At 45.3% G+C, this 72,089-nt stretch overlaps 1 protein-coding gene across 5 annotated transcripts; it reads left to right on the plus strand.

Moving 5' to 3' along the window:
* The first annotated feature begins 3,967 nt into the window (after positions 1-3,967).
* Positions 3,968-26,347, plus strand: LOC120665941. Of its 5 annotated transcripts, none has more exons than XM_039945660.1 (5): positions 3,968-4,118; positions 5,260-5,422; positions 6,101-6,194; positions 24,029-24,228; positions 25,911-26,347. In XM_039945660.1, the coding sequence occupies exons 1-5, from the start codon at positions 4,056-4,058 to the stop codon at positions 26,006-26,008; spliced, it is 618 nt and encodes a 205-aa protein (XP_039801594.1). In that variant the 5' UTR covers positions 3,968-4,055; the 3' UTR covers positions 26,009-26,347. The 5 variants fall into 5 exon arrangements, with proteins under 5 accessions (XP_039801594.1, XP_039801596.1, XP_039801597.1 ...); XM_039945662.1 differs by having other exon boundaries at positions 6,113-6,194; XM_039945663.1 differs by having other exon boundaries at positions 6,131-6,194.
* The last annotated feature ends 45,742 nt before the right edge of the window (positions 26,348-72,089 follow it).

Below are 72,089 nucleotides of genomic sequence, written 5' to 3' on the forward strand. Positions count from 1 at the left end.
ACTACCAACCGACTCCAGGAAAAGATCAGAGCCATTGTCTGAAAGGCGGTGGCCACGTGGCAGCACCCCCAGGCTGGCCGGCCTAGGGGAGGCCGACCGGCCCCACTTTGAAGCCTCTCAGGCTGGGACTGGGCGTGGAAGCAAAGCACAACCATCTTACCTGCTTACAACTGATGCCAACTGCAGTAACCGCCAGAACCAACCTTGGGAGGGCTATAAATAGAGGGCACCATCCATTACTTCAACACACACCATTGGAGCTCTTCTCTCTTCGCTTGTACTTTCTAGAGTAGGTTAGTAGCTTGGGAGTTAGAGTCGAGTCGAGCTTGCTCGGGATTCCGGAGTCGTCGAAAGTCTAGTATAGCTCTTGTATTTTTCTTTTGACATTATTAATATAAGTTATCTTCTTTACTTTTCTGAGTCAGCTTTACTTTCCGTAGTCTTTCATTTACTCAAGTTTGAGGTTCAGCTTGAGCACGGAAGTTTTCCTTTAGCTTAGGCTAAGTTATCTTTCTTAGTGATCGGGAACTTATCTTACGGGTTTTCTCGCCCGGACTAGAGTATCTCAAGTTAGTGCTCTAGGTTGAGGGGGATTTCTCTCAAAGGCCTCGAGAGAAATCCTAACACCGAGTGCAAACATGGTGTCTGACCTTAGTGTTAGCTAGAAAGTGTGTTCCACCCCACGGAACCATTGTGGTAGTCGGTAGGTGGTGACAGCCCTATCCGTACTTTGTAGTCCACCACGTTCGGGTGTTTTCATAGCAGTAGTGCAGGTTGCCATTGGACTCCCCTCTCATCCCTTTCCGATGTCCTTCCTCTTCCAGTCGCCGAAGTAAGCTCTGCTTTCCCGAGAACTAGTTACGTGTTTAGTCTGATCTAGAGAGGCTAGCTCGATAGTTCAGAAGTGTATCAGATATCTTATCTCGCTCGTTGTACTCCCAGCTGCTACCACTCTAAGGATTAGAATCTCCGTGTGTTACTCGGTCATCGCCTGGCCATTTATCTCACCTACCTATCTGGCTTACCCCCGTCTAGTTCGCCGGTTGATCAAGCTAGTACAATTATCATTCGATTTACGATACTCTTTACCATAGTGCTTCCCTGAGGAAAAATATGATACCCTGGAATACTCCAAGGTGAAGTGCTACAGCGGTGATTCTGTGCGCTTGCAGAATATCTATTCTAATCGGGCATAAGAAACACCAACAATGGTGCAGATTGCAGTGTTTTAGCATTGTCATCCGCCCCATTTCTGCGCACCCTTGTAAGGCAGGTCTCATAGTGATGTACCATTTCTAACTGGGTCATTTTACCATCCAGTTTCATCTGTAGCCTAGAGTTCATGCTCTCACTCCGTTGGTTGCTCCTCAATCATAAAAAGCAATTACCTACATGATACGCAGCACAGCAAGTTTACCTCACCTCATACATCTGATAAAGCCACGAGTCCTCTTTGACCTTATTGTCATCCAGGAACACCTGCCATTTCCTCCCAATCTCTTCTATGGAGCAAAGATCATACAAGAAAAACCTGAACGCACCCTTCATGTATCATTGTGAACATTGCGCACTAGGTTCAACTCAATATGCCATCCGCATAGCCTATGCGGTGAATTCGGCCACACCACAATGATTGCTCTCTACATAGCAAGGTCTCCATCAGTGATCACGGAAACGGAATGCTTCTGAGCATTAGTTTCGGGTAATGTTTTTAGCAGCCACACATAAGACTCAGTATTCTATGAGAAATAATTCCACATCCAAAAATAACTGTGCGGTAATGGTGAATCACCCCAACGAAAGGCATAAGGGGCAGGTTGTACCGATTTGTTTTGTAGGTACTATCAAATACAACGACATCACCAAATGCTACATAATCAAGCATACATTGAGTATCACACCAGAACATTCCCTGCACGTGTCCTTTCCCATCAGTTATGTACTTGAAAAAAGACTCAGAATCTGTGTTTTGACGTTCCTTCAGGTGACTGATGACTGTTTGAGCATTACCATCAGCAATTATCTCCTGCTTATAGAGATGGCAGAAATTATACAAGTCTCTTGATGTATAGCCAACCTTGTCATACCCACCATGCTGCATTTCCATAATTTCAAAAATCTGGTGTTTGCGGATCCCAGCAAGCCCCAGCTCCACAATTTCAGCTTTCTATGCATTGCTGATTTTTCGATGTGAATGCAGCAGGCAATCAAGGTCGGTTGGAGCCAGCGGATGGTTGTGCTCATCGATGAAATTCTTCACGTACCACTGTCCGGTGTTCCGGTCCAGTGCAATTACCAATTTTGCAGGGCATCCAACACGAATTATATCCTGTGGCCTCCGCTTCTTAATCTCTTTCTTTACGCACTTCTCTTCATGGTAACCTTGACGACTGCAAGCATACCTCCAAAGGGTCAGCTCAGTGTGCTCACTGTTTCACTCAACATAGCTTTTCCTCACACTCAATCACCGTTTTATAACACATACCAAGTGCGTATGTGTTATAAAACTGAAATCCTTCATATTCGTTTGCGAACATCTTCCTAACAATTTCATTGTACTCCAGCAAAGACTCAAGACCCGTCATACAACATTAAACAAATTAATGATTGCAGTATACTGATTAATTCCAGTTATGCTGCAGAAAAATTGAAATCAAAGATTGTAGTTTAAAACACAAAGATTAATGAGATCTATATAATTGATATATAGTTAGCCTAATACAAATTTTAGTGTGATCTTGATGAACGAAAATAGGGAAAACTCAAAGAAGGCATAAGCAACTGGATACAACAGAGACAAGGGAACTAGATGCAGCAGAACTAGTAAAAAGTAAAACCAGTAAACTTTGAGATGTATGTACAATGCAGACCAATTACATAAAGTGAACAATATTATTACAGCCATGTTAGCACTGTGAAGTTATACAAGTTAGACTGCTGAGAGGATGATGACAGACAAAATATTTATATTGTAGACCACTGTATATAAAATGTGCTAATAACATTTTGTTGTTGTGATGCACAAATATGTAGGACACTAATCTGAAGAAGGGTTTCAAGAAGCGAATCAGATTGAGGCATATACATTAATGGAAAAAACATATGAAGGGTTACAATTCTTACATATGCAGGAGGTATAATTACTGTCACTTGAGAATGCAGATTACAAACAAAAAATTTCGCTACAATCATCGAATACCATCTTGAGCAAGATATCATCTGATCATGAAACAAGGCACACAACAAGAGGAGGCGACGTCCAAGTACCTTTGGCTAGATGATCAAACACGGGGCAGCTGTCGGCTGACGAAGCAGGCGCAGGAGGCAATGTAGTAGGGAACACAACCGGCGGCGTCCAAACCCTACCCGCACGGAGTAGGGCGACGACCTTTAGCGGCGAGAGTGAGGGAAGGGCGGTCGACGCAAAGAGCGAGGGCGGGGCCAAGGGAAGGGTGCGGCGGCGGCGGCGACGATTCGCCATGGGAGACCGGGTGAGGCAGGACAGTTGCCTGGCGCATGTGTTTGGTGCCAGGAGGAGGGGGGCGTGGGGTTTGGGGGGGGTGGCGAATTACCACAGTGCCCTTCCGCCCCTCAAATTAATTAAATTAATCATTTTTGAGGAGGCACAAAGAGATACCAAGAGGCACCACCAACCATTGTAAAAGAGTTCATAGAAAAAATAGGTAAACATCTACATAAAAAATTGTATTAAAACATACCATATTATATGTTGATCATGTAGTTTTGATCATGCGGACCTCAACAAAATTAGATTTTTTTATTTTATGATTTTTCTATGATTTTTGGATGATTGATTAGAAATAGATGAAAAAGTAAAATATAAAGCCACCGTTCAAAATCACTCGGGGATTATTTGTCCGATTTTGAAAAGATTGGGACGTAGAATATCCGATTTTATATGTCGCGAGTTAAGTAGTCTGTCTGATAGGTGGGAGGGTATGTAGATTTTTTTCGGAAAACATAAATCATCTCTCAAGACGCCGAGAGCTCAGTTCGGCTCTCCTGGGGCGCCGCTGCAGCGGCGGGTTTCCAAAATGGCGGAGGACTCCGGCGCCATCCTCCGCCACATCTCCTCCCTCAAGGACATGCTCGACAAGGTCCAGAATCCACGAACCTCCTCTGACCCGTACAGTAGTTTGCTTCTGTTGTTGCTACTCGGTCTAGAACTAAGTGATTGGGGGCAGTGTCGTCGCCGCGCCGCCTCAATCGGCATCAGCTGGTCTCCACATGGATGAATGGCCTATCCTGGGGTCCTCCAGGCATCCCCCACGGCGAGTTACAACCATATTAGGGTTTCGATTTCGGACCGACGCGAGTTGCATAGAAACTGGTTGGTAGAAGCTTGCGGTAGCTACTCAATGTCTCAATTGGTATTTATTTGAGAATTGAGAGTACATACTTTTGCGTGAGTTCAGCTAAGCTGATTTGCTGATATGTTTTCAATTGTTGTCAGTAAATTTTTTACGGCCCTTGGTACTTTGGGTGGATGCTACCTGTTACTTTGTCACTTAAGTTGTACTAATTTCCAGTATTCTGATGCTGCTACAACATCCAGTTTTCTGCTCAAAATCTGATTGGTGTCATGTCATAGACTTCGATTCTGCATTCGAGGGACATGACCTTGAGGGTCACATTAATATGCTTGTTATTTACAAGAATGTGTTTTTAAATGAAAAATACGTGGCTCCACCATCTAGTTTCTATTTATTTTATTGACGAACTAACATAAATCTCTGGGGAGTTGATGAATAAATTACGAACTGCAACAGGTAAAAAATTATATATGTGGAATGGATGGTCAAAGTGTTGACTATCATGTGTATGGTGCATTTGATTGGTTGGGCACCAAATCTTGCCTCATTCTTGTACTGTGTATTATGTCTTCCTGGGTGATTATATTTCACATGTGTAGAATTATGTTATGCTTTAGATGGAATGTCTTGCCACTGAAGTTTTGTGAACACAATGTAAAACTGCTGTCATGGATGACGGGGCCTTCACCTTTATGATAAATCATCAGAAGGTTTGCACATGCTACAAAAATATGAAATTGGCATGATATAAAGGTGGTCTATGTGGTACATGCTGATCTGGTGGTGAACTGATTAACTGATGTCATGATTCGGTTGCGGAGAGCTGAACTTTCTATTTACCAAGTCGTGTAAATTGGCATGCATTTCATATTCAACTTCTTGTGATGTTTAACATGCTTATGTTTTGATTTACTCTTTGAATTAGGTCAATGAGGAGATTGAACAAAATATAGAAAGGACCAGGGAAATAGAATCAGAAATAGTGAAACATTCTGAAACAGAAAAAGACTATATTGACAAGGAGTCTGTGTTACTGAAAGAAGTATCTGTTGCTGAGTTTGAACTCAATGGCCTTATCCAAGTGGCTGGTAATTATTGCCTTTGGTTTCCATTTTCAGTATTGAAATATTTTGTTAATTCAGTTCTGTACCTTATATCTTTTCTCATTGCTGGTCAACTTTCCTTTGGCCATGTAAGTCACACTGCTATTGTTTGCAGCACAATGAGTATGAACTAATCTACTTTGTCATTGTAATTCACTTATCTTATTTATACTCTGCTCATCTTACTGCCAGTCATTCTCAGTGCTGTTTACCCTTTGATGATCAAAATATCATCGCATTCATGTCATCATATACAAGTTCCCATGTAAATAAGAAATCCAAAGCTAATGGCATCAACATTTAGATGAATCATGTTTATTCTTAGAGAACTAGGGCTGACTGTAAGAATTTCTGGACTTGAATCAGCCTCTTCTCTTTTCTATCTAACAATGTTGGGGATCCATGTCTTTCTATTATAGAAGGGATGATAAAATGGTTCAATTATGCCCACAACAAATGAAAAAAGAATGAGCCACTTCTGTTCTCCATTGCATTGAATCTTTTTAGTTCTTATTTGTTGATAATGAAGTATTCTGAATTGTTGTATTTGAAATGCCATTTGTCTCTCTGTTGCATATATCTCATTCTAAATGATCTTAATATTGAGCTTTTAAATTCTCTTCGGCTTTGCATTCAGTAATCTGTTTTTAACTTCTCAAACAGCTGCTGAAACAGATTTACTGAATGTGATAGAGGGAAATCTGAAGTTCCAGAAAGTTGCTCTCAATGGGATTCGGAAGACATTGTCTGATAAGATGTATGGTACCCATTTACACTAATACTGATCTTTAAGGCGTTACTTTGCATCAAACCATCTCGAAAAACTGTCCCTAATGGGAGTATGGTACATTTTCTTGTTAAGTCGAAAACCATTTTTTAATTCTTCAATGTGTTTCTCCTATTAGTACAATGTAATACAGCTCTCCTGGGTGTTCAAGAAAAAAATCTTCAGTGCGTAAGATAGACAAGGATTAATTCATCACTTGAATTAACTACTCTAGGTAGCATCGTTGATTAATCCTTGCTGCCCTGACAGATTCTAAAATTATCTTTGATTGCAGCTCACTAAACTCTGTAAACTTACTTTAATAGGGGAGTGTAAATATGTTGGTTTCTGGTTTACCTTGGCGCTACTTGCATCAAAGACTACAGACCCATAAGTTTGGTGCAGACTTTATCTTGTACCGAACTCTCTCCAGACTTGAGCTTTGGCTGCGGAACAAACTTAAGCTTCACTGCCTGGCCCTCTCATCTCTTCAGCATACCATAGCCCGAGGTCGCTCTCGCATCACTTGGCTCAGCAAAGGAGATGCTAATACAACCCTCTTCCATTCTCATGCTCGGACTGGTATTAGAGATGCATTGTTGTATTTTCTTGTATTGAGTTTACTTGTACTCCAAGCCTATACGACAATATATAATAGAGCCCCCCCTCCTTAGGGTGTGTGGTGTTTTTCGAATTCTCTACATATCACGAGTCCGAGCCAATCTCTAGGGCCGGCCGTGCGCCTCCCTCCCCTCCGCTGCCCTAGCTCGCGCATGCATCCCCTGCATGCGCGCCTACCCACCTCTTGCCGCCGCCTTCTCCAGGCCGCGGCAACCTTCCTCCCTACGCCGCCCATCTAGGGCGCACTCCCTGCGCCTCCATCCTTTGGCCAGACCGCCCCCCCCCCTCTAGCAGATCGCATTTGTTGATGTCCTGTGTCACCAGTGCCTCCACCAACGCCGGTGACACCACTGACAATGGTGATTCCTTCGTCGACGGCATCGCCTCTCTCTTCGTCGACGACAACCAGACTCCGCCGATCTCCATGGTCACCTACGCCGCCGTCTCTGTCCAGTCGCACGATCCCATCAAGCTGGAACTCCGCTCCCCCAACTACACCAAGTGGAGCAACTTCTTCGAGGCGATGTGCGGCAAGTTCGGCCTCCTCCGTCACATCAACGGCATGCCTCCCCCTGATCTGCGCACCGATGCTTGGAATGAGGCCGACTGTGCTGTCCGCAGTTGGCTTTATGCTTTTGTCTCCGACGACGTTCTCGACTTCATATGGCCGCCAATCAGGCGGAGCGGGAGCTTTGGGTCACCATCGTCAACCACTTCCAGGCGGACAAAGCCCCCCGTGCCATCTTCCTGAGCCATGCGTTCCACACGCTGACTCAAAGGGATATGTCCGTCGACAAGTACGCCAAAGCCATGAAGAAGGCGGCCGAGTCGAAAAACCTGTCGCTGATTTCGAGATGGTGCTCAACCTTCTTAGCGGCACCAATCCGCTCTACTCCATTGGCGAGATCAGCGAGGCCGGCATGACCTTCTCCAAGGCTGTCGATCGCCTCGCCCTTTAGGAGTTGCGCCTGGCTAACCAGGTGAAGGTCGCTGCATCTACAGCCCTAGTCGTCTCCTCATCCGGATGCGGTGCCTCCTGCCAGTTGTCGTCATCTTCGTCTTCCCCTAAGTAGCAGCCACGGCAGCAACCGCAGCCGCGTCCACCACAGCAGCAGCCGCAGCTGCGTCCACCACAGCAGCAGGGCGGTCAGTAGCAGTAGTGCCGTCGAAGGGGCAGGCGCTCTAACGGCTGCCAGCGGCAGCAGCCACTTTGCGGGCCTAACCCTAACGGCCCATGGATTTGCATCAATCGATGGGGCACACAGGGTGGCGGTAGCAGTGGTACCACAGTAGGACAGCCCTAGCGCGGCGGTCAGGGCCTCCTTGGTCCGCCTTAGACTCACGTGGCGCTTAGCTCAGTTCAGGCACCAGCTCAGTCCTTATGGCATCAAGCTGGTCTGATCGCCGCTCTTCTGCAGATGGCGCTTGAGGGCAATGCATGGGTGATGGACATTGGTGCTTCCACACACATGCACTCCTCCGAAGGTATTATTCTCTCTCGCCTCCTAGTTGCTCATTCTTCGATTACCGTAGACAATGGTGCACATATCCCTGTCACATCCTGAGGTTCCTCAGTCCTTTCCACAGATACGTCTAAATTTGTTTTGAACAACATTCTTATCGTCCCTTCAATAGTTCGCAACTTACTTTTAGTTCGTCAATTCACTTGCGGTAATCATTGTTCTATCGAGTTTGACGCTTCTGGTTTTTCTCTTAAGGACATCAAGACGCGACGAGTGATCCTTTGCTGTGATAGTGTCGGCTACCTCTACACCATCTCATCAGCCGCCCCGCTGCCGCACAAGCCCTCATTGCAGTCTCTTCATCCTTGTGGCACCATCGCCTTGGTCATCCCGGTCCAGCAGTCTTAGCTACTTTAAAACAGAACAATTTAGTTTCATATAATAAAGTAGATTGCTTGCTTTGTCATGCCTGTCAGCTTCACAAGCATGCGCCCTTCCTTTTACTGCTTCTACGTCACAAACTTCTCCGTTTGAAATAGTTCATTGTGATGTCTGGACCTCACCGGTTGCTAGTTTTACTAGTTGCTTTTATTATCTGGTTTTGCTAGATGATTTTACGCACTAGTGTTGGACATTCCCGCTTAAGCATAAATCCGTTGTACATCAGCGTATCGTCGACTTTATTGCTTATGCCCGCACACAGTTCTGCCTTCCCGTTAAGTGCTTCCAAGCCGGTAATGGGAGTAAGTTTGTCAATCGCGCCATGCACTCCTCCCTCCCCGCCAATGGCATTGTTTTCCACCTTTCATGCCCATACACCTCACCACAGAATGGCAAGGCCGAACGCATTCTTCGAACGCTTAATAATTCAGTGCGCACTTTCCTCATCCATGCAGCCATGCCGCCTAGTTACTGGGCCGAGGCTATAGCTGCAGCCACATACTTGCTCAACCGGTGCCCTTCCTCCATCCGAAATGCGATTCCCTATTTCCGCCTTCACATTCCTACCTCACTTATGATCACTTACGGGTCTTCGGCTGTTTGTGTTATCCCAATTTACAGGCTACTTCTCCACACAAACTAGAACCGCGATCGACTGCCTGTGCCTTGGGGTATCATTCGGATCATAAGGGATATCGCTGCCTCGACCTTTCCACGCGTCGGATCATTATATCTCAACATGTTGTGTTTAATGAGTCTGTGTTTCCCTTTGCTCGCGAGACATAACACCCCTTCCCCCCAGCTCCTTCGATTTTCTACTCGGTGACAACTTGGATATTGTACTTTGTTCTACTAATCATGCAGCTGGTGGCCCTCCTACAGATGCTCCGTCTTCCTTAGACGTTGAGCAACCGCCCTCGACGGCTGGTGGGAGCGGTTTTGTACCCCCACCTGGACCCTCGACTTTTTCAAGACTGGGTGGGCGTGGTCTCGTGCCCCGTCCGGTCCTTCGGCTTCCTCTGCTACGGGCGGGACACCGCCTGTTCCTGCGCCAGCTTCTAAGCCAGCAGCAGTAGTGCCGAGCGGGCTGCATCCTGACGCCGCAGATGTTGCTGCTCCTCGCCCTGCACCAGTTCTCGAGCCGCCAGCAGCAGCAGCAGCTCTGGTTGTTCCTCCTGGCCGCTTCGGTCAGGTCTACAACTGTCGACCGGTTGCTGCACCTGCTCCAGATTCTACGCCCACACCACCTAGTTGACCACTTTGTGAGCTTCCATTACCGCAGCATTGGGGCCATTACCTTGGTCCTCTTCCGGCACAGTCTCCAGGTGCTTTTACTCGAGAGCTTCCACCTCTTGATCCTACTCGCCATCCGATGAGTGGTTCTCCTCCACCGCTGATTCTTCGCCGCATCACTTGACTCCGGTCTGGTACAATTCAGCCAGTTAATTACAAGAATTTGTCCGCTGATCGTTTTGTTGCTTCTCCTGTTCCAGCCAATTATCGCAGCGCCTTTGCGAATCCCAATTGGCGAGAAGCCATGGCAGATGAGGTCCATGCTCTGGTTTATAATGGTACTTGGCGTTCCTCAGCCTCCTGGGGGCTAATGTGGTTACCGTCAAGTGGATTTTCAAGCACAAATACCACTTAGATGGTCCTCTTGCGTGTAATAAAGCTCGATGGGTTGTACATGATTTTTCTCAGCAGCACGACATTGATTATGATGAGACATTCAGTCTAGTGGTCAAACTTGCAACCATTCGTACTGTTCTAAGTATTGTTGCATCTCACCATTGGCCGATCCGTCAGTTTGATGTAAAGAATGCTTTTCTGCATGGGTAGCTTGATGTGGCAATTTACTGCTAGCAGCCTCCTGATTTTGTTGATCCTTTGCATCCCGATCATGTCTATCTTCTGCAAAAGTCGCTTTATGGGTTGAAGCTGGCTCCTCGTGCTTGGTACCAGCGGTTTGCTACCTATATTTGTCGGTTGGGGTTTGTTCCTTCGGTCTCCGACACTTTCTTGTTTGTCTACAAGATGGCGCTAGCACTGCTTACCTGCTCTTGTACGTCGATGATATTGTTCTCTCTGCTTTGTCGACAGATTGGCTTCATTCCATCATTGGCCGTCTTCATGCAGAGTTTGCTATGATTGATCTGGGTGATCTACATCACTTTCTGTGGATTTTTCTCACCTATTCTTCGGATGGATTATTTTTATCTCAGCGACAGTATGCTTTGGATTTGCTACAGCACGACGGTATGAGCGAGTGTCACTCTACCTTGACGCCAGTTGATAGCAAGTCTAAGTTGTCTATTACAGATGGTCCTTTGGTTGTAGATTCTTCAGATTACAGGAGTATTGTTGGTGCACTGCAGTATCTCACTCTGACTCGTCTTGATTTGGCCTATGCTGTTCAGCAAGTCTGCTTGTTTATGCATGATCCCCGGGAGGCGCATCTTGCACTCGTCAAGCAGGTTTTGCGTTATGTCAAGGGCACTCTAAACGTTGGTCTTCACTTAGGCGTCGGTCCTGTCGACACCTCTCACATCATACTCTGATGCTGATTGGGCTGGATGTACTGATTCCCGACATTCGACCTCAGGTTACTGTGTTTATTTTGGTGATAATCTGGTGTCATGGTCATCCAAACCCCAGATTACAGATTCTCGTTCCAGTGCTGAGGCTTAATACAGGGCAGTTGCACATGTGGTCGCTGAGTGTTGTTGTCTCAGTTACTTCAAGAGATTCACCTTACCCTCGCCAAGGCTACCGTTGTTTACTGTGTCAACGTTAGTGTTGTGTATATGTCTGCTAATGAAGTCCACCATCGTCCTACGAAGCACATCGAGATCAATATTCATTTTGTTCACGAGAAGGTGGCCTTAGGAGAGATTCGGGTCATGCATGTCCCGTCTTCTCATCAGTATGCTGATATCATGACTAAAGGACTTTCTGTCCAATTGTACACTGACTTTAGGACTAGTCTTGGTCTTCGTCTAGCTCTGCCTGCGACTACGAGCGGGTATTAGAGATATATTATTGTATTTCCTTGTATTGAGTTTACTTGTACTCCAAGCCTATACGACAATATATAATAGAGGTCACTTCCCCTCCTTAGGGTGTGATGTTTTCCCAATTCTCTACAATCGGAAACGGAAGAATTTTATCAGTAAACTTATGAATGATGATGGGATAATACTCACGTAGCATGAAGAGAAGGTACAAAACATTTTTGATTTTTTTTTGAAAAGGGAAATTTTATTGATTTCAAGCACAATACATCAAGGTGATACATCGTCTTGAAATTTTCCCAACATTTGCCTAACTGACATACAGCCTTAAAGAGTTTGACAAAGAGCCTTCGACACTAATGACTGTCAATCCTAAAACTAGACCGCCACCCATGTGCCCGGGCAAAAAAAATCCTTCGCCACCTGTTCCAAGAAACGAGATACCGCTACAAGCTTGTCCTGTAAAGTATGTTTCTGAAGCTACACTAATTTTTGATTTTTATAGAAACCTACTAGGTGAAAGCCTTGAACGAGAAGTGACTGTGAACTTGGCTGAGCTGAAGAGGCCGAATCTGGATTTAACTGAGCTAGATGCATCTTTTGCTGAAGAGGAAGTTTGGAAAACTATCAATTCCTTACCTTCTTGTAAAGCTCTAGGCCCCGATAGTTTTAATGGCAAATTCTATAGGGTCTATTGGCAGATAATCAAAGTTAATGTTATGGCAGCCATCTCGGCGGTTTGGGGGCAAGAAGTTTGCTAACTTTGAGGCACCGGTAATGCTATTCTACACCCTAGGTGTAGAGTGTTATTTTACACCTTCTATTACTAGTAAAAATAATTGTCAAAATACTGAACTAAATTTGCCAAATTACTGAACAATGTTCAATAATAGCTCGTCGATTACTGAATTACTGAAAAGTTGTTCAGTAATTCTACTCAATTTAGCTATTGGTGTAGAATAAACTGCTACACCTAGGTTGTAGAATAGCTGCTATATATAAGAGTACAAGTAAACTCAATACAAGCCATATACAACAATAGCTATCTAATACCTGCCCGTAGTCGCATGGGGAGCTTGGCGGACACCAAGACTAGTCCTAAAGTTTGTAAACAACTGTACAGGGAGATCATTGGTCATATGTCTGCATACTGATGGGAGGACGGTACATGCAACACTCGAACTTGCCCCAAAGCCACCTTCTCACGAACAAAGTGGATATCAATCTCAATGTGCTTTTTGCGATGGTGATGGACAGCATTGGCCATCATGTAAACATCGCTAACATTGTCACAATAGACAACAATAGCTGTGGAGAGGGGAATGTGAGGCTCCTGAAGCAACTGGCACAGCCAACAACACTGCCACAACATGTGCAACTACCCTGTGCTCCGCCTCGGCACTGGAGCGAGAGACAGTTGTCTGGTGTTTAGAGGACCAAGACACTAGGTTGGCACCGAGATACATGTAGCAGCCAGAGGTAGGACACCTGGAGTCAGACAACTAGCCCAGTTTGCACGTGAATATGCGGTGAGAGTGTCCACACAACCAGCACCAATGTGAAGACCTGGCGACAGTGTACCCTTCACATAGCGAAGAATGCGTTGATGAGCACAAGGTGTGGCTCTCGAGGATCGTGCCTGAACAAGCAGACTTGCTGAATGACATAAGCTGGATCTGGACGAGTCAGGGTGAGATACTGCAGGGCACCCGCAATGCTTTTGTACTCAGAAGGATCGTCAATCGGAGGACCATCTGTAGCTGACAGCTTGGACTTACTATCAACAAGCATCGAGGTGGAGTGGCACTTGCTCATATCGGCGCGCTGAAGTAGGTCCAAAGCATACTGTCGCTGAGACAGAAATAATCCATCAGAGCTGCCTGTGATAGAAATCCTAAGAAAATGATGAAGATCAGCCAATTTATGTAGGGAAACGGGTAGGCTACGCTAGCATCACTACCGCATAAACCCAAGATACTTGCGAGTAGAAGATCATAGATCGTTACCACTAGACGCGCAGCGCAGTGGAAGAAGTCGCGCGTCGATGTAGAGGAAGTAGTCGATCACGTCCCACGAACCGAGCTCCTCGTACTTGATCCCAGCAGCCGATCAGCACAGCAGTCGCAGCAGCGCCTCCACGGAGTCCACACGTATGGGGATGAAACGCCGGGCGTCGGTGTGCTAGCACCGCACGCACGGCAAGGGCGGCGGCCGAGAGAGAGGGAGGGGCGGCGGCTAGGGAGGTGGCGCGGCTCAGGTCATCGCCCCCCTAGCCCCTCCCTCATATATATAGGGCGTACTAATGGGCTTCTATCTCATAGGCCCATTAGTAACCCTAATCCCTCTTGGATCAATATCCATTTGGGCCTTTAAACCGTATTGTGATGATGGACTCTTGGGCATATCACCAACAATCTCCCACTTGCACTAGAGACAATCATACATGCAAGCTTTCCAACATTCCAAACCCCTTAAGTGTGTGACCCGTTAGGTTCATGTGTAGGTGGTCGTGATCGGAAATCATTTCCGAATCACAAGTCAATAGCGGCACCTAGCAGGGCATAGTGACTCACAAATACACATAAAGATCATATCGGCCGAACCATAGATATACTCATACACCGATCCCTTTGCCACACGATACCAGTCAAGCTCAAAGCGAGATGCGTGCCACCTTTGTGATAGCTCGACCATTCTCTCGATCTAATAGTGGATTCTATTCATAACTAACCTTTAGTCATCATGATTAACTCTTTAATCACTTTGGCATGGCCATGCACTTTCAAATCCAACTATCTCGAGGGGCCCAGAGATATCTCTCCCGTTATCTAGGAGGGGCAAATTCCATCTTGATCCGCTCACATCCCATTCCATGTTTCATGACATACCTGTAAGCTGCTTTTGTAACTACCCAGTCACAGAGTAGCGTTTAGCAGCCCCAAGATGCACCACTACACACAGTGAGAAACAATGGCGATCTCAGGTCTAAGGATTCAGTAGGTATAACACTCAAGAACAACTGATGGCACATACAAAATAACAATCCCAACATTGTCTTGGAGTGGGTCAATCCAACACCATGTTCACCAACATGTGTCCACATCATTAATCCGATATCTCCATATCCATGATCCGTGAAACATGATAATCAATTAATGCATGTGCTAGTCTCAACGTCGTTGTTGTCCCACACAACGACATAAACTAGGGATAATTTAGAATCATATCATTTTCAACAAAGAGTTTCACGAACAAGTCACATACTTGATAATCAATGTAAAATAATCATCCATGAAACAAATAACAATTATTTATCATTACATAAACATACTCATGACACAAAATCTCCCACGCACACTAGAATCACTGATGTAAGTATCTAATACCCATAGATCTCATGTGCGCCTCATGCTTTGATTGTGGGAGAGGCTTCGTCAACGGATCAGCAACGTTTGAATCCGTGTGCACCTTGCAAACCTTCACATCACCTCTCTCAACAAAGTTACGGATGAGGTGATACTTTCGCAGTATATGTCTGGACTTCTTAGTTGTTCTAGGCTCCTTTGCTAGTGCAACGGCACCACTATTATCACAATAGAGGTCCACTGGACTGGACGCACTAGGAACAACACCCAAGTTAGAAACAAACTTTCTGATCCAAACAGCTTTTTTTGCAGCTTCGGAAGCTGCAATATACTCGGCCTCTGTCGTCGAATCAGCCACTGTATCTTGCTTGGAACTCTTCCAGCTCACTGCCCCAGCATTGAGGCAGAAAACAAAACCGGATTGCGATTTGGAGTCATCTTTGTCTGTTTGAAAACTAGCATCGGTGTAACCCTTTACAAGGAGCTCATCTTCGCCTCCAAATATTAGGAACATATCCTTAGTTCTTCTCAAGTACTTAAGGATACTCTTTACAATTGTCCAGTGAGGTTCACCGAAATCTGACTGATACCTGCTCGTAACACTTAGAGCAAAGGAAACATCTGGGCGCGTGCAAAGCATAGCATACATGATCGACCCTATGGCTGAAGCATAAGGAATCGTACTCATCCTCTTTTGCTCATCAGGTGTCGTAGCACACTGACTCTTGCTTAGAGTAATGCCATGTGACATTGGCAAGAAACCTTTCTTGGAATCTTGCATATTGAACCGATTCAGTATCTTGTCAATGTACGTGTCTTGGCTCAATCCAATTAGCCTTTTTGATCTATCTCTATAGATCCTAATACCCAGAATATAAGCCGCCTCTCCTAAATCCTTCATCGAAAAACTCTTTTTCAATGAGGTTTTAACGGCTTCAAGCATTGGAATATCATTTCCGATCAGTAATATGTCATCCACATATAGGACCAGAAACACAAGTGCGCTCCCACTAGCCTTTTTGTAAACACAAGGCTCATCTTCATTCTTGATGAAGCCAAACCCTTTGACTACTTCATCAAAACGAATATTCCAACTCCGAGATGCTTGCTTCAATCCATAGATGGACCTCTGAAGCTTACATATTTTCCCAGCATTTTTAGGATCGACAAAACCTTCAGGCTGTGTCATATATACATCCTCACTTAGATGTCCATTAAGGAAAGCGGTTTTGACATCCATTTGCCATATCTCATAGTCATAATATGCGGCAATTACTAGGAGAATCCGAACAGACTTTAGCATTGCAACGGGCGAAAAGGTTTCCTCATAGTCAACACCTTGAATTTGTCGGAAACCTTTCGCCACCAATCGTGCCTTATAGATGTGAACATTTCCATCCATGTCTAATTTTTTCTTAAAAATCCACTTACAATCGACAGGTCTTACACTGTCAATCTGATCGACCAAGTTCCAAACTTGATTATCATGCATGGATTTTAACTCGGATTCCATGGCTTCAAGCCATTTGTCGGAGTCGGGTCCCATCATTGCTTCTTTGTAGGTCAAGGGCTCATCATTTTCCATCAATAATACGTGGCGCTCCTCCGTAATAAGGAGGTTGAGCTTGTCAGTAGCGCGACGTGCCCTTATAGACCTTCGTGGGGCTGGTGCCTCAACTACGGGTTGTGCAACATCTTGCACATCCCGTGGATCTTCAGTGGGTGCTGAAACAGTTTCGGGTGTTTCCTGAATTTCTTCAAGTTGCACCTTGCTCCCACTAAATCCTTTTGAGAGAAACTCCTTTTCTAAGAAAACACCATTGCGAGCGACAAACACTTTGCCTTCCGCCTTATTGTAAAAATAATATCCTTTGGTTTCCCTAGGATACCCCAAAAAGAAACATTTGTCTGACTTTGGAGTGAGCTTATCTGACATCAAACGTTTGACATAAGCCTCACATCCCCAAACTTTGAGAAAAGATAATCCGGGACGCTTCCCAGTCCATATCTCATATGGTGTCTTCTCAACAGACTTACTTGGAACCCTATTCAGTGTGAACGCAGCAGTTTCAAGAGCATAACCCCAAAATGACAATGGAAGATCAGCTTGGCTCATCATGGACCTAACCATGTCCAACAAGGTTCGGTTCCTCCGTTCGGATACCCCATTCCATTGAGGCGTTCCGGGCGGAGTTAGCTGCGGAATAATTCCACATTGCTTCAAATGATCACCAAATTCAAGGCTCAAATATTCTCCTCCACGATCAGATCGCAGAAATTTAATTGTCTTGCCTAATTGATTTTGTACTTCATTCTGAAATTCTTTGAACTTTTCAAACGATTCAGACTTGTGCCTCATTAAGTAGATATAGCCATATCTACTAAAGTCATCAGTGAAAGTAATGAAGTACTGAAAACCACCTCTGGCTATTGAGCTCATTGGTCCACATACATCGGTATGTACAAGTCCCAACAAGTCACTCGCCCTCTCACTCTGACCAGTGAAAGACGCTTTGGTCATCTTTCCAAGCAAACAAGACTTACATGTGTCAAATGATTCAAAATCAAATGGGCTTAACAATCCATCTTTATGGAGTTGTTCAATGCGCTTCTCATTTATATGACCTAAGCGACAATGCCAAATAAAAGTGGGATTCAAATCATTTGGTCTAAGCCTCTTAGTATTAATGTTACAGACAGATTTATCCTCAAGATCAAGAACATATAATCCATTCACCAATGGACAATGAGCATAAAAAATACCATTGCAAAAGATAGAACAACGTTTGTTCTCAATTACAATCTTAAAATCACCAACTTCTTCCAAACATGAAGAAGAAATAATGTTCTTGCTCAAAGCAGGAATGCAATAACAATTATTTAATTCCAAAACTAATCCGGAGGGTAGAGACAAGTGGTAGGTGCCGACCGCCAACACCGCAACCTTTGCGCCATTGCCGACCCGAACGTCCAACTCGCCTCTTGCAAATCTTCTAGTCTCACTTAGACCCTGCAACGATTTGCAAGTGTGAATCATCGATCCAGTATCAAACACCCATGATTCACTAGATGATAATGCAATATTTATTTCTATAACATTTATATCTGAAGTGGAAGTCTCACTTCCCTTCTTCTTCTTCTTTTCTTCCAAGTACTTCTTGCAGTTACTAGACCAATGTCCCTTTTCATGACAGTGGAAGCATTCATCTTCAGAAGTAGGGCCAGATTTGGCCTTAGGTGCTGGCTTTAGCTTAGAGCCCGAGGACTCACCACCGGAACTCTTTTCCTTGCCTTTACCTTTGGGATTAGGAGGCGTCCAACGCTTCCTCTTTTGTTCCCCTTCTGAATCATCATCACATGATTGGGATTCTTCTTAATGCTCTCCTCTGCTGTTTTTAGCATCCCATGCAACTCAATGTTTTATCCAAGCCATTCATCTGAAAGTTCATGATAAAAGGCTCATAGCTCGCCGGGAGCGACTGGAGAATAACATCAGTAGCCAAGTCTTGGTGAAGTTCAGAACCAAGTCTATCCAAAATCTCAATGTAACCAATCATTTTGATCACATGAGGACTGACTAGGCTACCTTCTGCCAGCTTGCACGCAAACAAGGACTTTGAGATATTGAACCTCTCAGTCCTGGCTTGGTTCTGAAACATCCCATGCAGCCCCTCGATCATGGTATGAGCATCTGCATGCTCATACTGCTTCTGCAGATCAGGGGACATGGTGGCGAGCATCAGACAGCTGACATCAAGTGAGTCATTGCAGTGCTTCTCATAAGCTCTGCGATCAGCAGCAGTTGCATTGTCAGGGAGATCATCAGGATATGGCTGCTCAAGAACATACTCCTTTTCTCTTGTCTGAGAACAATTCTCAGATTGCGGTACCAATCAATAAAGTTTGTTCCATTCAACTTTTCTTTCTCAAGAACAGAACGCAAATTGAAAGCGGAATTGTTACTGGCAGACATGATCTACAACATTAAAGTAAAGCAAGATTTCAGCACTAAGTTTATGTAAAGACTTTCATTAACCGATTTAACAAAAGACAACCTACTATATCAAAGTCATCTTCCCTCTAATGACATATAGTGGTTCAAGATCCATAATCACTAAAATTCTAGTGAGCTTTAGCATCACGGCTAGAAAGGTAGTGATACAGGTAAGTAACAAATTACTAATCACATCTCTATGCGACTCTTGTTTGTTGGGTGGCATCCAATGCCCCGGCCCCAACCCTATGCCTTAAAGCCCAAAACTGTTTTGATAGCTTTGCTGAGTAAACCAATACTATGCTTGTGAATGTCCGACATCCACCCTATACAAAAGTGATAGCTGAGGGTACTCTACTTTGGTAAACCTACCACACAACGATCAAAATTTATAGGTGCAGCTATTGGTAAAAGGCATCAAAAACTCAAACTTTTCTGAGGGAAGCTATTCTATCATGATTAAAGCATCCACCATATGTAAAAGCATGAAAGAATAGTATGACAGGAAAATAAACATCACAGGCATATAATCATATTATATTGTGAATAGTATGGCCTCTTGCATCACAATGGGCTCCATCGCCATGGCTCCAAGGTGACCTCCATTGCCATCCGTCCTGTCTTGTGGTGATCATCATCGCCATCATGATTGAAACCTCCATGAAAAGATACTAAGCTACTACATCTAATAGCTAGTGAAATAATTACATGAGGATTCAAACATCACAAGTCGACACGCAGGTCGTTATACAATAATGGTGCAACCTCAACCCGGTTGTGTTAACTTGCGACACGCAGGCCGCACAAATCATCACATACATCATCACATGACATTGAGGCCATACCATTCACATCACACCCTGCAAAAACAAGTTAGGCGTACGACGTGTTCTACTAAAGTAGCGCTTGGGAAGCCGCTACAGCGAGAAAGCAACGGCGGTCCGAGTGATCGCATCTATGGAATCCCTATGAAAATCTCATCAGAGTGATCGCATCACCTCAAATCCGAGCCATTCATAATGCCTCAATTTTCACTAGGTCAATCACCTTGACCGTGCAAACTTTGCACTTGAGAAGACTGCATCTACACATGACCTTGATCTGTTGGTTCAATCTGCTGACTATGCACACAGTTAGTCCCGATGGTGATTCCAGCCGGTAGGGACATGTCGTATGCATAACAGAGAAAGAACACAAACTAATCTTTTGTCATATGCCGCGCAATCAACTCGCTCCAGTTTTAACCCCTTATGACCAATTGATCTAATCAAACCGTGCAAAAGTAATAGATCCAATCTACTACAACAACATATCGCCTATATGCAAAAGATCCAGACCAAAAACTACGCAAGATGGCTCTGGTACCACTGTAGGGAAACGGGTAGGCTACGCTAGCATCACTACCGCATAAACCCAAGATACTTGCGAGTAGAAGATCATAGATCATTACCACTAGACGCGCAGCGCAGCGGAAGAAGTCGCGCGTCGATGTAGAGGAAGTAGTCGATCACGTCCCACGAACCGAGCTCCTCGTACTTGATCCCAGCAGCCGATCAGCGCAGCAGTCGCAGCAGCGCCTCCACGGAGTCCACACGTACGGGGATGAAACGCCGGGCGTCGGTGTGCTAGCACCGCACGCACGGCAAGGGCGGCGGCCGAGAGAGAGGGAGGGGCGGCGGCTAGGGAGGTGGCGCGGCTCAGGTCATCGCCCCCCTAGCCCCTTCCTCATATATATAGGGCGTACTAATGGGCTTCTATCTCATAGGCCCATTAGTAACCCTAATCCCTCTTGGATCAATATCCACTTGGGCCTTTAAACCGTATTGTGATGATGGGCTCTTGGGCATATCACCAACAGTTTAGTCATAGCAAACTCTGTGTGAAGGTGCCCAATGATAGAATGAAGCAGCTCTGTAGATGAAGCAGTGAGAACAATGTCATCGACATATAAAAGCAGATAAGCGGTGCTAGAGCCTTCCTTGTAGACAAACAAGGTGTTAGAAACTGAAGGAACAAAGCCCAACTGTCGAATATAAACAGCAAACCGCTGGTACCATGCACGGGGGAGCCTGCTTCAATCCATAAAGCGACTTCTCCAGAAGACAGACATAATCTGGATGAGATGGATCAACAAATCCAGGAGGCTACTAGCAGTACACTATTTCATCAAGATTTCCATGGAGAAAGGCGTTGTTCACATCAAGCCGACGAATCAGCCAGTGGCGAGAAACAACAACACTAAGAACAGTCTTGATAGTCGCCCGCTTGACAACCGGACTGAAGATCTCATCATAATCAATGCCATGCTGCTCAGAGAAACCACGGACAACCCATCAAGCCTTATGACACGCAAAGAGCCATCTGAATGAAACTTGTGCTTATAAATCCACTTCCCTATCACCACATTAGCACCAGGATGCAAGTACCATTATCAACCAGAGCCTGAAACTCGTCTACTATGCAGTTAGGGTCAGCCAGAGCGCTGCGATACTTGGCTGGAACAAGAGAAGCAACAACATGATCAGCTGCGAAGTTCTAGTAATTGACAGGCAGTATGGTACCGGTCTGAAGACGAGTGATGCGTCGAAGGACAGATGGCAGAGATGAGCTCCGCATGGGCCGTGGAGGAGGCACATGCGGCTAAAGTACATGAGCAGATCCGCTGTCCTACCGCATAGGCACAGGCGCAAGAAGACGGCGGCTGTAGACCTGACCATAACGGCTTGGTGGGGCAGCCGCAATAGGAACTGCTGCTGACACGGGCTCCTGCACAGGAACGTCGACGTGTCCTGGCGGGGGCACAGAGCCACGCCTACCCAGACTGTGAAGAGCTGCAGGTCCTGGTGGGGGGTACAAAACCACTCCCACCAAGAGCATAGTCATCGGGGGCTTCTGGTGGGGGCACGGGACCACGCCCACCAGAAGGAGGTGGCGGGCACTCAACGTTCAAGGAGGACAGAGCATCCGCTGATTGGGGAGGACCACGATGTGCAGGATTAGTAAGACAAGGCACAATATGCATGTCGCCATCAAGCAGAAAATCAAAGGAGGTGGTAGGGACAGGAGGGTCTCTATTGAAAGGAAAACTGGACTCGTCAAAAACAACATGTCGAGAGATGATAATCTTATGCGTAGAGAGATCCAAGCAGCGATACCCCTTATGCTTGGCTGCTGAGCGATGAGCAAACACCACATACCCTAGGAGTGGGGTGACCTTTCATATATATGCATTGCCGTATAGGCTTGTAGTACAAGTAAACTCAATACAAGTCATATACATTAATATCTATCTAATACCAATAAGTGTGGTGCATTCCTTTGCCAAACTCGTCACCAAAATTCTTGCCAACAGACTGGCTAGTAAATTGGACCAACTAGTCTCTCCCAATCAGAGCGCGTTCACCAAAGTGCGTTTTATCCTGGATAATTTTATGTTGGTTCAGCACACCATTAAGTTTTTACATCAGCAAAAACAAGCTAGGGTTCTTATGAAGCTGGACATTACCAAGGCGTTTGACTCTGTGTCTTGGCCATTTCTCTTGGAAGTATTGAGAAATTTGGGTTTCGGTCCTATCTAGTGTGACATGATCAGTGGTCTGCTCTCCTCATCCTCCACCCAAGTTCTGCTTAATGGCTCACCTACGGAAAGAATTTTGCATCAGCGTGGCCTGAGACAGGGGAGACCCACTGTCCCCAATGCTCTTCATTTTGGTCATGGATGTCCTGTGCCGTTTGGTAACAAAAGCTTTTCATGAGCATCTCCTACAACCTCTTGCTAGAAGAGCATTGCAACATCAGATTTCCTTATTTGCAGATGACGTGGTCATTTTCCTACGACCTTCTGCCAGTGATATTGAAATCACTTTGGATAGTCTACAGATTTTTAGGGAGGCTTCTTGCCTCAAAACAAATGTCCAAAAGAGTAGTGTTCTCCCAATACATTGCACCGAGGAGGACAAAGCAACCTTACAAGAACACCTGCCCTGTCTGATTTCAGATTTCCCTTGCAAGTACATTGGGGTACCCCCTCTCGTCTTAAGCTGACAAAGGCACGAATTCAGCCCATCATCGACAAGATTGGGGACCGGTTGCCAAGTTGGAAAGCTGATCTACTTACGAAAGCGCCAGAAGGAAAGTTTTGGTACAATTTGTTCTCACTTCTATGCTACTTGCTTGGCCAAAAGTCAAAAGACCACCTAATCTGGGGGGCCTCGGCATTTCCCATCTTCAGGACATGAGTTGGGCGCTGAGATTAAGATGGTCGTGGTTTCAAAAAAACTGAGCCAGAGAGAGCATGGACTTTCTTCCCTGTCCAAGCTCAACCTCAGGTCAAAGCATTCTTTGCTATAGCTATTGTGACATAAGTTCGAAATGGTAAAAACACATTATTCTAGACTGATAGATGGTTGCTTTGCCAAAGCTTCGAGCAAACACTGCCACATCTGTTCAGTTCAGTGGCAGCCAGAGCAAAAAAGAAAACAGTACATGCAGCACTCTCTGATGGAAGCTGGATTTCTGATATAAGAGCGGCTTTAACTCTGCAGGTGTTGCTCAAATACCTCCAGCTGTGGGAACTTCTTTCAACTGTTCAATTACAGCCTGAAGTGGGGGGCACACATATATGGCAATTTTCAGCTTCTCGCCCTTGCCCCTCCTGCAACCTAGCTTGGTCCTGAGTTGTTCCGGTCCCATTTACCCAGCCTTTAGAAAGAGTCAACTTGTTATTTTCAGTGTGTGTTACAGACCCTATAACCCTGTAACGTTTTGTACTAGGGGCTCGTTCCCCCACTTTTCTTCTTAATATATTGATGCACAGCTCTCCTGCGCGTTCGAGAAAAACAGTTTACTTTGGCGCAATGAACTGAGTGCTAAATCAGTGGTATGTTTCGTTGTATGTATTGTCTGACTGTTGGATGTTCTTGGTTGTCAGGGAAAGGTTCATCAACGAATCTATGGGGTTTCAAGCTATTATGGTCAAAGGTTCAAATGATGATTTAGTTATCTTACTGAAGGAAAAAGGTTTGCTGGATGATGAGAGTGAGAACCTGAAAACAAAGATCAACACTATACATAGTTCATCGAAGGAATACATTGCCGAGATTCTTGATGAAGTAAATACAGAAAATTCAGGTAAGTGATAACATGGAAATTTTTTTAGCTGAAAATTCGGACTCTGTTAGTTTTCATTCCTTCTTGTTTTACTACTCCCTCCGTTCCAAATTATAAGTCATTTCAAGAATCTTGGAGAGTCAAACCATCTCAAAGTTTGACCAAAACTATAGAGAGAAACACAAAGATTTATGACATTAAATAGGTATACTATGAAAATGTATCTAACAAAGAATCTAATGATACTTAATTGGTATTATAAATGTTATTATCTTGTTATATAAATTTGGTCAAATTTGAAAAACTTTAACTCTCCAAGATTCTTGGAATGACTTATAATTTGGACGGAGGGAGTATGTATTTTGTTGAGTCCAATGTTCTGCTATATGTCTGGCTGTATATCTTGTATTTCATTCAACTGCGTCAACTAGCTTCTTACCCTGGTAATCCACTTTTTGGTCATCTGGTAATTTGAATATATGGTTTTCTGAACTTTTCTTGAATATCCATGATATCTGCCTTTCGGTTATTCTATGAAATTTTTTATCAGTACAGCCCTTGGCATTTAAAGCACTATTGTTAATAAGAACCTTGCACATCTATTTGATTTATTGTCTACTTATCGTGCATAAAATTTTTATTGTTGCACGGGATCACTTCTCTCATCAATCAATCTTCTCATTTGACATGATGTGCTATTCGCCTATTATGCTGTGTGCAATGTGCAGTTCAGCTCATATATGTTCACTAGTTTATTGATCAAATAGCTTGTTATTTGACAATGAAATACAACTTTCTTACTCATTCTTACAAGATTTTTTTTCCCAATTCTTCACCTTTCAACTGGAATCCATCCTACCCCACCCCACCCCACCCCGCCTATCTTGTGCCAGGGCCCTCCTTATTTTCGCCATTGCTCTCCTTATTTTTGCCATTGTTCTCAGTTCTCACCAAAAAAAAAAAAACAGGAAGACATGAATACTTCAAGTCAGAGATCATCTGAACACTTATTTGGATACTAAATCCAAGTGAATCAATGAAACCCTTGCTTCATATTTCAGACAGGAGCTTTCGAGAAAATATTTCAGACAGGAGATTACAGCCTAGAGGTTAGTTGTACAGCTGCGAGCCTGCAGAAGCCAGTAAGAGTGAACACGGATGAGTAGGAGCTGTAGGAGCAGTAGGGGCAGAGTCAGCATTGGGACACGGATAAGAGGTGCTTTCGCCATCATTTTGGTCAATGTAGCTTCTTATTAGATGGAAAGAAGAACAAGGACTAATGGCACGCCCACAGAGACAGGAAGAGACTGGTATGCATTGGTGATGTCATTGACGTGACGACATCATATCCGTAGTGGCAATCTTTAGTGAGGATATTCCAATTATTTCGGTGAAATGGGCGTATTGGACTATTGGACAAGAGGCTCTTACTGATGGAATTTGTAAAACAATAATAGCAAAGGGGAACGCATATGAGAAGTGCAAAATTGTAGATGCCAAATGAAGAAATTAAACTTTCCATAGTGGCAAACACAATATTTTTTGACAAAGAAGATACTATGCACAGTTCTCCAGAGTTTTCATATCATTGTTCCTGTATCAGTTGATTTATTAATAACTTGTCATTAAATTCTTTTTGGATACACACTTGAGTTCCATATTCTACCTAAAAGCTAAACCTCTTGGTTTCTTGACTGCTGCAGTTCTGGAGTCTGAGCTACGGTACAGGATTTCTGAATATAAAGATATTCTGAAGGATATAAACAACCTGAAGGTTCTGTTTAGTTCAAGCAATTCATAGGACTGATCCCTGTCACGGCAGGTATATTTGCTCTGGCCTGGCAATTAACCTTCGAGCCGAGCCCAAATTTGTTGTTTGATTGTGATTTTAAGTGTTGATGAGGTAGCCCACCACGTCACGACAAAGCGACATACGAGGTTGCTACTGACATCTGGATGAAGGGAAAAAAAATGACAGATTCTCCGATAGCTTAATACCAATAATAGTTTGTACTTTATCCATTCATAGCATAACTATGTATCTAGATTTTCTAAAACGACATACAATTTGGAACAGACGGTGTACAATCTTCTTTTCTAAGAAGAGAAACATAAAACCAAAACATTATGAGCTTAAGTACGTATGAGCCTGCCAAGGAACACCAAAAGGTGTTCAGATCCATTAGCAGGTTCCTAAATATAGCTTTCACGATATTATGACAGAACTTCCACACAAAACACGTTATTTAAAATTTCAAATGAGAAGCACAAGTGAAACAGCGGAAACCCAAAAATAGAAAGAGGGAGGCAGTCTAACCGTGCCCAATCATTGCCTTGCCTCCATGACACTCATAAGCGTGGCTGCAATATTATACCGGTTTATCAAATGATCAACATAGAGGATATTTATACTAGAAACAACCCTCTTAGATAGGTATGAACTGAAATCTCCGTGTTGGAAGGTGGAAGGCCAACTGGTGAAACATTCACGAGATAGTCTGCAATTCTCTCGCGCATCTTCTAGGCTTCTGTGCAGTTCTCAGTAAAATGGTCATAACTCTTTATTGGGAAGTTCAAATGACAAGTGGTTTGTTGTATTGGAAAGTAGACTTAATTATCTTTCCATCCATGTATTTCTTGAACCATGAAACCTTTCAGATTGGTACAGTTTTGCATGGGAAGCTGAACATCTAGCAGACTGTTGACCTTCTAACCAGTCTTAACTAAAGTACTCGAATCTCATTAGTGGATAATCCAAAGTACTCGGCATGAATGTCATTGGAGAGAAGACTTGATAAGCTTTCTAAAATATACTCATTCACCTATACAGGTGTTGGTATTTTGTAACGTCACGAATAAAATCCGCAAGCACACGGATACCGCTGTAGCTTTCACCCAAGAGTATTCCAGGGTATCGTATCCATTAGGGAACGTGAGTACACTATCTACGGGTTCAGGTGTCCAAGGACACACACACAGGTGTGGGAAGGCTAAGAAAGAATGGACTTTCTATATCTAGAATCTATACCTAGAAGAAGAGATCACATCGCCGTTATACTTCGAGCTAAAGGTATCGACCGACTTATACAAGCCGGTAGTTCCAATATGTGCTCTATCCAATATCCGAACGTGGAGGATTACTAAAAGGCTCGAACAGGGCTGTCACCACCTGCCGGCTACCTCTACAAACCGTGGGACTATCAGACAACTGAGTGGTATAGTCCAGCCTAGACACCATGTCTACACCTTTCCCTACTAACTCTAGAGGCGTACAGGGTTATCCTTTTCTATCCGGAGCCCACTCTAGAGTCAAATGCTACTCGCTAGCATACACATCAACTAATATAAGGTAGAGATGATAACTTACGATCTAGACTCTAATTCTAAATAAACAAACAAAGAAAGTCTCGAACACTTACAACCGAATAAGTATCCGTCGAGGTACAAGCGGAGAAGAGTGCCGACAAGCCCAGCACATCCCCCGACTCCTCCTCACTCTCGTGTAGAGGTACAAATTGGAGAAGAGCGCCGTTACCGGTGCCCCTCCTGAGTACCTCTACCCTCTCTTCCTACACTAAACACAAGCTAAGAGGCTCTTCACTTGGTGGTGAGTGAGTGTCTTCATTTGGAACCCCTCCCCTTATATTTATAGGAGGCAACCACCAGCCATTTGCCCGGAGATTGAGCCAAACCGCCATTGGGGGACCAACCACACCTTGCCACGTGTCATCTGAGAGGCGGTGGGGCCCGTGGGCTGCCACCACCAGGTCGGGCGACCTGGTTGGTCGGCCGGCCTTGGGCTGGCCCAGTTTGCCCCGGTCTTTGGTCAGAAGACTGCTAGGTGGGCCACCATGTCATGTATATGTGTAAGGGCCTGTCTTGAGCCGGTTTTGGTGCTCTGGCGGATCCGTGGATCCTCGTGAACGCGCCTGATTCGTCGAGAGGGCGTTGCCTCGGATCGATGACGTGTCTCCTTGCGTATGGGCTGCATCTCTCTCTCTCTCATGTGCAGCTGCCAAGTGGGCCCTTTTGACCTTTGGCCTTGCTTGTGCTTGGCCCAGGAATTTATGCCTTGGATAATATGCTTGTCACATGCAATTTTGGCCCAAATTCACCTGCACACATTCTCAGACCAGCATCTGTGGAATTCGTCAAATAAACATCCTATGCTAACATTTATTCCTTTTAATGCTCGACTTTTGCACGATAGTTGACGGTCAAAATGGGTCGTTAGTGACCGTCAACAAGATCCCCCGCACTTAGTTCTTTGGTCGTCCTCGAGTAAAGGCAAGAACTAAGGCGGACCTGTCTTCATATGATATGATACCTGCATACAAATTATTCTAAGCCTTACCTTTGCCTGTGAATTTTGATGTGTCTACCATAAAGGTTTGGGAAGTTGAAGAGCGGAACGGTATTGACTTCAGGCTCCTCCACTTTCCTGCTATATGACTGGGGTTTTGAAAATATTTTTGCAAAGACCAACCATAGCTTTACTTCTCCATAGGATCTCTCATGTCACTCACTATGTATATATCCTCACCAAGGCTTTGCTTCTTTTCACCCTACTTCTAAAGATGGCTTATGTGTAGCTCATGGTAGGAGGAATGTGTAACACCCGGTTTACAAAAGGACATAAACCGAGCAATAATATACGTGCCAGGATCAAGTCACACGTATATACAACAGAATGAACAATATATCACAGCACATATCACGTAAAAAGATATAATTAAGCGAGTACGAATATTATTTATTACATGAATGACAAAAATGTCTGATACAGCGGAAGCGTAAAAACATATACGTAAACTCTCGTCGAAGCTGGGCACCACAGGGACGTCGACTGGAAGATGAACACCTAGAAGTCCTCGTACTCCTGGTAGCTCCGGGTGAACTCCTCCGCGTCGCTGGGAACTGAGAAGCAGTAGGGTATCCCCAAAGAGAACAAGAGGAAAAGAGTAGAGTAGGCAAGAGTGAGTACACAACTTGTACTCAACAAGTATAACACAAACTATGAGGCTCTAAGGTTGGCTGACTCAACTGCATTAGCTTTTAATCTTGGCAAAATTTTATTAAAGCTAATTACTACAAGTGGATGAATTACCGTGACCCAGTTGCATAGAAATTAATCAAATTAATTAATAACTTCTGAGAACCACACCGAAACCACCAAGGTAACCCCACTAATCAAAAGGAGGATCCGGCCCGCTCATGACCGTGAGCACGGCTAGTATACTAGTTTTACACTCTGCAGAGGTTGCACATCTTTACCCACAAGTCGTGAGCTACGCTAGTTGTTCATCACACTTCCTTAGGTGAGATGGCTAGCAAGCACACTACGAGGCTATTACAAAGAATCTCATTGGTAAGGAGTAACCGCGAGGGTTGGATCGGCGACTATGGAGCAGGTCTAGTGGGCGTTAAGACACAGAGCACAGACGAGGCCACTCAGTACGAGGGCCATAGAAGCTTACCACCCTTGCCCCACAAGTAAGTTACTCCAAACCAAAAATACCTAATTAGTAAGCCAAGACCGTCCCATTCCAGTCTTGTGGTTGCGCGGTTGTCCCAGGTTGTCGCTCTAATGACGTACGGTCCTTATGGAGAGTGGCCAACCAAGCACTAAGCACCGTGCTGGCCCCCTAAACTATGTTTCTAGAAAAACCATTTTTTAATGAGACGTGAGCCACTCAAACGGGCCACTCCCAGAATTAAGTTGCATATACCATTAATCAAATTAATTAAAAAGGACCATGTGTGTTATAGCACGTCACCTAGCACAACTAACCAAAATGCAACCCCAGGGATATATAAAGGATATGAAGTGGCTAGGAAAATCCTTATGGGTATACAGTATTAAAATGCAGTATGAAAATGTATTTAAAAGTGATAGGTGGTGTTCATGTTATACTTGCCTTCCTCAAAGTTCTCCTGCTGCTCAAACTACTCTGAAGACGGTGGTTGCTCTGGGTACTGGTACTCCTCCGAAGGATCAACGCCTACTCACGATCGCAATGCCAAAACAAGTCCAGCACATACACATACATGCAAACAAGAGCAAACACTAAGAAACAGTACAACAATACATAAAAACAGCAAACAAAACTAAGCTAAGACTATTCTACGCGTTACAACGATCGCGTGGACATAAAGAATACCTAAAACGGAGCTAGAACGCGAAATCTAGGCTTAAAACAAGATCTAGGGGCTAAACTGCAAGAAAAACAGAGTTTCCAGGGGTTTTCTTCAAAAACCAGGGGCCTATACATAATTAACGGTTAGATCCAGGGGCTAGCACATAAAAACACACTGGCTGGACTGCGGGCGCTATTTCCAGAACGCTCGGGGGCTAAAACGCTAAAAACTGGGCCTAACTGTAATTTCTTTTGAACTAAGAAGGACGGCGGGTTGATTTCAAGGAAGCTCAGGGACTCTTTAGCAAGATTGCCAGGCTGAACCGGTATGGGTGAATCTCGGCCGTTGGATCCAGATCTAGCAGCTCGGGTCAAAGGGAACGCGAGCGGCAGTGCTGGGTCGCCGGAGTCGAGTTCCCGCGGCGGCGCACTGCCGGACTTCACCGAAATCGGTGCCCGGGGCTCGATTTGAGGAGCGGCTTGGCCGGGGAGGACGATTGCGGCAAGCGTAATCTACTGGAACCGTTTGTGCGGGGTTGCGGCGGACGGAGCAAGGCGCGTAGTGGAGGAGGCGGCTCTGCGCGGCGGCAGAGTGCCAGTGAACGACGTTCCGACCGTTTTGGTGGGCTACGGCCTGCTAAATCTAGCGCAACAAGGACAGGGGCAATGGCTGGTGCTCACCGAGGACCGGATTCGAGCAGGGAGGTCGTGCAGGGCGTCGGCGTCGAGGTCCGGTGGCGGTGGTCGACGTCGCTCATGCGGACAGGTCGACGCAGGACTCCTCCAGGCGCCTGGAACCCTCGATCTGGTCCGTGTGTGGTCTGTGAAAGTGTACAACGGATCATAACGGCCTGTGGTTCGCCAACGGCGAGGAAACGGGGCGGCGGCCGTGTTACCTGCAGCGGCGTCCGGGCAAAATTCCGGCGCAGGCGAGCTCTAGGGTCGGGGCAGCGAGCTCGTAGGCGGTCCTGGGGCACGGGACGGAGCTCCAGCGGGGGTTCTTGGCGGCCGTGGTGCAGCAGAGCGGCATGGCCGCGGCAGCGCCGTGGTGCGATGCGGCGGAGCAAGGCGGGCGGCGCTCTAGGGTTTGTGGCGGCGGCTTCGGGGTGGAGACGAGATGCAGGAGAGGCCGGGGATCCCATTTATACGGCGGCTGAGGCCTAAGCGTGCGTGCCCGGGAAGGAAAGCTCGCCGGGGATCTCGGTGTGACGGGCGCGGCCGTTGCGCGAGGTTGAAGGAGGGCTTGGCGCGTGGGGCCGGTGGGTCAGTGAGCGGGGCGAGCACGTCGCGCAGGCGAGCGGGCCAAAGCGGGAGCGGGCCGTGTGCGCGAGGTGAGCGCGCGGCGCTGGTGCTGAGGGAGGCGCACGCATGTTGGGCCGGACCGGGGATTGCTGGGCCGCGCGGGATGAAAGGAAAGGGGCCGCGGTCGTGGGCTGGGTTGGGCTGGTTGGGCTGCTTTTGGGTTTCTTCTTTTCCTAGATTTTCCTTCTCTCTTGTTTTCCAAACACACTCAAACTAATTTGAATTCAAACTCCTATGCACTCAAACAAAGAAAACTTATGCACCAGCATGAATGCACAGACAAGTTGAACCTAAGATGAATTTTAATTACTTGTGAAAGAAAATTAGATTAAATGCAAGACTAAGCATATAAAATCTTAGAAAATTAAATAAAGCTAATTAAATTTATTATTAATTGCTGAAATATAAATTAGGGTGTTATAGAATGGAAGCATGCACTTGAGTCACATATATTGCAAAATCAAACAAAGGATCCATGGAGATGACAAATCACACAAGCTGATCAAGATTGGGCACATATGTGGAAGATGGATGGTGGAAATGGAATGAAATACTCCTTTTATGAATCTCTCGCTCCTTTATTTGGATAACATGAGGGCATGGCTATATATATCTTTTTTTTCTTCTCTTTCTTTTTTCATGGACATTGATGTGTCCATTTTTTTTCTTTTTTTTGGGTCATGCTTCTTGGGCATGCCATCTTTTCTCCTTTTTTTTATAGCCCATGCCTCATTTGAAAGATACTAGAGAGAGAGATCATTAAACATGGAGTTTTATTTTGTGGATGGATGGAATATGGTAGCTAACTTCCAGTGTAGAAGTTTAGCTTGTGGAGTACACATGATCTTGATCAAACAAGTATGAAAGACATCTCACTAGGATCACAAAGTTTGAAGAAGCTCAATGCAACAACAAGGCACACATGTGTGAAGATTTGTATTATGAAGGTCAACATATGGCTTTGGTAGGACAAACACGTGGAATTGTAAAGCTATGGAGGTTTTTTCTTTTGATAGAAATTTCCCAGCTTTGGTAGGACAAACACGTGGAATTGTAAAGGTATGGAGGTTTTTTCTTTTGATAGAAATTTCCCAGACACATAAGCAGAGAAAGTAAGGATTCTTCCATCAAACCATATCGCACTGGTCAATAACTTAACAATTATGGATTCCCTAAGATATGATTCACAAGTTTAGGGTTAGCGAAGAATAAAAAGTATGCAAGCTAATCATTGAGAAGCACAGAACCAGAGGATACCTTGAGTTTAATTTTTGTGATTGATCAAGATTTCATTTAAACTCATAGGTTAGGGAGAGTATGAGGGGTATAGTGCACAAACCGCCGCGATGAAGATGAGCAGAGCTAGTGCTAGTCAGGCAAACCTGGGGTTCCACTGCCTAATACTAGCTCTAATTTGCCTTGTCTTTTTGCATTCTGGTTCATTCGGTGTTGCGCACGTGTTGTGGGAGATCTCGAGTGTATATGCATGAAAGTTTCGAGAGATCTCCCCCACACTTGTTCTTGTACCTAGTGCTTATTCAAAAACAAAAACATGGAAACAAACTAATAGCTCTACCGGTTTTAAGAACCAGGGAGCTCCTAAAATTTATTGAAACTAAAATTTAATCTCACCAAGATACTTACTCAAGCAAGGCTGGATTAAGATTGCATCAACATGAGTATGTTGTGCAACATTAATCCAAAACCTTGGCTTCCCTTTCCATTTGAATTCAGCTCACTGACTCACCCAATTGGATTTGGAGATTTCTGCAGGGGTTAGTCCACATATGCAACCAATATCTATACAAGTATTAACTCTGAGGTTCATCAGTCAAACTTGACACCATGTAAGTTTGACCGAAGAAGACATTTTAACCCAAACACCATGTCTGATTTAAAAACACCTATGAATGTGTGATGCATCAAACATGACAATTGGAGTATAGGAAGCACGGAAGCATGATTGAACTTTATTCAACGAGAGATAGGCATGAGCACGAACCTGGTTTGTTTAATGTCAAAAGCAGGACATTGGAGTACTTACCATGATGGTTTGTTGATGAAGGCTCAATGTTATCACCATGACAATTCCTCTCTTTTTTTTCTTTTATGGAGCAAGAAGCGAGAACGTACACTGATTCCAAGATAGGATATGAATTGAAAAAAGAACTTACTTTGTGGTACTCACATACCTCCCCAACACTTGGAGTTTGCAAAACTTCAAGTGTATGGAGTTCAAGTATCCTTCAGTAGTAGTTCCTCCATCAAGGCATATCGAGGTGTTGTAGTCGGTATAGCTCTCATGTTCGTAGGTGTTGTCTGTCCATCATTCTTCTTGATCTTCCCCTGGAAATGTTAGCAACCAAAAATACCCGAAGGAAAACTATATCCTATAACATGCTCTTGCTTTTATTGAAAGGGAAATAAAGAAGTAAATAAATAAATGATAGTCCGGGCTATCTCCCGATAGTGCTTTGTTTTTATGGTCATAAGCTCGACCATGATAACTCTTGTAGCCATAATTGGTGATGGGTCATTGTTTCACCACCAATTATTGAAGCTAGCTACAAGGTCAGTGTCACGGTGCACCCACAAAATCTGCAATGTTTACGATAAACATATACATCTACAACCAACCTTCTGAAAATTTTGCAAAAGAGGACCTTAAGTTGGTTGTAGTACTCGTGTGTGCACGGTGCACTAAGCATGCCTGACTCTGGAGTTGCATTGAATGAGCATGGTTCACGTGGTATGTCAAAAGTGAAACTCCCATGCTCATTTGTGGCATTCTTTTCATTGGACTCCAGAGTCGGCGCCTCACAAAGTTTCATGGCCCATTGATTCTCCATCTCAAGAGATTCATCATGAAAGATCATAGTTGTATCTCGATCAAGGTCGAGAACAACAGATTCTGGGCCATCGGGAAGAGGCTCAAACTCGGTTAAGCATGATGATGATCGTTCATCTTCATGAGAGCGAAGGCTATCTTCTGAGTCGTATTCTTCAGAGGATTCTAGAACTCCCAAGAGAACAGGCTCGGATGATATGAACGGAGATATATGGATCATCTCCTCGAGTGAGTTTTGCTTGGGAAGGGGCTTTGCCAGAAGATTTTCTAAGCAAGGAGTAGCAGTGGCAAAAGCAGTTTCCCTAAGCAGTCCAGCAAGGCTCCCTTGATGAGATGTGAGTGAAATTTCAAGTGGGTAGCCTATGAGAAGATCAAAATCGAGGACATCGAAGATATGAAAGTCTAAGTGCACCTCGATTTTGTCTAAGGTTAGCAGCACAGCACTTACGACCCCCCGACATTCAATAATGTGTCCAAAGGGACAACTTTTGAGTAGCTTGTCGGATGGTCTTAGCGTAACATCGCCCAACAAAGTATACGCTAAGTGCCATGGCATGATGTTAACCTCCATGATGGGGTTAACATGGGCTTCTACGGTAATTCGTCCTATAGAGCATGGAAGGATCGTAGAGGGTATACTCGTCCAAACATCTTCGGAAAAGCATCTCACTCCATCTGACTGTTCCACCTCTACGACATCCTCGAGAAATTGTTCGTGAAGAGGATCGGGAGAAGAAGGAGGTACCGTAGGACTAAGGGAAGGTTCTGTCAGGAGATTGGGTAATTGATCGATACTGACAAAAGAAAGTTCCTCCATTAATTGGGCGTCATGGAGATTCGAGGTGTTCTAGATATTTTCTGAAGGATCATCCTCGAATCGGGAAGAGAACTCTGAAGGTTGAATTTCTTCTTCCTTCGGTGTTCGTGGTTCGAGAGAGGGCTCAACAAACGAATATTGAGATGTGGAAGATGAAGGCTCAGATTTGGGTGTTGAGTGACTCTCATGACTTGACGCGGATTCCTCCCGGCAGGGTTCACTATGGTCGGTAGAGAAGAAAGAGTCTTCTAAGAAACTATCTAGGATGTCTCTTCCTTCTTCCGGAGTTGTGTGTATGAACCATCCTCCGCTGGCGTCGTCAAGCTCTAGGGCAGTTTCCATGTCTAAACCCGAGTAGAAAACTTCCAACGATACTTCATCGGGTATAGACATGTCTGGGATAGATGCCAAAAGGCGTGAGAATCATGCCCATGCTGCACCTAAGGACTCCTTCTCTAATTGCTCAAAATCGAGGATGTCGGTCGATAGGGAGTCTAAGCGTTCGATGAGGGAGAAAGAGTAACAAAAGTCATCTCGAAGCTCCTCTCAATCACCGCTCATATTTCCTATCGTGCGGGTGTACCATTGCTCCGCCCTCTCTGTAAGAGAGAAGGGAAACAATTTCCACCGCAAGGCTTCCTATGTCATACCTAGGATTACTAGACCCGAACACAGTTCCTCGAATTCTTGCAAATGCTCATAGGGATCTTCATGAATTTCTCCCGAGAAGGGTCGCTTCCGAACTGTGACACCTCAGGTGTCAGTACCTTTAAATCCAATCAATGTACCTTAGTTAAAGTTAAAAGAAAAATTTGAGAAATTAATTTAAAGAGAAAGGATCAAATAAAAGACAAATCATACAAAAGAAATTAAAGGAAAAAGAAAAAAGAGTGAAAAGCTACTCAAAATTTAATTCAAAAATGTGCACAAAATTTTTGTTGGCTCATGAGAGGTGTTTCAATTGACATGTGCTCAATTGAACTTCAGCCAAATTCAAGTCAAAAACTGAATAAAACTCAAGCCCTTTTGTGCAAATATGTAAATGTACCAATAGTTCAAAATGTGAGTTTCAAACGAAAATTTGCATAACACAAAAGTTGTAGATCTTGAAAAGTTATGCAAAAATGGTATTCAACACTTTTCCATTTGAGCCCTCTAATTAGGAGAAAATTTTAGTTTACCGAGAGGTCCCTGGAAATTTCAGAAATCACAAAAGAGCCCCCATCTCCATCTCTCTCTCTCCCGGTGCTCTGTTTTCCCGCCGCCCGCCGTACGCCGCCGGTGGACTTCGTCCACCGCGCGCCCACGGCCAAATGGACCCGGGGAAACCGTTTAACGCCACCTGGCCCGCCCCTTGGCACCTCCTCGCGCGCACACGCGTCTCAGACCCCTTCCCGAGCCGCCACGATACCCCCGGCCGGCGCAGCGCCGCTGCAGCTCCGCCCGCTCGCCGTCGTGCGCCCCTGACCCAAATCGACCGCCCCCAGTCGCTCCTTTCCCCACCCAGGAGCTCTGTGGCCTATAAAGACCCCCAGAACCCCCGCAGTCGCGCCCCTTCTCCCCTTCTTCCTCCTCCCGCCGCTCCGCCATGGCCGCCGAGATCCAGCTCGCGCGGACCGGCTAGCCCAGCCCCACATTGCCCCCTCCGACCACCGCAATAGCTTCACCACCTCCCAGTTACGCTCCACGCGCGCGGAATCGAGCCCAAACCCCCTTCCGACGCCGTTCCCCTTTTGCGCCGCCGCCGGCGAGCTCGGGCTCACCGCGGACCGGCCAGCTCCGGGGAAGACCGAGCCCGATAGCTACCCCAGAAGCATCCACGAGCTCACGCGGTGCTCGTGCGCGCCTTGTTCCCCTACCCCGAGCCCTCCTTCGCCTCCAGCGCCGGCGAACCGAACAACCGACCCGCCATCAACGCCGACGAGCTTGAACCTGTGCTCCAATCGCTCGAACGTCGACCAGGGTAGGTGTTCCTCGATCCTTTCTCCCCCACGCGCCTCCCCGTGGCAGCCCCGGTAAGCCCTGCACCGCAGAACACCACCGGCAAGATGCCACGGCGGAGAAGGCCGGCAAAGGACCCGGTTGTAATTTCTTTTTTTCGTTCAAGGGTGTCTCTGCAAGTTTTACAGTGTATACCAGTGAACTTCTAAAATGCGAAACAAATCACAGAAAAGTCGGAAAAATGCAAACTCAACTGATCTGGAATCCTTGTAACAAAATCTACAAATTTTGTAACATTCACATTTGCAGAAACTCAACCGAATTTAATCTATGGAAAAGATTGAGAAAATCACCTTATGCATGTTCATGAAGTTCTGCTCATCAGATGACCTTGATTTTTGGATATGTTATAACTAATGGGATGCCAAGATCACAGTAAAAAGATGACACCAAACCAAAACAGTTATCAGGTTAGAACAATCAAGATTCTCTAATCTGTTGTTAGCAATCTCGATTTAATTCTGGAAAATATGTGCACGAACTTGCTCTGAAAATTTTACTACAGCCTTGTGCCACTGAATTCCTGCAAATCTCTAAATTTCAAATTTATTAGAGTTCATTTGCTATATACCATGATTTATGCTTGTTTAATCAACTTAATTCCTCATATATAGTTCTTATGCTTAGAAAAATCCATGTTTATTTCTGGAGTCTCTTTTTAGCTCTATGTTCCTGTCTAAAAATTTTGAGCTGCAGTTACAGAGTTTTGCCTTGGTGAATAATCATGCTTAACATCTTAGGGCTAGATTTACTATTTTTGTTCTGAGTAATCTGCAATGTTTCTGGTCATTATTTTTGGGCATGATCTTGTTTAGAGTATGTTCTACCTGTGATAAAAAGTTCAGATGCAATACTGGTCAGATGCATCTTGAGAAATTCATGCAAACTCATGTTAAATTAACTGAATAACAAATTTATCATAGTGAGTTAAATCTTGAAAAATTTTCTGGAGTATGTTTAACTCAGGACTAGTCTCTGGTAAAAATTTGAGAAGCAAATCTTTAGTAAAACTTTCTGTAGATTTAATCTTTGTTAATGGCTTGCCGTTTTTAATCTTTTTATCACCTCTGCTATATAAGTGTATAAAATCTGGAAAAATTTCAGTACTGAGCTTATGCTTTGAAGTTGCTTGCATAAAATTTGTAGCATCAGAATCCATGTGGAACATTCTGTACAAAAATATGAAGTAACTAGAGTAATCCATTTGCATGATTAGTTATAGTTTTTGCTTTATGGTTAAATGTTGAAATCTATACCATAATTACTTATTTTGAATCTGAGTTACTTTAGTGTTCATCACTAGCTCTTTAGTAGTTGTGATGTTAAGAAATAATGAAAGCATGTTATGTGTTGAAATTAAAAATGAAAACCCAAAACCCCACTCATTCATGAAAAACTATAGTTATGCTTACTACTCTATAAACGATTGCCCATGCAATGAAATGTGAAATCGGCACTAAAATAACTTACGTGGACTACAACTTTATCGTGAAAGAAAGAAATTGTTATCCATGAATAACTCATAATCTTGCATTGCATATAGAAACGGTTAATCTCGCGGACGGAGACTACGAACTGGTGCCCGCGGACTCTCGTGCGGAGCAGGAGATTAATCTGAACTGTACTAACTTGTCTCAAGACCTGGGCCAAGCCCCCGAAGTTTTTCTGCCTGACAGTGCCCAAGAAGGCAAGCCCCGGAGCATAATCCCACTATTTTCCGAATTATCATTCAGCTATCTATTTATTAATGTACTGTAATATTTTGTTTTTCTGCATTTAAGTTTTCTAGGCGTTGATCGAAAACCATAGATGCATGATCCCTAGGAACCTATGTTGATACCGGATCTTTTTATCGACTAGTTGCCATGCTAAATAGGTACGGTAGAAGTCGAGTGGTTTCCTGCCTCTCGCGAGCAAATAGGAATTGTACTGACTTTAATTCCTGTTGAAATGTAAGGACAACGGGCGGGGTTGTGTAGTGGTGATACCCCGCTGGTATAGTCAAAAATGGCTAAGGTCGTGGTGTGTGGCTCATTTCGTTAAGCGTTTGAAAGTACTAGCCACATACCGAGAAATATGGTAATCGGTAAGCTTAAGTACCTGATTGGACCGGCGAGTGGAACGACCATTCACCCTCTTGGTAGAAGTAGGGTTTATATTTTTGTCGCGACGTACGGGTGCAGAGTGGTCGGACTCTGTAGTCGGGGAGGGTGACCCGGATCCACGGACTGGAAAGAAAGGGGAAAAGTAGCGTGGGCGGGAGCGAAGTCAATCCCCATGCGTGTGGTCTAGGTTCCCCTGGCCAGGTTGAAATTCGATTCGGAATCGTCCGCCTCTCACGGCATGAGATTGCTTAATGATTTCGGTCACATAGAGTAACAAGTGGAACAGGATGATGATAATACGGCTGGTTGATTAAATGGTTGCTCTACCATGTTTGAGTAGAGTTAGTTGCAAATTTAGAATGGTTAATTCCACCAGAATCTGGCTAAGTAAAACCTGAAAGTAAGGATCAACACTTAGCGGCATTTTTGGCAAACAAACCCTACCAACCAAAAAGCCTTGCATGTCTAGTTATCGGACTATGTTATATCCGGAGACGGGTCAGTCTTGCTGAGTATTAGTATACTCAGCCTTGCTTGTGGCACTGTTTTTCAGGTACTAACTTTGAAGATCTGTTTGCGAGTCTTACTTGGCCTTGTACTCTGCCTCCGGGTTGGTCGGTTGAGTGGGATGGCCCTTCAGCTAGTGCTAATCACCCTCCCGCTGAGTGACGCATTCGTACGGGCTTTACCGATGCGTCACGTTATTTCGTTAGTTATCTTTTGATACTTCCGCTGAACATGAGACTTAAATAATTGAGTAGTTGGAACTCCGTAGTACTGTGCTACTCTGAACATGGTTTGTAATAAATTTTCTTTCCGCTGCAATCACTCTGAGATGTATGAAATGGTTTGTGTTGTAATCTCTGGGCTCACCTTCGTGTGAGTGTTGTCTGCTGATCCTGGAATAGCGTGGCTTTTGTCGAGGCTTCACTCGAGGAACTACCGGTGAGTGCGAAATTGGGTCAGAGTTGCTTAGCAACGAAGATCAGTGCACCCGGGCCCAGTAGTTTTGGGTGGTTCCGCCACAGCTGGCATCAGAGCTCGCAGACAGCCTACCAGAGATGACAGCCTCGGTTTTCAAAACAATAAATCAAAACTTGACTTCAAAACTACTAAAGTTTTTGAAAGAGTTTAGGATCTCCAAGGACAAGTCTAGGACGTAAAGCCCTATGGGATCTTATGGGTATAATCAGGTGGCTTATTTTGTATGGCTAACTTCCAGCACATTACTTTTCAGTATTTAAATTCTGTAATCTAAATTCTGCAACTACATCATCGCCACGAAGGTATGCTTACTCAGTCAGCTGAGGGAGTCTGACCTTCCCGTCGGTGATGCGAGCCGAACGCTGGAGCTCAAGCAGTGGCCTACTTGAGCTGCTGCCCATATACCAACTTCGGTTGAGTATATGGGGAGTAATGGTTCGAAATTGGAATTCAATTCCCCGTCAAAAACGGTACTCAGTCAATACGTTGTTTCGATAACGTATGCTTAACGTTGTCCATACGGCGGTAATAGTATGGATGCCGATTCTATAATGATCGGTAATGTATGGGGACGCTTTCGTGAGTGCTGGCACGAGAGGTTCATTTTATATGCTGTCAATCTTCTGCAGGTACGCTAACTTGAATTCGAATTACAGGCTATCTAGCTATATCGAGTAGCTATATAGTGAGAGACGTAATATGTATGCCACCAAAGTCATTGCGTAAGACCAAGATTACTTGGCGATTTTTTCCTTGGTGAGGACGTATAGGTTCTGCATTCATTCTCAAAAAGATTAGCAAATAACCCTCTGGGGAAATCGCAAGCAAATCAGTTAAAACACTATCCTAGGGAGTATCCAGAAAGTCTGCCACCTGGTTTCCACGAATTTTAACCTTCTGATAAGTTACTCAAATCGACTTGGGGTAGTAAGACTAAATGATGTTTCCTAAGTTATCAAGCTGCTGTAAAAATTTGAGAATTTTTGAAGCCTTCTAGCCTGGTATTTGTATTTTTGGATCAACCCTGTGTAAAACTGTTAACTCTGAACAGTCTATACAACTGAAATTTTTCGACCTTTATAAGTTGTTCAAACTAAAAATCGTTCAACATGAAAGTTATAGACAACTAAGTGATGAGCTTACCATAAAAATTTGAAAAATATTTGACGTCTGGGTTGAGAGTTATAGTCAAAATACACCCTCTCTGGACACTCAGTTTTCCTGGTTGACATCACTCTGAATACCTGAGCATATCACCCCCATGGAATCCGAATTGAGCTTAGTGATTACTAGGTGAATTGTTCCTTAATATCAGAGGGATCTTGTGTAAATTTTTGAGAATTTTTGAAGCAAGTTCTCTACAGTTTTGGCCATTTCTTTCACTGTTCCAGAGTTAGTAGATCTTGTTACCATCAGCTGATCCATCGGTCTTTTGTTGGGACAGATGGAAGAGCTGCTGGTCGTTGACGCGCAGGGGCACGTGCACTCCGCCTGCCTGCACTGGGACGGGTTTCCCCGCCGTCTTTGGGAGCTTTTGAGTGCAGCCGGATACCTCCAGCCACCGGTTTACGATGGCCACGAGTTTGTGGAGGACGGAGTTCGTCGCTGCAGTGTGACGATGGTGATTCCACAGCACCCGCTCAACGGGTGGGAGCCGATCGTGACTCAGATGGTCGGTCACTACCTGTTGGACACCTGGGAGCTTACCGCCATGAGGGCGATGACCACCTTTTGCTCTTTGCGCCCTCTGGAGGTAGTTCTGACCGCGTTCGGGTTGTTCCCTGCACCTGACCCGGCAGACCCGCTTTGGCTCGACCGGATGGCACACGTGGACGTGGTCGCTACCCTTGACCCGGTCGGGGCACTTCGGACGACAGCGATGTGCTTGGACGGCCTCTACAGGCTTCACACTTACCAGAGTTACGCCGTCGCTCAGTTGGTGGACCACGCTCAGGCCTTGCACCTGGCAGTCCAGCTGAGAGATGGGCAGCTTCAGGAGGCTAGTACCGAGCTCGAGAGCAGGGCTACTCTTATCGCCCAGCTCCACGGCCAGGTTCACGAGCTTCAGGACACTGTGTCGGATCGTGACGCTACGATCAACTTCCTGGAGGACCAGTTTCACGACCTGCAGCTTGAGGTGGACGAGGCTCAGGGGCAGCTCCACGCGATACAGCACGCGCAGGATGCCCTTCACGCACCTCCCGACGAGATGCAGGTGGACGAGGAGGACGAGCCCCAGGAGATAGAGGGCGTTTCAGAGATGGACTCCGAGGACCAGGCGCCGCAGCCCGCACCGGTTGAGGTTCACACTCCCGCGGCGAGTGAGGCATCGGTCAACATGTAGACCGAGGCGCTGTTTCTTAGCTTTTGTAGACTCCTCTTAGTGTGGCCTACTTTTGGATCATGGCTACTAGGCTAACTTAGAGTTGAGTAACCCCCTTAGTACTGATGTTAGGAGTGACCAAGTAGAAATGAGAGAACGATGGATGTAATGAACCCCTAATGCTACTAGTGTTAATTATCAGTGATCTGCAAAAAGCTGAAGGCAGCAGCTAGTTCGAATTTTTATCCTCTTTTCCTTTCTGATTTAGCTCTTGAGTTGAATACCAAAGTTGTTCCAAATTTCATCAGGAACCTGCTCGCAAAATTTCAGCCCAAACGGATTGGTATTGCAGGAGATAATCGCAAATTACAGAAGCTCTGTTTTCTGTGAAGCAGAAAAACCAGAGGAGGAGTAATTGAATTTTTCGACTAACCTACTTTGGAAATCTGACTTTGTGATGACTACCAAAGTTGTAGATCATGAAATTTCCTATCTCTTGTAAAAATTTCAAGTCCATATCATGTACCGAACTCCAGTTATGAGCGTTTTCGTATCGCTGGTTTTGCTGCACAACCTGATTAAGCAACTTCCAGTATTTCCATGTCATTTGAGTTGTATATTCCATTTGAAATGATGATAATGATGAGCCTAATGCAAAAGTACTCACATTTCAGATGGTTGGATCAACTCGAGGCACCCCTAGTGGTTTTGGAGCCGGAGGGAATGGCGATCCACCTCCACCTCCTCCACCAGTGGGTATTGCTGAGGTTCTTGCCGCCCAGACGGAAATTCTGCGGCAGCTGGTTCAAGCTCAGCAGCAACCGCGGGGTGGGCATCATGCTCATCACGCACAAGAGGCGAGCTACCAAGATTTCCTCAGTACTCAGCCTCCGCTGTTCAATAAAGCGGATGAGCCTCTGGACGCTGACGCTTGGATTCGCACGATCGAGTCCAAGTTTTCTCTATTGACTACTCCTTGTTCCGAAGCGAACAAGACTCGCTATGCCGCGCAGCAGCTTCGCGGATCAGCTCGTATGTGGTGGGATCATTACCACGGGATGCTACCGGCTGATCATGTGGTGAATTGGAATGAATTCAAATTGGCTTTTCGAGATCATCATATTCCAGCTGGACTTCTTGACCGTAAGCTCAACGAGTTCTTGGCCTTGACTCAGGGCACTCGTACTGTGGTGCAGTATGCCCAAGTATTCCATCAATTGTGTCAGTATGCTGGACATCACGCGGATACCGACGCTAAGAAGCGTGAACGCTTCCGTCGGGGCCTTAGTACCAAGCTACAGGAGAGGCTAAATCTTGTCCGAGCAGACTCATTCAATGAATTGGTGAATATGGCTATATCTCAGGAGGATCTGATTTCTGCACACCGCGCTGAAAAGAAGCGCAAGGCACCTGCTGGACCCTCGAGTGCCTCTGCACCGAGGTATCGTATTGTGCAAAATAACCCTCCCGCATCCTCTCAGAAGGCCCCTCAGCCAGGGCGTTGGATTATTAGGCCTCCTCAACAGCAGCAGCAGACTCGATTCGGGTTTCCTCAGCAAGCTCGATTTGCACCTCAGCAGCAGCAGAACGGCCCTAGGCCGAATACTCAGCCAGCCGCTCGCCCTGATAACAATAACCGCTGTTTCCGATGCGGGAGTCCAGATCACTTTGCCAAGATGTGCCCCCAGGCGGGACAAACTCAAGGGCAGGCTTCTCGCAGGAACGATCCGAATAAGGGCAAGAGGCAAACCATTCAAGTCAGGCAGGGCCGACTTAACTTCACCAATCTTGCTGAACTTCCCGAGGGAGCACCAATCATGTCGGGTACATTCTCTATAAACCATCACCCCGCAGTTATCTTAATTCGATTCTGGTGCATCTCATAGCTTCATTAATTCTAAGTTTGGAGCAAAAGTTGGTTTAGATTTTTGCCACACCAAAGGCTCTTATATGATATCTACTCCTGGTGGTAAAATAGCATCCAACCAAATGGTTAGAACAGCACCGCTTAAGTTGGGTAGTAGAACGATTTCAACCGAGTTAATCCTATTACCACTAGAAGGAATTGATGTTATTTTGGGAATGGAATGGATGAAAAGACATGGGGTAGTGTTAGATATCACTTCCCGAGCTGTCGAAATAAATTCTCCAACTCATGGTCAATCGGTTCTATATTTACCTCATCACCAATGCAACAACTCTTGTGCCTATGCCATGAAAGATACTCGTCTCGAAGATATTCCGGTAGTCCGTGAATATGCAGATGTGTTTCCGGATGATTTACCTGGTATGCCGCCCGACCGGGATATCGAATTTATCATTGAACTTCAGCCTGGTACAGCCCCTATTTCAAAAAGGCCGTATCGAATGCCGCCCAAAGAATTAGCCGAATTAAAAATCCAGCTGCAAGAACTTCTGGACAAGGGTTTTATTCGCCCAAGTGCTTCACCTTGGGGTTGCCCAGCATTGTTCGTAAAGAAGAAGGATGACAGTCTGAGGTTGTGTGTTGACTACCGGCCTCTCAATGCGGTGACCATCAAAAATAAATATCCACTTCCCCGCATTGATGTACTGTTTGATCAATTGGCTGGAGCAAAGATTTTCTCCAAGATTGATCTTCGTTCGGGTTATCATCAAATTAAAATCCGGCCTTGCGATATTCCCAAGACCGCCTTCTCAACCCGATATGGTCTCTATGAATATTTGGTTATGTCTTTCGGTCTCACCAATGCTCCGGCTTATTTTATGTATCTCATGAACTCGGTATTTATGCCGGAACTTGACAAGTTTGTCGTTGTTTTTATTGACGACATTCTGATCTATTCCAAAGATGAGGCGGAACATGAGCAACATCTGCGCATTGTTCTTCAACGTCTCAGAGATCATAAGCTGTACGCAAAATTCTCCAAGTGTGAATTCTGGCTGGACACAGTCAAATTTTTGGGTCACACTATATCTAGTGAAGGCATTTCAGTTGATCCCAGCAAAGTACAAGAAGTGATGGACTGGAAACCTCCTACTTCCGTTCATCAGATCCGCAGTTTTCTCGGCTTGGCAGGGTATTATCGCAGATTTATTCCGGACTTCTCCAGAATTGCTAAGCCCATGACAGAACTACTAAGGAAAGATGTCAAGTTTAAATGGAACACGAAGTGTGATGAAGCATTCCATACATTGAGAGCACATCTAACCACTGCACCAGTCTTGGCTCAACCTGACAACAATAAGCCATACGACGTTTATTGTGATGCTTCAGGCACTGGTCTTGGTTGTGTTCTAATGCAAGACAATCGGGTGATAGCTTATGCTTCCCGAGCTCTTCGGCCGCACGAGCTGAATTATCCCACTCATGATCTGGAACTAGCCGCCGTTATTCATGCTCTCAAGCTTTGGAGACATTATCTTATGGGCACTCATTGCAATATCTATACCGACCATAAGAGTCTCAAATACATTTTCACTCAAAGTGAGCTGAATATGAGGCAACGAAGATGGCTGGAATTAATCAAAGATTATGATCTGGAGGTTCATTATCATCCGGGCAAGGCGAATGTTGTAGCCGATGCGCTCAGTCGCAAGGTTCACTGCAATTGCCTATCAATGGAGTCATATAATGACACATTGTGTGCTGAAATGCAAAGGCTGAAATTAGAGATCATCCCTCAAGGTTCTTTGAATCATATTTCGGTGGAACCAACACTCTATGACCAGGTCATCATGGCACAATTACACGACAAAAGTGTTGGTATCATCAAGCAGCAAGTAGTAGAAGGTGAAAATAAATATAAGTGTTTCCGAGTGGACCATAAAGGAATTTTGTGGTTCGAGGATCGCCTAGTCGTTCCCAAAAATCCTGATTTGCGGAAACAAATCCTAGACGAAGCACATCTCTCTAAATTTTCTATTCATCCGGGTAGCACCAAGATGTACCAAGATCTCAGACAAAATTTTTGGTGGACTCGCATGAAGAGAGAGATTGCCAAATATGTCGCAGAATGTGACACCTGCCAGAGAGTGAAAGCTAGTCACTTGAAAGTTGCTGGAACTCTCCAACCTCTACCAATTCCGTCTTGGAAATGGGAAGATATCAGCATGGATTTCATCGTGGGCTTACCAAATACTTCTCAGCACCATAATTCCATTTGGGTCATTGTTGATAGGCTCACAAAGACTGCTCATTTTATTCCAGTGCATACTGAATATCGAGCCAAGAAATATGCTGAGATCTATATTGATCGAATTGTCTGCCTACACGGTATACCCAAAACAATTATATCGGATCGTGGTCCTCAGTTTGTGGCAAGGTTTTGGGAGCAACTCCAAGAGGCTCTCGGAACTAAATTAATTCGAAGCTCAGCTTACCATCCACAGACTGACGGGCAGACCGAAAGGGTTAATCAAATTCTTGAAGATATGCTTCGAGCATGTGTCATCCATTATGACAAGAACTGGGACAATTGTTTATCCTTGGCGGAGTTTTCTTATAACAACAGCTATCAGGCCAGTCTGAAGATGGCACCCTTCGAGGCCTTGTATGGTCGACGGTGTCGAACTCCTTTGAGTTGGTCTCAGACTGGGGAACGTCAAATATTTGGACCCGAATTAGTGGTCGAGGCTGAGGAGAAAGTCAAAATAGTACAAGCTAATCTCCGAGCAGCTCAGTCCCGGCAAAAGAGTTATTTCGATAAAAGAAGGGATCCTTTGAAATTCATGGTGGGTAACCACGTCTATTTACGAGTGTCTCCAACTCGAGGCGTTCAACGTTTCGGAGTCAGGGGTAAGCTCGCACCTCGCTATGTCGGGCCTTATGAAATCATTGAAGAATGTGGACCCGTGGCTTATCGTTTGCGACTTCCTTCACGACTTGCCGCCATCCACGATGTCTTCCACATATCCCAACTCAAGAAATGTGTTCGAGTTCCTACGGAAATCATTGATCAACAGGAAATTTTAGTGGAGCCCGATCTCTCATATACCGAGTATCCACTCAGAATTCTGGATCACAAAGAGAGAGGTACTCGTCGAAAGGTGGTAAAAATGTATAAAATTCAGTGGTCTCATCACACTGAAGAAGAAGCCACCTGGGAGACGGAGGATTATCTTAATCGACATTATCCGGGTTTCATTAGCTCCACCTCAGGTATATCATTTTTTTTCCCCGCCTCAATTCAATCATCCAATCTCGGGACGAGATTCTTTTTAAGGGGGGTAGGTTGTGACACCTCAGGTGTCAGTACCTTTAAATCCAATCAATGTACCTTAGTTAAAGTTAAAAGAAAAATTTGAGAAATTAATTTAAAGAGAAAGGATCAAATAAAAGACAAATCATACAAAAGAAATTAAAGGAAAAAGAAAAAGGAGTGAAAAGCTACTCAAAATTTAATTCAAAAATGTGCACAAAATTTTTGTTGGCTCATGAGAGGTGTTTCAATTGACATGTGCTCAATTGAACTTCAGCCAAATTCAAGTCAAAAACTGAATAAAACTCAAGCCCTTTTGTGCAAATATGTAAATGTACCAATAGTTCAAAATGTGAGTTTCAAACGAAAATTTGCATAACACAAAAGTTGTAGATCTTGAAAAGTTATGCAAAAATGGTATTCAACACTTTTCCATTTGAGCCCTCTAATTAGGAGAAAATTTTAGTTTACCGAGAGGTCCCTGGAAATTTCAGAAATCACAAAAGAGCCCCCATCTCCATCTCTCTCTCTCCCGGTGCTCTGTTTTCCCGCCGCCCGCCGTACGCCGCCGGTGGACTTCGTCCACCGCGCGCCCACGGCCAAATGGACCCGGGGAAACCGTTTAACGCCACCTGGCCCGCCCCTTGGCACCTCCTCGCGCGCACACGCGTCTCAGACCCCTTCCCGAGCCGCCACGATACCCCCGGCCGGCGCAGCGCCGCTGCAGCTCCGCCCGCTCGCCGTCGTGCGCCCCTGACCCAAATCGACCGCCCCCCAGTCGCTCCTTTCCCCACCCAGGAGCTCTGTGGCCTATAAAGACCCCCAGAACCCCCGCAGTCGCGCCCCTTCTCCCCTTCTTCCTCCTCCCGCCGCTCCGCCATGGCCGCCGAGATCCAGCTCGCGCGGACCGGCTAGCCCAGCCCCACATTGCCCCCTCCGACCACCGCAATAGCTTCACCACCTCCCAGTTACGCTCCACGCGCGCGGAATCGAGCCCAAACCCCCTTCCGACGCCGTTCCCCTTTTGCGCCGCCGCCGGCGAGCTCGGGCTCACCGCGGACCGGCCAGCTCCGGGGAAGACCGAGCCCGATAGCTACCCCAGAAGCATCCACGAGCTCACGCGGTGCTCGTGCGCGCCTTGTTCCCCTACCCCGAGCCCTCCTTCGCCTCCAGCGCCGGCGAACCGAACAACCGACCCGCCATCAACGCCGACGAGCTTGAACCTGTGCTCCAATCGCTCGAACGTCGACCAGGGTAGGTGTTCCTCGATCCTTTCTCCCCCACGCGCCTCCCCGTGGCAGCCCCGGTAAGCCCTGCACCGCAGAACACCACCGGCAAGATGCCACGGCGGAGAAGGCCGGCAAAGGACCCGGTTGTAATTTCTTTTTTTCGTTCAAGGGTGTCTCTGCAAGTTTTACAGTGTATACCAGTGAACTTCTAAAATGCGAAACAAATCACAGAAAAGTCGGAAAAATGCAAACTCAACTGATCTGGAATCCTTGTAACAAAATCTACAAATTTTGTAACATTCACATTTGCAGAAACTCAACCGAATTTAATCTATGGAAAAGATTGAGAAAATCACCTTATGCATGTTCATGAAGTTCTGCTCATCAGATGACCTTGATTTTTGGATATGTTATAACTAATGGGATGTCAAGATCACAGTAAAAAGATGACACCAAACCAAAACAGTTATCAGGTTAGAACAATCAAGATTCTCTAATCTGTTGTTAGCAATCTCGATTTAATTCTGGAAAATATGTGCACGAACTTGCTCTGAAAATTTTACTACAGCCTTGTGCCACTGAATTCCTGCAAATCTCTAAATTTCAAATTTATTAGAGTTCATTTGCTATATACCATGATTTATGCTTGTTTAATCAACTTAATTCCTCATATATAGTTCTTATGCTTAGAAAAATCCATGTTTATTTCTGGAGTCTCTTTTTAGCTCTATGTTCCTGTCTAAAAATTTTGAGCTGCAGTTACAGAGTTTTGCCTTGGTGAATAATCATGCTTAACATCTTAGGGCTAGATTTACTATTTTTGTTCTGAGTAATCTGCAATGTTTCTGGTCATTATTTTTGGGCATGATCTTGTTTAGAGTATGTTCTACCTGTGATAAAAAGTTCAGATGCAATACTGGTCAGATGCATCTTGAGAAATTCATGCAAACTCATGTTAAATTAACTGAATAACAAATTTATCATAGTGAGTTAAATCTTGAAAAATTTTCTGGAGTATGTTTAACTCAGGACTAGTCTCTGGTAAAAATTTGAGAAGCAAATCTTTAGTAAAACTTTCTGTAGATTTAATCTTTGTTAATGGCTTGCCGTTTTTAATCTTTTTATCACCTCTGCTATATAAGTGTATAAAATCTGGAAAAAATTTCAGTACTGAGCTTATGCTTTGAAGTTGCTTGCATAAAATTTGTAGCATCAGAATCCATGTGGAACATTCTGTACAAAAATATGAAGTAACTAGAGTAATCCATTTGCATGATTAGTTATAGTTTTTGCTTTATGGTTAAATGTTGAAATCTATACCATAATTACTTATTTTGAATCTGAGTTACTTTAGTGTTCATCACTAGCTCTTTAGTAGTTGTGATGTTAAGAAATAATGAAAGCATGTTATGTGTTGAAATTAAAAATGAAAACCCAAAACCCCACTCATTCATGAAAAACTATAGTTATGCTTACTACTCTATAAACGATTGCCCATGCAATGAAATGTGAAATCGGCACTAAAATAACTTACGTGGACTACAACTTTATCGTGAAAGAAAGAAATTGTTATCCATGAATAACTCATAATCTTGCATTGCATATAGAAACGGTTAATCTCGCGGACGGAGACTACGAACTGGTGCCCGCGGACTCTCGTGCGGAGCAGGAGATTAATCTGAACTGTACTAACTTGTCTCAAGACCTGGGCCAAGCCCCCGAAGTTTTTCTGCCTGACAGTGCCCAAGAAGGCAAGCCCCGGAGCATAATCCCACTATTTTCCGAATTATCATTCAGCTATCTATTTATTAATGTACTGTAATATTTTGTTTTTCTGCATTTAAGTTTTCTAGGCGTTGATCGAAAACCATAGATGCATGATCCCTAGGAACCTATGTTGATACCGGATCTTTTTATCGACTAGTTGCCATGCTAAATAGGTACGGTAGAAGTCGAGTGGTTTCCTGCCTCTCGCGAGCAAATAGGAATTGTACTGACTTTAATTCCTGTTGAAATGTAAGGACAACGGGCGGGGTTGTGTAGTGGTGATACCCCCGCTGGTATAGTCAAAAATGGCTAAGGTCGTGGTGTGTGGCTCATTTCGTTAAGCGTTTGAAAGTACTAGCCACATACCGAGAAATATGGTAATCGGTAAGCTTAAGTACCTGATTGGACCGGCGAGTGGAACGACCATTCACCCTCTTGGTAGAAGTAGGGTTTATATTTTTGTCGCGACGTACGGGTGCAGAGTGGTCGGACTCTGTAGTCGGGGAGGGTGACCCGGATCCACGGACTGGAAAGAAAGGGGAAAAGTAGCGTGGGCGGGAGCGAAGTCAATCCCCATGCGTGTGGTCTAGGTTCCCCTGGCCAGGTTGAAATTCGATTCGGAATCGTCCGCCTCTCACGGCATGAGATTGCTTAATGATTTCGGTCACATAGAGTAACAAGTGGAACAGGATGATGATAATACGGCTGGTTGATTAAATGGTTGCTCTACCATGTTTGAGTAGAGTTAGTTGCAAATTTAGAATGGTTAATTCCACCAGAATCTGGCTAAGTAAAACCTGAAAAGTAAGGATCAACACTTAGCGGCATTTTTGGCAAACAAACCCTACCAACCAAAAAGCCTTGCATGTCTAGTTATCGGACTATGTTATATCCGGAGACGGGTCAGTCTTGCTGAGTATTAGTATACTCAGCCTTGCTTGTGGCACTGTTTTTCAGGTACTAACTTTGAAGATCTGTTTGCGAGTCTTACTTGGCCTTGTACTCTGCCTCCGGGTTGGTCGGTTGAGTGGGATGGCCCTTCAGCTAGTGCTAATCACCCTCCCGCTGAGTGACGCATTCGTACGGGCTTTACCGATGCGTCACGTTATTTCGTTAGTTATCTTTTGATACTTCCGCTGAACATGAGACTTAAATAATTGAGTAGTTGGAACTCCGTAGTACTGTGCTACTCTGAACATGGTTTGTAATAAATTTTCTTCCGCTGCAATCACTCTGAGATGTATGAAATGGTTTGTGTTGTAATCTCTGGGCTCACCTTCGTGTGAGTGTTGTCTGCTGATCCTGGAATAGCGTGCTTTTGTCGAGGCTTCACTCGAGGAACTACCGGTGAGTGCGAAATTGGGTCAGAGTTGCTTAGCAACGAAGATCAGTGCACCGGGCCCAGTAGTTTTGGGTGGTTCCGCCACACGAACCATGGCTATAAAGCCAGGGTCGAGTTCATGGTTAGATAAGGAAGATGGTAATGGCTCAGAGAACTTGCCCATTGGGGTAGAGAGCTGTAGAAAGGATAGCTGCTCCATGGATAGCGGGGGTAGAGGAAGAAGGAAAGAAAAGGAAAAAGATACGAGGACGACTGATTCCGAAGATAATGTAGCTGCCGTTCCCCGGCAACGGCGCCAGAAAGCTTGTTGGTATTTTGTAACATCACGAATAAAATCTGCAAGCGCACGGATACCGCTGTAGCTTTCACCCAAGAGTATTCCAGGGTATCGTATCCACTAGGGAACGTGAGTACACTATCTACGGGTTCAGATGTCCAATGACACACACACAGGTGTGGGAAGGCTAAGAAAGAGAGGACTTTCTATATCTAGAATCTATGCCTAGAAGAAGAGATCACATCGCCGTTATACTTCGAGCTAAAGGTATCGACCGACTTATACAAGCCGATAGTTCCAATATGTGCTCTATCCAATATTCGAACGTGGAGGATTACTAAAAGGATCTAACATTGCTGTCATCACCTGCCGGCTACCTCTACAAACTGTGGGACTATCAGACAACTGAGTGGTATAGTCCAGCTTAGACACCACGTCTATGCCTTTCCCTACTAACTATAGAGGCGTACAGGGTTATCCTTTTCTATCCTGAGCCCACTCTAAAGTCAAATGCTACTTGCTAGCATACACATCAACTAATATAAGGCATAGATGATAACTTACAAAGTAGACTCTAATTCTAAATAAACAAACAAAGAAAGTCTCGAACACTTACAACCGAATAAGCATCCGTCGAGGTACAAGCGGAGAAGAGTGCCGACAAGCCCAGCACTTCCCCCGACTCCTCCTCACTCTCATGTAGAGGTACAAATTGGAGAAGAGCGCCATTGCTCTATGGCTCTGGTTCTGGTAGGTATGGCTCTGGCTCTGGTAGGTATGGCTCTGGCTCTGGTATGGCTCTGGCTCTGGTACAAATTGGAGAAGAGCGCCATTAATTGAGCGTATGGATAAAGTTTTGCAACACTACTCATATGGCTCTGGTAGGTATTTATCATCATTGATGAACTTGCCTTTAATATTTTGTTGTGTTTTGCCAAATTAAAACTCCAGATTTCAAGCATCTCTTAGAAAAAAAGATCATATTGCTCTAATTGTCATATCAAAACTCATAACCTAGACTTGGATTAGACATATGCTACCTAGTGTATTGACAGGTTCTTAGCAAGAAGTTTATCAAGCCAACAAACTCAAATCTAAGAAAGCTTTAAAGCTATAAACTGGACAGATAAAACAAGCAAAATAGGCCCCTGCCCTAACCGTCGCATGCCTCCGCTGTTCTCGCGCATGCACGCTCTGCACGCCGCCGCCGCAAGGTCACCGCCCGCCGCCGCGCTAAGACCCGCCGCATTGTGCGCGCTGTCGTGCGCCGCCGCCCTTGTGCCGGGCGCCACCACCAGGCCTCGCATACACTGCCGATCATGGGCGCTAGTGCACCACCGGCTTCCATCGCCGCCGCAGGAGAGGAACAGGACAGCCTCGACCATCGTGCCCCCAGAGCTGAAGATCGCTGCGCCGGGCCCCTAGCCCCAGTCCTAATTCGCCACTGTCGGTGTCCATAGCCGAGCCAAGAAGGATAGGGCGCCCCCGCGGGATTGAGCAACTCCAGCACTGCCACCGGTCTCCACCACCGCTGCACTGAGGAGGAACGTGAGAAGGAGCAGAGCAAGGAGGGGGAGGAAGCAGGGTAGAAGGTGATGAGGAGGAGGACCGGACGCCTATAGACTGTTCAAGGGAATGTTCGAACCAAGACGCTCAGACCACTACACCACGCCGGTGCCCTGAACCCCGACGGCGAACCCGCTCGACATGGCACAGCACCGGCTCTCCACTGCGTCGCCTTGTCGCTGCCCCAATCCCAACAACCTCGAGCCCAAAAGGTAAGCGCGACGTCGCCCACGCTCCAACCTCCTGCCTGTGCTACCGTGTAACGAACATGGCACCATTTATGCCATTTCGAATGATTTTGGTGATCGAATGACAACACAACACTTGGACTAATATGATTGTTAAGATGATCATTCTCAGGCTTTTTGGTTCAAGTGATGACAAAGAAAAAGAAAATATAGGCGTAGCAAGGCCCGAAAGCTCTTCGGTCAGGAGCACCGGAAGAACCGACGCCATGGGCATCGGAGCATCCGATGATAGTCGGAAGAACCGACGCCATGGTACTTTGGTGCAGAAGGGAGTCGAAGCCAAGTCAGCCTATAGGCACCGGTTGAACCGACGGTCCAAGAAAGGGCATCGGTGCATTGGGCGTCCTATGTTCCAGAGACGATGTCAAGTGCCCAGGAGAAGTTTCTTCAGCACCGGTTTAACCGACGGTGCATCGGAGTATGGCATCGGTGCAATGACGTTAGCACCCAGGAAAAGATTCTTAAGCATCGGATGAACCGGTGATGCATCGGTACAAAGCATCGGTTCAACTGGTGATCACTGCATCAGCTGTCAGAAGCTCAACGGCTACTTTGGGTTGTGAGTGACCGGATGAACCGACGCTACCCCTACCAGAGGCATCGGTTCAACCGGTGATACGGAGAATTCTACTGACCGTTGGAGCAACGGCTACAAGACTTGGTGGCCTATATATACGCCTCACCCCGGCCATTTGAAGATGGCTGGAGTCCCAAGACACCTCATACACATCCAAGAACATCTCCAAGCCATACAAGAGCTCATAGATCATATCCTTAGCTTATAGCACTAGCTTTGTAAAGTGTGAGTGCTAGATTAGCTCTTAGTGAGTGTGATTGCAAGGCCTTGAGCCTTTGTGCTATGGTTCTCTAGTGAACCAAAACAAGAGCTTGGTGCGCCGGCACCTTGGAGCGTGAAGCTCGCCGGCAACGTCATCGACCCTCCGACTTGGTGTGGAGCGGCGACGACACTTTGTGCGGGGGACGTGGAGACCCCCATCCTTTGTGGAGAAGCTCCTTAGTGGAACCCGGGGCCAAGGTGACCGTGATTGTGTTCACGGAAGAGACTTGGTGGCCGAGTAGCAATACTCTTAGTGAGTGCTACAACAACGTGGATGTAGGTGTGCCTTTGTGGCTAACCGAACCACGGGATAAACACCCGCGTCAAGAGTTTGCTATCTCCTATCCTTCTCTTTAAGCTTCCGCATTTCATACTAGCAATTTGTGTGCCTTTACTTTCATAGAATAGTTTCTTGATAGGAAAGGCTATAGGTTGCTAAACTCTTTTGGGATAGGGGTTTCACACTAGAACAACCTAGTTGCACATCTAGATAGCATGTTTTAGTTTAAGTTTTGTGCAAACTAGTTGGAGCCATAGGTCTAAGTTTTTATTAGTGCCTAATTCACCCCCTCCCCCTCTTAGGCTAGAGCACCCGATCACTTTCATACCGGCGAGAGGCTTGTGCCGCCGATGGAGCCTCTGTAGCGAAACCATAGGTTCCTCGTCCATGTTTCTTGCAGGGACCTCATCACGCTACCATACCCTGCTTCGTCACTCCTCAATCATGTCGGTAGCAAGCCATGGCCGCACCTTGAAGTGCATATGCACCTGTCCCTCCAGGGGCCATGCCCTTGGCAGTAGCCGTGCCACGTGTTGGTATTTCTTAACGTTCACAGAATAATCTGCAATCGTACAGAGATACCATTGTAGCACTTCACCCGTGAGTATTAAAGGATATCATATTTTCCTTGAGGATGGAGGTGTAACGGTCTTCTAACTAGTTTTACCAAGAGGAAGAGAGAAGGGTGGCCTTTGGGTAGTGTGGTTGTCTAAGAGAAGAGATACTTAGCAGAGATAAACCGGCTCTCACTTACTTACTTCGGGGACTGGCTTACTCCTGGTCTGCCAAGAGTATCTGGCTATTAGCTCTACACCCAACCCTCACATGGGGGACTACAAAGGACAGACAGGGCTGTCACCACCTGCCGCCTACCCCGACAGACCGTGGAGTAGGTATGCAAGCAACAGTAACCTCTAGCCCAGACACCACGTCCATGCTATCGATTACTACTCTAGCCCGGACTCCATCCACGACTCGAGCCTTTAGACTAGAGCAACCATCACGAGGATGGACGATGATCCTGCAAGCAAAAGATAACAAAAGTTTAACTCAGATAAGAACTCAACAAGTAGATGAACCTGGATACTAACTCAAAAGAGGCTCGTATCCGCCGAGGTACAAGCAGAGGGAAGCCGACAACTCCGGCACTCCTCCCGAAATTCTTCTCGCACACTCCCTAGCTTACTCTCTACAAGATAGCTCTAAGGTGGACTCTCCCCTTCTCCTTCTTCTCTCCAAAGTGTGTTGTAAATGAGGGGGTCTCCCCACCTCCTTTTATAGCTTGGATAGGTCGGTTCCCGCGGGAATCAAATATGAGAACACTAGGAACCGACGTTGGGATGGCGGTGGTGATCTTCCCGCCAAAGCTCGTGCCGGTTGGCGCCAAAGTGGGTTCGGGCGACCCCCGGGTGCCGCCTCTCGCACTGCCTTTCGTCCTGGACACTACCAGGTGGCCCCCCATCTTGTGTACATCGGTGCCGGGGCTCTGTACATTGATTTTCTTTGTCAAATGGGCTCATCTTGTGAGTGTGACGAACGATGAAGTCTTTTGTGTGTTTCTGTTGCGTCTTGTGCTTGTTTTCTCCTTATTCCACGTATGGGTGCCTGCAAACCAAGAATCACCAAAACTCGTATAATTGATTAGAATTAAGTCCCACAACTACATTTGGTGATTAAATGTTACGAAAAGATGCAGGAGTTGACGGTTCTATTTCTGACTTAAGGACCGTCAACAACACCCCCACACTTAGCACTTTGCTTGTCCACGAGTAAAGGTTGAAGGACTAAGGTGGATGCAACTCTCTTGATTTAACCTGCATACAAGTTATTCCAAGCTTTTCCAAGACTTGTGAACTTTTATGTATCTACTATGCTTGTCTTGATAATTGAAACTTGGAATGGTTTAAACTTCAGGTTCCTTAACCTCCCTTGCTTAGATACTTGGATTTTATGAATTTTCAAAATCAAACATAGCCTAGCTCCTCAGCTTTTTCTCTCGGATCTCTCTTTTTGCTTTTTGAATTCCTCACCAAGGCAAAGTGTTGCCTTCTTTTTCACCTACCTCTAGAAAAGCTTATGTGGAGCTCAGGGTAGGGAAAGAATTGAAGGCATACCTGTTCCTCATATGTTGTTAAGTCAAAGATCGGATCCAAAGGAGAAACAAGTCATAAACCTTGATCAAGATGTGCATGTGTGTGAATTTAATTTTAATTTTGGGTGGATGGTGTATGAACTCCTTTCATGGACCATCTATCTCCTTTATTCCTTTTTCTTTGGATACGGGCTATCTCTCTCTCTTTTTTTTTGAACTCTTGGACCTTCATGTGTCCAACTCTCTATTTTTTTTGAATACTTGGATCTTCATGTGTCCAACTTTTTTTTCATCATGCTTTCTTGAGCATGTCTCTCTTTTTTTACATAGCCCATGTCCTTTTTCTTGGAGTGATAACTTGAAGAGAGTAGTCATGAATATCATGGAGTTTTATTTTGTGAGGAGTGTACGTGATCTTGATCATGGGAGTATGAAATGTATCTCACAAAGGGTCACAATAATTTGATAAAGCTCAATGAGATAACAAGTTGCATATGTGGAAGGTCTTTAATTTTGAACAACATATGGCCTTGGATAGGAATTTCATAACAACATGAGGAGCCATGCTATTGAGTTTTTAATTTTATAAAAGAAATCCCAAGAACTTTGCAAGGAAGAGTTAGGTTCCATTCGTTCAACCATATCTCAAGAGTCAATTATTAGATAGCATGGGTTCCCTATCATGTTCTAGTTCACAAGAACAGGGTGAAAGTCAAGGAATAAAAAGTATGCAAGTTTATCTTGAAGTGCATGGAGTGCAAAAGCATTTTTTTTCAAACTCTCATGTAAGTAGGGAGGTGTATGAGTGCGGGAGCGCAAACCAGTGCATGTGTCGAAACAGACGTTGCAGGGTCTTCACCAAGGTCTTGGCTGACCCCTTGGTTGAGCCTTTTCATGTCTTGCTTTGCTCGTGGTGCTCGGTGCTGGTCTGCGCCTGTGTTCTTGGGGGTGCTCACCCCCACACTTATTTTCTTTTACTTGTTTTATTTAACACAAAGAAAACAAAGGCAAATCTCTACCGGTTTGAAAAATCGGGGAGTGCAACAATTTATTGGATTCATATGTAAAAATATATATAAACTATTTTTATTATTATTTTTTAAGGAAGAAGATGTAAATCAATTAAATTAATCACATCTACTTCTTCCTTTGGATTAAAGGGTTCAAGAAAAAATTTTAAGTGTTGGCCATTTACCTTGAAAACCTTACCGTTGTCATCCTGGATTGTGATTGCTCCATGTGAAGAGGCATAGATGACGGTGTATGGCCCATCCCATTTTCTTCAAAGTTTTCCTTGCCCAAAGAGCTTGACCCTGGAATTAAAACGTAATACCTTGTCTCCTATCTTGAATTCTTTGGGTCTGATTCTCTTGTCGTGCCATCTCTTGGTTCTGTCCTTGTAGATCTTGGCACTGTGGTAGGCTTTTTTCCTCCATTCTTCCAGCTGGGATAGTTGGATCTTCCTGTTTCTTCCTGCCATCTTACTATCCATATTCCATGTTCGGATACCTCAGTGAGCTCTGTGTTCTAGCTCAACTAGTAGATGGCAGGTTTTTCCATATACCAGCTGGTACGGTGACATGCCTATGGGGGTTTTGTAAGCCGTTCTGTATGCCCAGAGTGCATCAGGCAGCTTATTTTTCCATCCCTTCCCCATTTCATTCACCATTTTTTGTAGGATGTTCTTGATCTGTTTGTTGGAGGTTTCTGCCTGCCCGCTGGTCTGTGGGTGGTATGGAGTCGCGATGTTATGTTTTACCCCAAGCTCTTTCAGGAAGTTTCGGAAGGTCTGATTAATGAAATGAGACCCTCCATCAATTATGACCATCCTTGGAGTCCCGAAACGAGGGAAAATGATCTCATGAAACATCTTACGGGCATGCTTGGCATCGGCAGCTCTGCATGGTAGAGCCTCAACCCACTTCAACACATAGTCGACGGCGACTAGGATGTATTCGCAGTCTTTTGACTTCAGGAATGGCCCCATGAAGTCAATGCCCCAGACATCGAACAACTCAACTAGAAATTGGAATTGAGGGGCATTTCATCTCGAGGGGTGATGCCACCTTGCATCTGGCACTTTCTACACCTCATGATGAAGATTCGGGTGTCCTCATACATTGATGGCCAGTAGAAACCACTTTGCCATACATTCGCCTGGGTGCGAAATACACCATAGTGGCCTCCATATGGTGCAGAGTGGCACCTCTCAATGATTTGGAACCCTTCAGCTGTCGGTACACATCTTCTAAGCAGGCCATCTGAGTATACCCTGTATAGGTATGGATTGTCCCACAAGTGGCGTCTGCTCTCGTACAACAGCTTCTTCTTATTTTCCTCTGGTGGTACGTATCCTGAAACCATGAAGTTCACAATGTTCGCGTACCACGGGTTTGAATCTGTCACCTTTAGCAGCATGTCGTCGCGTAGAAAATCGTTGATGGGAAGATCCTACATGTTAGTGATAGGCATATGCGACAAATGATCGGCAACAGTGTTTTCTACTCCTTAGCATGCGTGGTTTAGCATCTTTTTTGGTGAGCAAATATTTTAAAGCGGCATGATCGGTGAAAACAGTAACTTTTGCTGCAACCTGGTAAGATCTAAATTTATCAATTGCGAACACAACAGCCAAGAGTTCTTTTTTGGTTGTTGCATAATTCAATTGAGCTCCTGATAAAGTTTTACTTGCATAGGCGATTGCACGATGCTTTTTATCTTTGGTTTCGCCAAGGACTGCCCCAACAACATGATCACTAGCATCACACATTATTTTAACCGGCAGCGTCCAATCAGGGGGTTGAATGATTGGAGCTAAAATGAGTGCTTGCTTAAGGGTGTGAAAAGATTTCAAGCACTCATCGGTTAACTCAAAAGGTGCATCCTTGGACAGAAGGTTAGTGAGGGGTCTATCGATTTGAGAAAAGTCCTTAATGAACCGCCTGTAGAACCCCGCATGACCTAGGAAGCTACGGATCCCTTTTACGTTCACCGAAGCTGGGAGCTTTTCTATGACCTCGATTTTAGCTCTGTCCACCTCGATCCCTCTCTCGGACACAAGATGCCCGAGCACGATGCCTTCACTGACCATGAAATGGCACTTTTCCCAATTCAGTACTAGGTCCTTCTCTTGGCATCGCTGCAAGACTTCATCTGAATTCTCAAGACAATGATCGAATGTTTTTCCATAGACGGAAAAGTCGTCCATGAAAACTTCCATAATTTCCTCAACCATGTCTGAGAAGATGGTCATCATGCACCTTTGGAATGATGTAGGGTCATTGCAAAGCCCAAATGACATCCTTCGGTACGCATACGTTCCATAAGGGCATGTAAATGTAGTCTTGCTCTGATCGTCGGGGTGGATGGGGATTTGGTGGTAAGCTGAATACCCATCAAGGAAATAGAAGAAAAAATGCTTCGCTAGCCGCTCTAACATTTCATCAATGAAAGGCAGCGGGAAGTGATCTTTCTTTGTTGCCGAGTTGAGCTTCCGGTAGTCAATGCACATCCTCCACCCCGTGACAGGTCATTGTGGGATTAGCTCATTTTTGCTTTTTTTAATGACCGTCATTCCTCCTTTCTTTGGCACAACCTGGACGGGCCTCACCCACTCACTGTGAGGCATGGGATAGATTATCCTGACGTGCAGGAGCTTTAGGACCTCCGTCTTGACAACCTCTCTCATCGTATTATTTAGCCTACGTTGAGGCTGTGGTGGAACCACCCAAAATACTGGGCCCGGGTGCACTGATCTTCGTTGCTAGGCAACTTGACCCAATTCGGCACGCACCGGTAGTTCCTCGAGTGAAGCCTTGATAAAAGCCCTGCTACTCCAGGATCGCACAGAAAACACTCACACGAAGGTGAGCCTAGAGATTACAACACAGATCATCTCATACATCTCAGAGTTTGCAGCGGAAAGGAAATTTATTACAAACCATGTTCAGAGTAGCAAAGTACTATAGAAGTCCAAACTACACAAATTGTTCATGTCTGATTATTTTAGTGGAAGAAGTAAACGACTACTAGCGAAAAAGGTGACGCATCGATAAAGCCCGTACGAAATGCGTCACTCAGTGGGAGGGCGGTCAGCACCGGCTGAAGGGCCATCCCACTCAACAGACCAGCCCGGAGGCAAAGTGCACGGCCAAGTTAGACTCGCAATCATATCCTCAAAGTTAGTACCTGAAAAACAGTGCCACAAGCAAGGTGAGTATACTAATACTCAGCAAGACTTACCCGTCACCGGATATAACATAGTCCGATAACTAGACCTGCAAGGCTATTTGGTTGGTGGGGTTTGTTTTGCCAAAAACGCCACTAAGAGTTGATCCTTATTTTCAGATTTTAACTTTGCCATATTCTAGTTGAATTAACCATTCTAAGTTTGCATCTAACTCTACCCAAACATGGTAGGGCAATCATTTAACCATACAACAATATTATCATCGTCATGTTCCACTTGTTACTCTATGTGACCGAAAATGTTAAGCAATCTCATGCCGTGAGAGGCGGACGATTCTGAATCAAATTTCATCCTGGCCAGGGGAACCTAACGCACACGCATGGGGATCGACTTCGTTTTCGCCCACGCTACTGTTCCCCTTTCTTTCCAGTCCGTGGATCCGGGTCACCCTCCCCGACTACAGAGTCCGACTACTCTGCACCCGTACGTCGCGACAAAAATAAATCCTACTTCTACAAAGAGGGTGAATGGTCGTTCCACTCGCCGGTCCAATCAGGTACTTAAGCTTACCGATTACCATATTTCTCGGCATGTGGCTAGTACTTGCAAACGCTTAACGAAATGAGCCACACACCGCGAGCTTAACCATTTTCGACTACACCAGCGGGGTATCACAACTACACAACCCCACCCGTTGTCCTTATATTTCAGCAGGAATTAAAGTCAGTCAAAACCTAGATGCTCGCGAGAGGCAGGAGACCACTCGACTTCTACCGTTCCTAGTTAGCAGGGCAACTAGTCGATAAAAAGATCCGAATGTCAAAAATAGGTTCCTATGGATCATGCATCTAAGGTTTTCGATCGACGCCTAGAAAACATAAATGCGTAAATAAAAATTATTACAACATATACAAATAGTTAGATGAATGTTAACTCGGAAGATAATGGGTTATGCACCGGGGCTTGCCTTCTTGGGCACTGTCAAACTGAGAGTCCTCTTGGGCTTGGCCCAGGTCTTGAGCTATGTTAGTACAATTAAGATCAACGCCCGTCGCAGCAAGAGAGTCCGAAGGAACCAATTCGTAATCGCCGTCAACGAGATTAACCAATTCTATATGCGAATGCAAAGATGTGTCATTATGACATGATATGATTTTCTTTCCTTCATGATAAAGTTGTAGTCCAACAAAAGTTAATTCAGTGATGATCTCAAAATTTCATTCCATGGGCAGTCATTTATGGAGTAGTAATTACCACTATGTTTCTTCATGAATGAGTGTGGGGTTTCGTTTTCATTTTCAACATTAAAACAAAGCATGTTTTCACAATTTCATAACAGAAAATCTACTCAAGATCTAGTGATGAAAATTTACTGCAGAACAGCTCAGATACTCTAGCATCTACTGTCAAAATTTCAGCACCTAACAACAAAGCATTTAAACATGAAAAATCTTGCAAACAGATTAACATAGGAACTTCACCAAATTGCACAGGTTGTTAGACATGGTTTATGAAGCTAAAATTTTTACAGAAGCATCTAGACATGGCAGACTGAGTACTTAAATTTTTCCAGATTTTATCTATTCTTATAACATGAGTTATAAAATTAACAAATGTATCATGCTAGCAAAAATAATAAATTCCACAAAGAGTTCTGCATAGGATATGAGTCTCAAAATTTTACCGGAGCCTAAATATAGACTAAAATTGTTATAAAAAAATTATCAATCATTATTTATACAAGATAAATTAATTATGCATTTAATTTTACATGAGCTAGCATATTAATTCAAGGTTCAGGATGATCAGTACTGCTGGTGAAATTTTTACCATAGGCAGAATATACTCTAACTAAGAAGATATCCAAAATTCATGATCAGATATGGTTTAGTTTACCCAGAACAAAAAGAACAAACCTAGCCTTGATATAATAAGCATGATTTTTAACTAGAGCAAAACTCAGTAACTATAGCTCAAACATTGCAGGCTTGGTTAAAAGGCTAAAGCAAAGTTCCAGAATTAAACCTAGATTTTTCTAGGCACAGAATCTATATACCATGAATTAAGTTCATATAAAAATCAATAATTAAGATATATAGCAAACTAGATCTAAAATTCCTCAAACTTGTACAGAAGCAATGATTCAGTACCATGTTCTTACAGAAAAAGTTTCATAACCAAAGAATGTATACTTTTACCAACATTAATGTATGAAAATAGCTAGTAGATCTAGGGCAAATGATCATTGCTACAAGTAAATGAACTCAACCAGTGCTCATATTTTTACCAGAAGCTTGTAACTATACTGGGTTCATCATACCCAAAAATCAGAGCCATCTAGTGAACCAAACTACCAGAACATTTATGTGCCATTTATCATAATCTTTTTCCTAGATTAAAAAGTATACAGAATCTGAAGATTTCAATGTAACAAAACTGGTAGAGCTCATCTCCTAGATTCCAGAACATTTGGATTTATGTTTTTCTGATTTTTCTACGATTTTATATGCATTTTTAAAGTTCACTGAAAATCATGTTCTTGAGTTCATGTAGCTTTTGCAGTTCAATCCCTAAAATCAAGTTTTTCTCTTACAAAGAGGTCCCTGGAAGCAGGGGATGGTGTCGGCCGGCCAAAATCCGGCGAGGCTCGTCACCGGCGGCGAGGGAAAACTGAGGGGAAATGATGAGGGGCCCGAGACGAACCTCTAGGTGGTCGGGTCGGAGCTCAAGGTGGTCGGAGGAGGCTCGCCGGCGAGCGCAGTGAGCCGGCGGAGGAGGTCGGCCGTCGCGGTGGTACTCCAGCAAGGGTGGGGCTCCTCCGAGAGGTCGATGAGCTTCAGTGGGATGTGAGGAAGGTCATGGAGGGGGTCATGGGGACAATGCGCAGGCGGAGAAGGCGGTCGACGACGAGCTCGAGCTCGCCGGAGTTGCGGAGCGGGGCGGCGGCGGTTTCGCGCGCGAAGAGCTCGTCCTGGGTTTATATAGGCACTAGGGAGAGTGGAGGGGCTGGTTTCCTTCGCCTGGGAGGCAAATGTGGGGCTGGGGGCGGTCGAAACCGGGCGGCCGGCGAGGTAGCGGCGCTGGTAGTGGTAGGTGGCCTTGGAGGGCTCCCTCGGGTCCACTTGGCCGCGGATGTACCGTGGACGAGGTCCACCGGTGGCGTACGGGCGAGTGGCGGCGTAGCAGAGGGGTGAGGGGGAAACAGGGACTCATTTGTAAATTTCAAAAGTCCAGGGACCTCCCAGTAAACTAAAATTATCTCCTACTTAGAGGACTCAAATGAAAAGTGTTGAATACCAAACTTGTGTAACTTTTCAAGATCTACAACTTTTGTTTTAGGCAAATTTTCATTTGAAGTTCATATTTTTGAACTAATTCATAATTTCAAATTTGCAATGAAGGACTTTGATTTTTATTTGACTTTTTAGTGGATTTGGCTGAAACATGAATTAGGCACATGTCATTTAAGGTACTAGCTGCAACCCAAACTTATTTTTGTGTAGTTTTTCCAACATGATTTTAACATGTTTTAAATTGTTTTAGCCCTCACATCCATTATCCAATATGTGGTTTGAATTATATTTGACTTCTTCTTATGAATTTAATTCCCATATTCCCTTCCATGATTTATTTGAATTGAATGGAGTGTCCTTTAGTGTATAGACACTAGAGGTGTCACAGAGGCTCCCTAGAAGGTGTGCAAGATGGGTCTATAGGGATGCAATGAGTACAGAGGGTAGGGCTGATTCCCTTGAGGTCCTTGAATGAGTAACCAAAAACAGGTCTATACTTTTCTAAAACGGCTAAGAGTTTGGCTGTCTCTACATCAGAAAGCTTCTTACTAATGATGACGGGAGATTCAATGTCGCCATTTAAGAAATCATAGCGAAGGCCAGAAGGAAGAGGTTTTAGCTCGATTGGTGGTCATGATGGTCGTTCGTCAGTGGGAATCTCAAAAGTTTCTCCCGAATCGTCTTCTTCCTGAATGAAGTGTTCAACATCTTGTTCTAAGGACGACTCGGAAGGCTCAAAAAGGAAAATGACCATCACTTCTTCAACTGGCACTAGCTGGGGGAAGAAGTTCAGCGGGAGAATTCTTCGCCTGAGAAATCGGGAGCGAGAATGTTTCCCTTCTCAGCTTAAAATCGATGGTTCTTGTTCCTTCTAGGAACAGTTTTTCAACAGGGTGGCCGATTAAAATGTCGAAGTCATAGACATCGAAGATATGAAAATCAAGGGCAACCTCAAAGTCATCATGACGTACAAGTACGTCATGGACTATCCCAACTCCCTCTAGGATGGATCCTGGTGCATTCTTGAGGGTTTTCTCGGTTGGAACCAAAGGGTTCTCCAAATGTGTAAATGCATAGGAGGCTGACATGATGTTTGCTCCAACTGTGGGATTGTATAAGACCTCTTCCAAGGTTCCTTGGATAAAGCAGCGAATGTTAAAAGAGGAGACGTTAATTTGAAATGGTTCAGAAGATAACTCTCCCTCCTCTACCCACTCACTACTCATGACAGCGGTTAGGTCCCTAACCATCTCTTTAAGAAAAGCCTTATCGAGAGGTTCAGTAGGACCAACTGGACCTGGGGGTCTTTTCTGGTAAAGGTAATTCGAGGTATTTCTGTAATCTTCGAATAAATCATCCTCGAATTCAAAGGGAAGAGCCGAAGGTTGAATTTCTTCTTCCTCCGGCATTACTAGTTCGGGGGAAGGCTCGGTGGTTGAGTCTGGGTTGGTGAACGGTAAAGATTCTGACTCAATTTGCGGGACTTCCTCACAGCTTGAAGGTTCTACTAACGGGAAGGTTTTGGTGAAGGAGGTGTTTTCCAGAATACGATCTAGAAGGGCCTATCCTTCGGAAGTGGTTTTGCACATGAACGACCCACCGGCAGTGATATCAAGCTGTTGGGCAGACTCCTTGCTAAGCCCCACCCATAAGTGTTGAAGTAACACGTGGTCGGAGATAGACAAGTTTGGGCCAGCATGAGTTAGCTTGGAAAACCTAGCCTAGGCTACACCAATAGACTCCTTCTCATCCTGACAAAAGTTGAGGATCTCTTTTCATTGGGAAGTAATGTGAGAAATTGGGAAGAACGCAAGACAGAACCTCTCTCTTAGGTCTTCCCACTCTCTATTTAGCTTTCCTGCAGTATGGGCGTACCATTGTTTCGCTCTCTCTGCAAGGGAGAAAGGAAACAACTTCCACCATTATATTTCTTGTGCCATGCCTGCGATTGACAGACATGAGCACAACTGCTCGAACTCTCGTAGGTGGTGGTAGGGGTTTTCATCATCAAAACCTGAGAAGGATTGTTCCCGAACCATGGCTATGAAGCCAGGGCGAAGTTCAAAGCTGGAAGCTGTGATTGGCGTCGAAGATTGTGGTGGCTCTACGAACTCGCCCTTGGGAGCGGAGAGTTGGTGGATAGAAAGGGAATCCATGGTAAAATGATAAAATAAAGAGAAAGATAAAAAGAAAGGATACATGGGCTAACTAGGTTCGAAGATAACTACAGCAAACGTTCCCCCGCAACAGCGCTAGAAATGCTTGTTGGTATTTCTTAACGTTCACAGAATAATCCGCAAGCGTATGGAGATACCGTTGTAGCACTTCACCCGTGAGTATTCAAGGGCATCGTATTTTCCATGAGGAACGGAGGTGTAACAGTCTTCTAACTAGTTTTACCCGGAGGAAGAGAGAAGGGTGGCCTTTGGGTAGTGTGGTTGTCTAAGAGAAGAGATACTTAGCAGAGATAAACCAGCTCTCACTTACTTACTTTGGGCACCGGCTTACTCTTGGTCTGCCAAGAGTATCCGGCTATTAGCTCTACACCCAACACTCACGTGGTGGACTACAAAGGACGGACAGGGCTGTCACCACCTGCCGCCTACCCCAACAGACTGTGGAGAAGGTATGCAAACAATGGTAACCTCTAGCCCAGACACCACGTGCACGCTATCGACTACTACTCTAGCCCCAACTCCATCCACGACTTGAGCCTTTAGACTAGAGCAACCGTCACTAGGATGGACGATGATCCCACAAGCAAAAGATAATGAAAGATTAACTCAGATAAGAACTCAACAAGTAGATGAACCAAGATACTTACTCGAAAGTGGCTCGTATCCGCCGAGGTACAAGCATAGGGAAGCCGACAACTCCGGCACTCCTCCCGAACTTCTCCTCGCACACTCCCTAGCCTACTCTCTACAAGATAGCTCTAAGGTGGACTCTCCCCTTCTCCTTCTCTCCAAAGTGTGTTGTAAATGAGGGGGTCTCCCAACCTCCTTTTATAGCTTGGATAGGTCGGTTATCGCGGGAATCAAATATGGGAACACTAGGAACCTACGTTGGGATGGCGGTGGCGATCTTCTCGCCAAAGCTCGGGCCGATTGGCGCCAAAGTGGGTTAGGGCGACCCCGGGGTTCGGCCGACCCCGAGTGCCGCCTCTCGCACTGCCTTTCGTCCTAGACACTGCCAAGTGGGCCCCCATCTTGTGTACATCGGTGCTGGGGCTCTGTACGTCGGCTTTCTCTGTCAAATGGGCCCATCTTGTGAGTGTGACGCAGGATGAAGTCTTTTGTGTGTTTATGTTGTGTCTTGTGCTTGTTTTCTCCTTATTCCACGTATGGGTGCCTACAAACCAAGAATCACCAAAACTCGTGGAATTGATTAGAATTAAGTCCTACAACTACGTTTGGTGATTAAATGTTACAAAAAGAGGCAGGAGTTGACGTTTCTATTCCTGACTTAAGGACTGTCAACACCACGGCCGAGTCAAACCCCCTCTCTATCTTTCACGTTCTGCCGTTCGTGCACGACGTCAGCCAAAAGGCCACACCTTGGCCATACCTCGGCCACACGCACGCAGGACTGCCACAAGCACGCGGGACCAGCCACTCCACCTTGCCTTGCCTTGCCGCGGTACCGCGCTCACCACTGCCGCGATGTCGTGAAGTCGCAAGGCGAAAGTCCCTTATTGGGCCTTTAACTGAACGCACAGAGGGCAGCCAACGCATACGCACATGCCCCGCCGCATGGGCGCACCCATGCTGGACCACCCGCGCACGCGACCCTATTGCCGATGCCACTTCCTTGCAGCCCAGTGCCACCGTGGACCGGGAACGCCCATGTTCTGCGCTCGGGCGCTCACCGTAGCTTCGCTGGGGCCCGGGACCAAGCCTTGGCTACGTCGTGCCCTGGCCGCCCTGCCCGCCGGTGCATGTGCGTCCTTTCTGTGACACCCTAGGTGTTTAGAAGGCACAATTAAGCAAATTAATTTAGATTGCAATACAAGTGTGAGAGCAAGAAATTAAATAAAGTACTAATTGTGAATGAAATTCAAACTCATACTTTTGAATAACTCATGTAAAGGGAGCAAACAAATTAATTCAATTCAATTCATGATACAAACAAGTGACAAAAATAATTATAGGCTGAATTAGGTCCCATCAGTAACATGTGACTAATAGTAACTTAAGCCAAATTCAATTCAGAAATGTATAAATCTTGAGGCCCATTAATGCAAATAAGCAATTACAAAATAATTAAAAAATAAAGCTCAAATAAAAAAGTGCCTGAAACAAAAGTTGTAGATCTTGAAAAACTGAACAAAAATGGTATTCAAAAGTTTTTCATTTGAGTCCAAGAAGAAGGAGAAAATATTTATTTACAGACCGGTCCCTGGGAATTTCAGAAATTGCATTGTCCTCCCCTGCAGCTCCCTCTCTCCTTTCTCCCTGACTGACGGTGCCGTACGCCGCCGGCGCCTACCCACCCGTTCCGACCTGGGTAGGCCACGTCCGCCCGGCCAAGTGGGCCCAGCCGCCCCTGGTATTGGCGAAACCAGCCGCCTTGGCGAGGCCTGGCCGTGACACGCGTCCTGGCGGCCGCTCCGCGCGACACGCCGCTCCGCCAACCATCGGTGACGCCGTCGAGCGCCCCTGGCCTCGAATAACCCTCGCCCAGGCCATGATTCCTTAACCCGGTCACTCCTCGACTACCTCGCCTATAAAACAGTGCTCATCCCCTTGCCATGGGCATGAAAAAGTGTTGACGGTGCTTAAGTGCCATTTTCACCCGTCAACTATACTCAATAATAAAGGAAAACTGCATGCCTTATTCACATATTTGTATCACTAACCTTGCTCCACAGTTGTTTTCGAGTTTTGTACATTTCAGTTGAGCAGGAGCAGAATAAAACGAAAACACGTAGCAGACGCCATACAACTACGCAGAATATTGCGTCCAGCGTCACCCACTTACAAGGAGGGCCCATCTGGCATAGAAAATGGGCACGCCATGCATAATGCATACAAGGAAAGATATCAGGGCCCACATGTCAGCCTACCAGAGAAGGATAAGGACGAGAGGCGGCCAGGTGGGGCCGGCCGACCACCCGTCCAGGTGCATTTCGAGGAGGAGTCGGCCCCAAGTCTCCTGATTACCTTCCATACGTGCATTTGGCAGGAACCGACCTCCACTAGTATAAATAGGGCCCCCTCTCACCCCTCACACTCACACACACACTTCATTCCATTCTCTCCAAGAAGGCTCTCCTCTCTCTTGCTCTCTTAGCTAGGTAGTGGAGCTAGGCTAGTTCTCTTTAGCGAGCAAGTCGTCCTTGGAGTCGTTGAGCAATCCTCGGCTCCTGGTATGGCTTTGTATATGACTTGTCAGACTTCTATTCATAATACAGAGTTTTGCCATGGTTGCTTTTCTATCTTGATAGTTTATCAATCCATGCTTAGATCGTTCATAAGTTATGCTACGGTCTTGGTTAGGCCAGATGATCTGGGTACGGATAGAGGTTCATTGTGCCTTCGGGCTTGCTCTAGTGTTTTACTCGTCCATCCGAAGGGTGGGAGACCTGGGGGCACTAGAGTAGTGACTTCATACACGAGCGTGGTGCTCAGGTATAAGGGATCCTTCGGATATGACCGTGCTCCATGGTGTGACTGGGGTAGACGGCAGGTGGTGACAGCCCTGTCCATCCGGCGTAACAGCGGTGTTGCGTTTAGCGTACTCCCCGACATTCGGGTTCGGTGTAGGAGTTCATGCAAAGAGGTAATGGGACTGGATGTACTCCGGTGCGGGACCTTCTCCCCGCTATCCCATTTTCCTGGCACCTACAGTCCTAACCATGATCTAACATGACCCCAGCTTTGGATAGAAGCACTAGGACACCTAACCTAGCCTAAGCTCCAGCTGACTTGACGTAGGATAGAGTAGTCCTTTGTTTTATAGTTTCTCTCCTTTATTCCTTCCTCTTGGAGTGTGGATGTGTGCTGTGTCGCATTACCCTTGCTTATTCTTTATCTGTACTTACCCTTGTTAGAGTATTGCCTATTGCTTGAGGCACAATGTCATGGTTAATGTTGAGTACAATACCTTTGCCATTGCCATCCTTTGGGACACAAATAAATGACGATACCCTTACTCTCCGGGTGAAATGCTATAATGGTATATCCGTGCGCTTGCGGATCTATCTGTAATCGTATTGATTATACCACGAGAGTGGCACCCCTTGGGTGCAGTTGCTAGGATGGGTTCGGATCCCTCATTTCTAGTGATTGCACTAAGGACTGCCAGCAGGCATTTCTGGCACTGTTGCTAAGGATTAACCATTCCAAGTGATTAAGCTAAGAAATGCCAACAAAAAGCACCGCCGCTCCCTCCGCCATCACCGGCGAGCTTCGCTCTGCATTCGACGAGCCACCTCCGCCCCTACATTGCCCGAGCCCGAACTCCTGCCACCTTCCTCGAGCCCCACTGAAGCTTTTGGACCGAGCCGTGCCGGCTTGAGCTCAACGAAGCTCGCCAAAGTTGGACCTTCTTCTCCACTAGCCTACTGTCTCCGCCGAGACGTCGACTCCGACCGCTTCAACCCCACCCCAACCCATCAAAAGGTTTGTCGTGGTCTCCCCATCCTTCTCCTCCCCCTAGTCCTCGCCGCCGGTGACAGATTTCGCCAGAATCCGGCCGGGAATCCCCAAGCTCCCTCGGCCAAGGATCCCATTGCAAGAACTAAATTAATTCTAGGGTCCTCCGTGCAAGATTCCAGGGGCTAAAAAATAGAAAAGATACATGAACTTTTAAATCCATTCCAGTGAATTTTGAAATTGCATAATAAATCATAGAAAAATGGGGAAAATGCAAACTCAACTATATTGGAATCCTTGAAAGAAGATCAACAAGTTTGTCCACAGACACCTGGGCAAATTTTGGATATTTTTGTCTCTAGGTTAAATACAAGAATAATTAGGGAATATTTGTTCTAGGAGTTGGACTCAGTAAGTTTAGCTGATTTTTGGCTGGATGATGACTCATGGTATTTCTAGTTCCACGTA

This window comes from Panicum virgatum, chromosome 3N, assembly GCF_016808335.1.
Source record: "Panicum virgatum strain AP13 chromosome 3N, P.virgatum_v5, whole genome shotgun sequence".
Taxonomy (NCBI): domain Eukaryota; kingdom Viridiplantae; phylum Streptophyta; class Magnoliopsida; order Poales; family Poaceae; genus Panicum; species Panicum virgatum.

Bases quoted from the DNA above. Each gene is read 5' to 3' on its own strand.
- LOC120665941 (XM_039945660.1), top strand. From the start codon at position 4,056: ATGGCGGAGGACTCCGGCGCCATCCTCCGCCACATCTCCTCCCTCAAG. The intron at 4,119-5,259 runs GTCCAGAATCCA...TCTTTGAATTAG, and splicing joins TCAAGGACATGCTCGACAAG to GTCAATGAGGAGATTGAACA. The intron at 6,195-24,028 runs GTATGGTACCCA...CTTGGTTGTCAG, and splicing joins AAGACATTGTCTGATAAGAT to GGAAAGGTTCATCAACGAAT.